Below are 72089 nucleotides of genomic sequence, written 5' to 3' on the forward strand. Positions count from 1 at the left end.
CTCTATCAAAACATCTCAACCTTCCCGACCATGCATTCGACAAACTATCAGTAACACTCTTAGAAACGGGATTTAAATCAAACCGAGAACGTGAACAACGAGAGTCATACCTCATCCACCGATTTAACACCCTCGAAAGAGGAATAAATGAGAATCCGGGTACACTTGCAGCAATTAAAGCATTAGAAAACAATAACGGCAATAATGACAATAATAACTGAAGAGTTCACGGCACTGCAGCTGCGACGGTCACTGGACAGCTGAAAATACTTCCAAGTGTAACTAATTTCTAAGTACAGCTGTCATCTGTTGCTGTTTCTACCTTACTAACCAATCAATTCTGTCAAGCATGACATGTCTGACAGCGCCCTTGTGCACAATCAGGAGCCCCCGACTGCGGAATCCAGGAGCGGGCCAAAATTGACATTGCGCCCGCTTGCTAGCCTTTCCGGCAATACGCGGCGGCCCCCCTTACGGGGTCGAGACGTCAACGTGGCACTGAGTAGTTAAAGGCTTAACTTCTTAAAAAAGCTCCTTTTGTCCCCACACCGCACCGGGGACGAGACGTCCACGGGGCACTGAGTAGTTAAGGCTTAACCTTCATAAAAAAAGGTCCTTTTTACCCCACACCGCACCGCCGGAGCCACGAGGCGCTGCCTGGTCGGGAACAATATGTTAATGGAGGGAAGGATATGCAGGCCGCGGACATCTTAAAAGTGATCGTCGGAGGGGTGAAGGGGGCGGCCGGAGAAAGGGGGGGGGGGGTCTACCTCATGTTCTCACTTTTTTTTCTCTTTTTTATTATTATTATTATTATTATTCCGCGTACCCTCACTCCTCTAAGATTGTATAAGCTGAGCACCAACAAACTGTACCCTCATTCTGATGAAGGCCAGACTCTGGCTGAAACGTCGAAATAAACACGTTGTGACTTCTCACGGAGGATCTACTTGACTATATATATATATATAGTGGGAAAAGAATCACGCGGACCCCGATAGCATAAGGAATTAGAAGAAAGAAACTACGACTTTCGTTGCTTTGGCACTGTATATTTCACTAACGTTTCGTCTCGTGGACCAGACTTTGTCAGTCTGGTCCACGGGACGAAACGTTAGTGAAAATATACAGTTGCATATATATATATATATATATATATATATATATATATATATATATATATATATATATATATATATATATATATATTTATTTATTTATTTATTTATATATAAAAGGTAAGGAATTTGTTAGGCTCTGGGTTGCATATGATAAAGTCGACACTGCGGTATGTCACAAAATAAATTTGCACTCACATGATTAGTAGAAATTAGAATAACAGGAAATAGACAGCTGGAAGCTTTGCGGCAACGTGGATACAAGATGTATTGAACGGGTTAAACTAGGGGTTCTGTTTCATAGCGCGGGCACTACAATATGTCATAGATTATATTTAAAGTTTTACAATTGGTAGGAATTAGTATAAACATCATTTAGACAGCAAGGATAGTTGCGGCATCTGGCAGAGCAGATCTCCACCGCGAGCCTATTTCTTCATGAATTCGGCAGCGCGCGAAACACAAGGTTCACCTACATAGGCGTATCTACCGGGGGTCAAGATGAGCGCTAGCCCCCCCCACCCCCCCCCCCCCCCACACACACAGTGAGAAATGTTAGGGGGGCGGAGCTCCCTCCCACTTTTGAACTTGGTCAGTGTCGGCTGCAGACTGGGAAAATAACAAGTGAGTGAGTAACAAATAAGAAGTGCTGCATTCAAGTTTCACTTTAACGCAGCAGTCACGTACTTAGGTGATAAAATTGGTGGTACGAAACTACTGTGACGATCCTGTCCTCCGTGTGTCATGACCATACCCTGTACGCCCTTTGCGATGGGGGCGGCCTATTCCACGCTTTCGCGCCTCGCGCTTGAGCATTGCAGAGGAGGTTATCGCGAAGCAGGGGTATCTATAACATTACAACAATCTGCCATTATTTTATTTCTTTTTCCTGGCCTGAAATTTACATAATCGGCGACGCAAATAACGTGCGGGAACAAGTAAAGTGTGGGTTTGGGCTAGTTGGTATTCTAATATTAAACAGGAAAATTCTGTATTTTTTTCCTGCAAATAAACAATGTTCAATGTTCAATGTTCAAACTGCTCAACGCAAAAATTTGACACAGTACACAGAGAAAAGACGAGGACCAGCGCAGCGCTGGTCCTCGTCTTTTCTATGTGTACTGTGTCAAATTTTTGCGCTGTCAGTTAATTAAGGGAACAAGTAAACGTTTTACATCCCGATCAAACGTTCTCCTTCTTTAGGTAACTTAGTTTCTTTATTTGAAAACAAATAGCATCGCCACTGCTCCGTATCCAAACTGCTGTGAGTTGATGAGTGTGCAGAAGTGTCGAGTATTTTAGTTGTGCAGAGCCAGGAGAGCTAAAGAAAATTCCCACTTTAGTCTCCGATTAGCCCGCTTCACCTTGCTTATCATATTGTAGCCTACAGCGATCGCTGCACCTTGTAACGAGACAGGGGGCTCGAGTACATTGAGAAGCCCAGATTTCAAGTTTGCCCCGTAACTTGATCTACCTCACCAGGGCGATGATCAGCGTCCATGGTTTTCTGGACTAACAAGGTTACCCACCTGCAAAAGATTGTGCCTGTTCCTAATAACGTTTTATTTCTCTCTCTACCTTCCTTTCAGCAACGATGCGTTCACAGAGAGTTGTGTACGCGCAAAGAAACAAAAACAGCTCACCATCGTTATGCTACAACTGAAAGTATCTATTATACAGTATAAATCCATCTCGGCCGCTGCATAAGTAGTTGCTGTCAATGTGATTGGCGGGCAGCCGTCTTGAATTGCGTTCAGAGCGAGACGCTGTCTGGCTATACCAAAAAATTTAGTTATTGTTCAGCACAGGAATGCGCTGCTTATTGTGCACATTTCATTTTAACGCCGCGAGTTTTCGCAGACTTGTGACGTCGCGTAACAAGGAGGTGATTTTATGGCACATTGAGAATTTTAGACGAATAACGAAGAACCAATGACCATTATTTCAATACGCCTTAATTAAAATAGTCTATTACTATTTTTAATTTATTCGCGTAGTCATGCGTAAGTGGTAATTACGCGGTGAATCACTTACGCGTCATTTGTTGCGTCGTGTAACGAGCAGGTGCTGTGAGCATGACCCAAAAAATTTCGACCAATCATTAACAGCTAACGACCTATCCGGAAGGAAACAATACGGGGTTATAATCGTCCCCATTTTTTTCAAAGAAAATTTGAGCTTACACAAACTTGAGTTACACTTGGAGGTGCCGGAGGGGAGGAATGAAGGGCCACTTCACCGCTTTCCTATCTACCCCCCAACCAAGCTGGGAAATGTAGGAGGGCAAGGAACGACACCTAGCATATAAATTCGTAGTCATTTATAATCTCATTGTATAACCAACCACCTCAATGTGGTTTCCATTATTATTATTCGACTGAACTTGGTGTTCTTGGGAACCACTCTCCCCTTTCCTACTGCTGAGTAGCAGGCCAGAACATTGATTCAGGCCGCCGACCTCTCGGCTTTTCTGCCATAATAAACCTTTTCTCTCTCTCTTTAAATTGATTTTACATTAGAGGACTAACAGCAATGAAATTGACACTCGGCCAATTTCATTACTGTTAATACACACACACACACACACACACACACACACACACCACACACACACACACACACACACACACATATATATATAATATATATATATATATATATGCGTGTGTGTGTGTGTGTGTGTGTGATCTAATCACGCGTTCTGTCCAGATGTCAGTCCCTTGAACGTGCCCTAGACCTTCCTTGGCCCATTGTCTGCTGGTTTTCGTTAAGGTTGTGTCAGGCAAAGAAACAAGGCTTTGAAAAATGCTATTGCTCCTTTTCTAGGTGAACATTGGCGTGTAAACTCATTCGAGAGTGGGGGGGGGGGGGGGGGCTGACGTCCTAGTTCTGCATTCCCAAGCGTACGTCATGCCAACGCTAAAGCAGTCCACCGCATGAAGTAGAAAACATGCCTGACAGGGAATGTTTCCTTTTGAAAACGCGCCTAAGTGTGGCCTGATTGTCTGAAATCATACACCACTTTTCACTTCGCGACCTTATTTCAGGTATAAAGAAGAGCGCACCGCTATGTTTGGACCAGAGAACGATACACATCCGTGGATGCATGTCATCCAAGAAGGTAACGACGACGTAATATATTTGTTGTTCCTATTTGCAGCTACGCAACGGTAGCTCTGAAATGATAATTCTTTAAAAATTTGAATTTTACAATGTCATGACAACTTGCGCACTTTCGCCTAGAGTATTGCTTGATATTTTTCCTTTCACTCGGGTAGAGTGCGTAGCAGCAGTACAATAATGTGACAAGAAGAATCGGAATGAATGCATGTCGTATGGTTTTCACCCTTGTACCTACATTCTAAGAGGCAGCTCTGGGCAATATGACGTACAGGTAGCAATTACGCTGTGCGCTTCCCGATGCCGTGTACTTCGTTTCAGCAAAGCACTCAAAGCGCGAAATCCGCCGCTGACGTCGTCGTCTTTCTGTGGCACTTATTATCTGCGCTATCACGCTCGAAACAATAGCTGGCGGTGAAAGACCGTTGGTGCATATGGAAGCTCCAGTAGGAGGTGTACGAAGAGATTTCGATCTGTTTTCGGGCTTCGTTCTAGTTCGGTAATAAATGCGCCAATAAGCTTCTCGACGCTTAATCATTGTATGTATATGGTTCTAGGTAAGGAGACATGAGCAGTTACGGAATCTGTATATTTCCAAGCCTAGGGCATCAAGCCGTCACGCGCTAACACGACCCGAAAGGCAAGGCGCGTAACTGCGTCGTCAACGAACCAGATCACGTCATTCTCTACATTGCACTGACCGTAGAGTTTCGTACAATATTGCACAAGAAGTCTCCGTTGCGCTCAAACAACAGAAGCGCTCCCTGTACGCTCGTTAATGGCATGATTCAGTAGTTAACCCCCCCCCCCCCCCCCCCCGCCAAAGAAGAGCATTGTGAGAGGCAGGCGTGAGAGTAATATAAGGCTCCTTTGTGAAACCTCGCGCATGTGCGCCGGTAGCGCAGTGCGTAGGGCGCCCAGCACCTATCGTAGCGGACTGGGTAATTGTGGGATCGACTTCCGGTTCATCCGAATCAATCAAGTTTTTAAGGACGATAGTCTTTCTTGGGGAACTTAAACGCAGAAATTTTGGTCTGTCTGTCTTTCTGTCTGTCTTTCTGTTTGTCGGCACGTCCCTCGATTCAGCCACTCGGCCAAAGTTGAACCACTTGCCCAAGGGCCAGCCGTCTTGAACTGGTACGGCTGTTCATACTTGTGAACGTTGTCGATCAAAAAGTAAATATCATGCATATCTGAGGAGCAACATCTCTAGGTAAGTATTAGGTGGCGTGTTCCTTTAATAGAAAATGCATACATACGTAATTTTAAGGACCCTAGTTTCTTAAGCTGCGCTGAAAATGCATAAGAATGGAAGCTTGAGCGAGTTGGTATGCGTTCATCTTTGTTGAAACAGCGCTCACTAGACGACGACGAAGTAAAAGAAGGCACAGGACAGGCGCTGCCTGTCGTGTGCCTTCTTTTACTTCGTCGTCGTCTAGTGAGCGCTGTTTCAACAAAGCTGAAAATGCGACTGCGCTGAAATTTGCCTTCCTCCGTGCCCTTCGCACGAGCTCATTGTCGTGTTTCGGTTTCGGTTCTGTTGCACTGTACGAATGCCATGGGTTGGTGTTGAAAAACTTTAGTTTTGAGAAGGCCAAGAAGGTGAAAAAAAATATTTAAAAAATGAAAAGCAGCGTTGTGGGCGGCCTTCAGGCTGCCGGTTGTGGGCGCCGCTCTGGCGTTCCTGTTTTACCCAGGCGACGTGTAAATAAAAGAGTGTGTGGAGAGTACTCGTTGAGTGCGGACGTTTCTCTGCTTCAGCGCTTCGCGCCAAACCGCGTTTTCGGGCTGGTTGGCGTCCCCGCCGGTCGCGTTGGTCACCGGCGGTCTTCGCCTGCTGCTGCGCCGGGACTACCAGCACGCAACACTGCACTCATGTTTCCCGACGTATTGCCAGATGGCGTCCATATCTCACACAGCGCCTCTTCTATCGTCTTCACACGACATTTGCAGCGAAGCACGCAGATACGCGGCCAATTTTTTTCTTCAGTTTCTGCATCGCATTCTTTTCGGTTGAATTTTAGCGACCTCTCTTCTGTGATATAAATGATGTCAGTAAAGTCTTGGTGGACCCTGGCATAAAACACTCTCGTTAAATATAACGGTGACGTACACAGATCCACGAATAGAGAAAGGTATAGGAACCTAAATAATTCCTGTGTTTCATACTGCTATACTTTCCAACTTCTTGCACATATTGTATATATATATATATATATATATATATATATATATATATATATATATATATATATATATATATATATATATATATATATATATATATATATATATATATATATATATATATATATATACATATATATATATATATATATTGCCACGCCCACTTCTTCTTTTATTTTGTTTTTTGGGTTTGACCAGCAAGGACAGTTATCAACGCTCAAGGCTGTCCGCGAAGCAGTGTTCGAGAAGCTTCTCGATTGTAGTAGATCGTTTTGTTAAGATTTCGCGCCGCACGCAAATGTTCCAGCTTTATCGAGAGATAACGCCGCCACCAGCGATATCGCTGGAAAGTTCGATAGCGCCCGTATAAAAGCCGACGCACTTGACCGCTCGTCAGTTGAACGATGGTCGACGCTCTGTTCGACGCTATCAGTGTATTGCTGAAGCTTGACTTTCAGTTTCCAGGCCAGAAGTTCGGCCAAATAAACAGTTTCATCTCGGACGTGCTGACTGCTGTCTTCGTCGACGTCACGACCACCTGACATCTGGTGGAGGTGCTGCTTCATGATCCGGACGTCCCCGCGGAACGCTGACCCAAGCCCAAGCCGCGAAGAAGACGACTCTAAGAACAACCCGGATCCTCGAACCAGCCGCCGGCAGAAGGGACTACAACCAGAGTACGCGCTCCTTCCCGAAAACGCCAGGCAGTCGAAGACCGTCACATCGACCACCGAGACGATGACAGACCCCCTGCCACCTACAACGGTGGTGGTGCAACAGCCAAGGGAGCCACCAACTTTCCGTGGATCGTCGTTTGAAGACCCGGAGGGCTGACTGGAGACGTACGAGCGAGTCGCCGCCTTCAACCACTGGGACACTGAAGAGAAGCTGCGCCACGTCTACTTCTACTTAGAAGACGCCGCGAAGACGTGGTTCGAAGACCATGAATCGAGCCTTCAATCCTAGGACCTCTTTCGGACGACGTTCCTCAATACCTTCGCGAGCATCGTCGGCAAGGAAAGGGCCGCTGCTTTGCTGGAGACAAGAGCAAAGCTAACAAATGGGACGGTCGCTAACCACAGGGAAGAGATGACGCGACTTTTCCGCCTGGCCGATGCTGCCATGCCTGAGGAAAAAATTTCAGCATATCCACGGAGTGAATGATGATTAGTGGGCGAAGCTGCGGAGGTTCATCGGTAAACCGTGAATCTTCCGTGAATTCTGCGCAGTACATCATCACCGACGTGAGATCGGGCGCGTTTATACTAAAGGTTCGATGAGTTATGACGACTTGCAGCTCACTTTAATTTTACATGTACGCTGTGAATTTTCATTGTTTAGAAAACTATTGCTTTAGAAAACATCTGGCGTCTTTCGTTAAGCAGCTGGCGTCTTTTCGTTTTGCTTTAGAAACATCTGGCGTTCTTTCGTTTTGCTTTTAGAAAACATCTGGCGTCTTTCGTTGGTTTATTTCATCAATCAACGGCGTTTTGAACAAAATTTTTATTGTTCAATCACGCACAGGAGAAATCTCACCAGGCACTACCTTGGAGGTAAACAATGGCTGCTAATGGGAATGAGAGACAGAAGAAGTCGGGTTTTAGCTAACACTTACACTTCTACTTCTACTAACGTTTCCTACTGGAACATGCCAATGGCTGCTAATGGGGAATGAGAGACAGAAGAATTCGGCTTTTAGTTAACGCGCACGCTGCGAACTTTTTATTGTTCAACAACGCACAGGAAAAATCTCCCACCGGCACCACCTTGGAGGTCAAGATCTGGTACTAGCGTTACGACTGGTTACGCACTACGACTACGACAACTACGAGGGACGAACGGGTGCCGCTTTAAGGAGCTTCGCCCCTAAAATGTCCGCTTCCTTATGCGGGGAGTGAAACAAGACCTCCTTGCAGGATTGGTGCGGAACCCACCGAAAACTGTCCCCGAATTCCTAAATGAGGCTACAACAATTGAAAAATCTCTCGAGATTAGGACGAAGCAGTACAACCGGTCAACCCTATCGACAGGCTACATTGAAGCGCACTCGCTGGGCACCGACGACCTACGGGAAACCAACAGAGCGATAGTGCGGGAGGAGCTGCGCAAGCTGTTGCCTTCAGCGCAGCCTCAAGTGGATTCGATCGCCGACATGGTCCGCGAGGAAATCCAGCAGTCGCTGGGCACCCCCTATGCAGCGCAGCCGCAGCTGCAAGCAATGAACTATGCTGCTGCAGCTCGACGCAACGCCCCCCCTCCTCGCCCGCGTCAAGACGCCACGCCGCCGCAGCAGTTCCGCCGCCAGGCACCGCCGCCACCACCAACGACGCCATACCGCCCGCCGGCAGGACAAGGATGCGCCCCCCGAAAGACCGACCTTTGGCGTGCCCCTGACAACCGCCCGCTCTGCTACTACTGCGGGGAGGCCGGCCACACGTACCGCAGCTGCCAATACCGACAGATGGGGCTACGCAGATTCGCCATCAACGCGCCGCGCCCGCAGCCAGGCGAACGGCCTCGCGACACTGACGACTACCTCACCGGAACACAGTGGCAAGAACGACGACCTTCCCGATCACCGTCGCCCGGCCGCTACATGTCACCGCGCCGTGGGCAGTACACTGGCCCAAACCGGGGCCGGTCGCCTAGCCCGTATCCGGGAAACTAAGGGCAGCAACCGAGGGAGGTGCGGTTGCTGTACGACGAAATGCCGAAGATCCTCCGTGGCCGCCGACGACGACAACGCGACGAGACCTTCAGAACACGACGCAAAGCGGACGGAGCCCCCACGACGAAATTTTGCGGCCCGAAGAAAACCTGACGACGCAACGTCGAAACAGCGGGACCAATCGACGAAGCCGTGATCTGATGCCACGACCTAACCGCAACGCAAGACGACGGACTAGCAACCTCGATGTTCTTATCGACGGCCACAGCGTCACGGCTCTCGTCGACACCGGAGCCGACTATTCCGTCGTCGGTGGGCCATTCGCCACCAAGCTGAAGAAAGTAAAGACCGCTTGGAGTGGACCCGAAATCCGGACAGCTGGAGGCCACCTGATAACGCCGATTGGTGTCTGCACGGCGAGAGTCACCATCAATAACAGGACTAATACTGCGAGCTTTGTAATCCTACAAAACTGCTCCAGGGATGTGATACTCGGAATGGACTTCCTAAGTGACCACGGCGCCGTTATCGACCTGAGGTCTGAGTCGATAACACTAACCTCAGGCAAAGCGCTCCCACCCGACGCGACGCCAGGGAACCATGCACTGAAGACGATAGAAGAGCAGGTGACCGTTCCGCCGCGCTCCAGCGTCATTATTTCCGTACGCACCGAAAAGCCTGCGAACCTTGAAGGCGTAATCGACGGCCATCAGCAACTACTCCTGAACCGTCAAATTTGCGTCGCAAGAGGTATCGCCGAGCTGCATGACGGTAAAGCAAAGGTACTGCTGACAAACTTCAGCCACGAATATAGGCACCTCAACATGGGTGCGACGGTTGCCTACATCGACGAATGGGTAGCCGCCGTCGATGCTTTCGCCCTCTTCGATGCTGCCGAACCTGCTTCGACGAATAGAGGTCCCGAACCGGATTTTGACGTCAACCCGAGCGTTCCGAAGGTCAAGCAAGACCAGCTCAAAACCCTGCTCCTGCAATACAAGGACTGTTTCTCGTCGTCATCGCAGGTCCGACAAACGCCCCTTGCTAAGTACCGCATTATAACAGAAGAAAATTCTCGACCACTCCGACAGAGCCCGTACAGAGTTTCGACGCGAGAACGTAAGGCCATAAAGAAACAAGTCGACGAAATGCTTCGCGACGACATCATCCAGCCTTCAAAGAGTCCGTGGGCATCACCCGTGGTGTTAGTGAAGAAGGATGGGACACTGCGCTTCTGCGTTGATTATCGGCGCCTGAATAAAGTCACGAAGAAGGACGTGTACCCCCTCCCACGGATAGACGACACCCTGGATAGACTTCACAATGCGACGTACTTTTCGTCGATGGACCTCAAGACCGGCTATTGGCAGATCGAAGTAGACGAAAGAGACCGAGAAAAGACCGCTTTTATAACGCCCGACGGCCTCTTTGAGTTCAAGGTCATGCCTTTCGGTCTTTGCTCGGCACCTGCGCAGTTCCAGCGCGTCATGGACACCGTACTGGCCGGATTGAAGTGGCAGATGTGCCTTGTGTATTTCGACGACGTCGTCGTGTTTTCCTCAACCTTCGACGAGCATCTCCGGCGGCTTGAGGCAGTACTTCAAGCAATCGAGCATCTCCGGCGGCTTGAGGCAGTACTTCAAGCAATCAAGACCTCTGGACTGACCCTGAAGTCAGAAAAGTGCCGATTTGCATACGACGAGCGCCTGTTTCTGGGCCATGTGATCAGGAAGTCTGGAGTGCGCCCAGACCCGCGGAAAACAGCAGCCATCGCCGACTACGCGCCACCCACCGACAAGAAGGCCGTGCGCCGATTTCTCGGCTTGTGCGCCTATTAGAGACGCTTCGTCAAAAACTTTTCACGGATCGCCGAACCACTGACGCTTCTCACGAAGGCTAACGTGGAATTCAGGTGGGAAACGGTGCAAGTGCAAGCATTTCAAGAACTTAAACGGCGCCTGCAGACGCCACCCATACTTGCGCATTTCGACGATTGCGCCGATACGGAAATACACACCGACGCAAGCAACGTAGGACTCGGTGCCGTCCTTGTGCAAAAGACTGACGGGCTTGAAAGAGTTATCAGTTATGCTACCCGGTAACTATCCAATGCAGAAGCCAACTATTCCACAACAGAAAAAGAATGCCTTGCCATCATCTGGGCTACGTCAAAGTTTCGCCCCTACCTCTATGGCAGGCCTTTCAAAGTTGTCAGTGACCATCACGCCTTATGTTGGCTAGCTTACTTGAAGGACCCTTCAGGTCGTCTCGCACGATGGAGTCTGAGGCTTCAAGAATTTGACATTGCCGTCGTGTACAAGTCCGGACGAAAACACTCTGACGCCGACTGCCTGTCCCGAGCCCCCGCCGCCGCAACAGGACGACGACGACTGCTTCCTCGGAACTATAAGTGCCGACGACTTCGCCGAAAGGCAACGAACCGACGCGGAACTGGGGGGCCTTATGGAGTACCTAGAGTGCAAGACTGCCGTTGTTCCGAAGGTATTCAAGCGAGCACTGTCGTCGTTTTTCTTACGGAAAGGCGTTCTCATGAAAAAGAACTTTTCGGCACTTCGAACCGAATACCTTCTTGTCGTGCCCTCATCATTGCGACCAGAGGTCCTCCAGGCCCTACAAGACGACCCGACGGCTGGGCACCTCGGCGTTTCCCGCACGCTCGCCAGAATACAGGAAAAATACTACTGGCCACGCCTTGCTGCAGACGTCGCCCACTACGTTAAGACTTGCCGAGACTGCCAGCGACGGAAGACACCGCAGACGAGGCCCGCGGGACTTCTCCAGCCAATCAAACCACCTCACCGGCCGTTCCAGCAAATCGGGATGGACCTACTGGGGCCGTTCCCGACGTCGACTTCCGGCAACAAGTGGATCGTCGTAGCAACTGACTACCTCACCCGCTACGCCGAGACAAAGGCATTGCCCAAAGGCAGTGCCGCCGAGGTAGCCAAGTTCTTCGTGGAGAACATCGTCTTGCGTCATGGCGCCCCAGAGGTCCTCATCACAGATAGAGGTACCGCCTTTACTGCGGACCTAGCTCAGGCGATCTTAAAATACAGCGAGACGAGCCACCGCCACACCACCGCCTACCACCCGCAGACCAATGGCGTCACCGAGCGTCTAAATAAGACCATCGCCGACATGCTGGCCATGTACGTCGACATTGAGCACAAGAAGTGGGACGCCGTCCTTCCGTACGTGACCTTCGCTTACAACACGGCCGTCCAAGAAACGACGCAGATGACGCCGTACAAGTTGGTCTACGGAAGGAGCCCGGCGACGACGCTCGACGCCATGCTACCGAACGTCACCGACGAAGAAAACCTCGACGCCGCCGCTTACTTACAACGTACCGAGGACGCTCGACAGCTGGCCCGCCTGCACATCAAGACCCAGCCGCACACCGACAGCCGTCGCTACAATCTTCGACGACGCTTCGTGGAATACCCGCCCGGTGATCGTGTCTGGGTCTGGACGCCGATACGCCGACGTGGGCTTAGGGAAAAACTCTTTCGGTGATACTTCGGACCATACAAGGTTCTTCAACGTCTCGGCGCTCTTGACTACGAGGTCATCCCGGACGGCATTACGAACTCCCAGCGACGCCGCGCACGACCTGAAGTCGTTCATGTCGTGCGCCTTAAGCCGTTTTTTGCACGTTAGCAAACCTGGGGACTCTACGTTTACCTTTGTTGTTGTAATTTATGTATGCACTTGTTTTTTTTCTTTCTCTCTTCTTTGATCTTTCACAAGCATCGGGACGATGCTTTTTCAGAGGGGGCAATGCTACGCCCACTTCTTGTTTTATTTTATGTTTTTTGGGTTTGACCAGCAAGGACGGTTATCAACGCTCGAGGCTGTCCGTGAAGCAGTGTTCGAGAAGCTTCTCGATTGTAGTAGATCGTTTTGTTAAGATTTCGCGCCGCACGCGAATGTTCCAGCTTTATCGAGAGATAACGCCGCCACCAGCGATATCGCTGGAAAGTTCGATAGCGCCTGTATAAAAGCCGGCGCACTTGACCGCTCGTCAGTTGAACGACGGTCGACGCTCTGTTCGACTCTATCAGTGTATTTCTGTAGTTTGACTTTCAGTTTCCCGGCCACAAGTTCAGCCAAATAAAGTTTCATCTCAGACGTGCTGACTGCTGACTTCGTCGACGTCACGACCACGTGACAATATATATATATATATATATATATATATATATATATATATATATATATATATATATATATATATATATATATATATATATATATATATAATATATATATATATATATATATTGATGGTACGCGTTTAGCGTTGAGTCCGTGAGGCGTTTAATAAATAAATAGCACAGGTTCAGCGACCAGCAGTCCGAAACGGAGCAAGCACGAGCACCAACAACCGTCCTCGTCTTCGTCTTTCACTGGCGCCCCTGTTTGCGCCCTATCCATTCTACAAATCACTCCCCCGCAGAAAAGGAGCCATCCTGGCGACTTAAGGAACAGGGACGGCTGGTGGGTCGTAATGCGGCTTCAGTCGGTCGACGTGAACAATCTCACGGCCACGGCGGCGCCGGTCTGCGGATGGTTGAACGGGCTCGACAACATAGTTGACGGGAGAGGCTTGACTTAGGACGCGTAGGGGCCTTCATACTTCTGCAGTAGCTTTGTGGAAAGGCCAGGAGCAGAGGAGGGAACGCGAAGCCACACCAATGTTCCAGGCGAATATGACTGGGGAGGCAGGTTTGCGTCATGGAGGTCCTTTTGGCGTGCTTGGTCTTGTGCGGTTAAGGAACGTGCGAGCTGCGTGCATTCTTCGGCGTAGGTGGCGACTTCAGATAGAGTTGTGGACTCTGAAGCGTCCGGGCGGTACAGAAGAATGGTGTCCATAAATGAGGAAGGTTCGCGGCCGTAAAGAAGAAAGAAGGGAGAAAATCCTGTCGTAGACTGAGTCGCGCTATTGTAAGCGTACGTAACAAAGGGTAGTATGCGGTCCCAGTTGGTGTGGTCAGCGGAGACGTACATGGACAGCATGTCGCCTAGTGTGCGGTTAAAGCGCTCAGTCATTCCGTTGGTTTGTGGATGGTAGGCGCTGGTTGTCCGGTGCACAACGTTGCATTCACGGAGGAGGGCTTGTACGGCATCAGAGAGGAACGTGCGTCCGCGGTCGCTGAGTAGCTCGCGAGGCGCGCCGTGGCGAAGAACAAGTTGGTGAAGTATGAATAAGCCGACTTCACGTGATGTGGCCTCTGGCAGCGCGGCAGTCTCAGCATAGCGTGTCAGATGATCGATAGCGACGATCACCCAGCGGTTCCCGTCTGGTGTGTACGGAAGGGGGCCGTACAAATCAATTCCGATGCGATCAAAAGGCCGGGAGGGACGCGGATGTCGTATTCTTGGAGACGTAGTGCCCATCGAGCTAGACGACCAGATCGATCTTTCAGTGAAGATAACCAGCAGAGGGCGTGGTGATCAGTCACGACATCAAATGGGCGGCCATATACGTAAGGTCTAAATTTTGTAATTGCCCAAACGATGGCTAAACATTCTTTCTCCGTGACCGAATAATTTTCTTCAGCTCTGGTGAGAGTGCGACTTGCGTAAGAAACAACGTACTCGTCGAAGCCAGACTTGCGTTGAGCAAGAATAGCGCCAAGGCCGACTCCACTGGCGTCCGTGTGGATATCGGTAGGGGCGTCTGGGTCAAAGTGACGGAGAATCGGTGGCGATGTCAGCAGACGACGTAATTTCGCGAATGCGGCGTCGCAAGCGGAAGACCATGCCATGACACCGTGGCTATCAGCAAGTAGGCGTGTTAAAGGGGCCATTATGGATGCGAAATCACGAACGAATCGCCGAAAATATGAGCATAGGCCTACGAAGCTCCGGAAATCTTTCAGAGTCAACGGCTTGGGAAACTCGGCGACAGCGCGGAGCTTTGCAGGGTCAGGTAGAATGCCATCCTTGCTGACAACATGTCCCAAGATGGTGAGCTTCCTGGCGGCGAAGTGACACTTCTTCATATTGAGTTGTAGACCAGCCTGTGTGAGGCATTCCAGGACACTTGCGAGGCGCAGAAGATGGGTGTCGAAGTCCTTTGAAAAAACTACGACGTCGTCCAGATAACAAAGGCACGTGTTCCACTTGAGACCTCGAAGGATGTTGTCCATAAGACGCTCGAAGGTGGCGGGGGCGTTGCAAAGGCCAAACGGCATCACGTTAAACTCGTACAAGCCGTCAGGAGTTACGAACGCAGTTTTTGGGCGGTCAGCTTCATCCATAGGTACCTGCCAGTACCCCGATCGAAGGTCCAGTGAAGAAAAGAACTCCGCGCCTTGCAAACAGTCGAGCGCGTCATCGATTCTGGGGAGCGGATAGACATCTTTGCGTGTGATCTTGTTAAGGCGCCTATAATCAACACAGAATCGGATGCTACCGTCCTTCTTTTTCACAAGTACCACCGGGGAGGCCCAAGGACTGTGGGACGGCTGTATAACGCCACGACTAAGCATATCAGTCACCTGGTCATCAATAACTCTGCGTTCAGCTTGAGAGACCCGGTATGGACGCTGTCGCAGGGGTGCATGGCTGCCGGTGTCGATATGATGGACGATGGCAGACGTTCGACCCAAACTGGTTTTCTTGTAGTCGAAAGACGTCCGAAAGCGGTCGAGAAGCTTCAAGAGTTGGGTGCGTTGAGCAATAGGAAGGTCCGAATCAATTGATGGAAGGAAAGCGTCTAGGGAAGGTGTGTTGGTCGTGGTAACGAGATCAACGCTGGTGACCTGGAGGCTTGTTGTGCGATCGAGCAGTTGGCTAGCGCAAACAGAATCAATCTCCTCAAGACGCCCTATACATTCTCCGCGGAATACTGTGGCTGCGACCGAAAGCAGGTTCGTGACATAAATGCTGGAGCAGGAGTCTTCGAACGTGACAAGAGCAAAGGGGAGAATGAAGTTCTTACGAGAAGTGAATGCTTCTGACGGTGTGAACATGGCGCTAGAGAAAGCATAGTCGCAGGAGATCGGTACCCGAACAGAAGACATAGGTGGGATGTCCGTGTCCGCGGCGACGACGACACGAGGAAAAGATGACTTGCCAGAATCGATGTCGGAGATCGCTGATAACTCTAGTTCAGCACGGGCACAGTCAACAATGGCATGATGTGTGGAAAGGAAGTCCCAGCCCAATATAACGTCGTGGGAGCAGTCTGGAAAGACGACGAATTCGACGACATACAAAAACGTCCTGAATGAGTAGCCGAGCCGTGCACGTCACGGAAGGTTGTATGGGATGCGCGGTTGCCGTACGGAGAGAAAGACCAGAAAGCGGAATCGTAATTTTTTTTAACTTGCGGCACATTGCTTCGCTCAACACAGACACAGCAGCTCCCGTATCGACAAAGGCCTGCACGGCAACACCTTCAATGAAGACAGTTATTTCGTTAGCAGGTTGAGAACGAGGTCTTGTAAATTTCGACAGCGGCGCAGTTCTTGCCTCCGGAACTGCGATGGTCAGTTTTCCGTTCGGACGGGCGAGGGACGACGAATCATTGGCGAAAGCGAACGTCGGCGCGGGGACGGCGATCGACGGGAGTTGAAGGCTCGGCGGTTGGATGAAGAGGTGTCTGAAGTAGCGTAGGAGGGCATCGGCTGTGGTGGCTGTGGACGGACGTAGCTGTAACTTGCGTCAACGGTACCTGGACGGGCAACGCGGCGGCGGCAGAAACGCTCGACATGGCCGGGTAGACAACAGTAGTAACAGATTGGGCGGTTGTCCGTTGTGCGCCAAGGATTATGAGGAGGGGTGACAGGACGGCGATAAAGTGGAACGGGCGGGCCTGCCGGCGTCTGCGCTGAGTAGAATGCACTTGAGGAGTGAGCAGAGTCCGTGCCGTGTGGCAGCGCATGTGACTGCCTTCTCGCGACGTCAGCTTAGGTCAAGGGCGCGGATACAGGCGGCGGCTGGTGCGTAGGCGGAAGGGCTTCGGATACTTGCTCCTCAATAGTTTGTCGCAGCGACGAGGGGAGCCCATAAGCATTGCCTGGGAGAAAGGGTGCAAGAGACAGTTGTCGCGCAACTTCTTCTCGGATGAACTGCTGGATTTGTTGAGTCAACACCATCGGGTCCGGAGAGATGGCGCCAACGGTGAGTGCTGGCGTACTGGTCGTGTCGAAGCTAGGACGGCGTGTGGAAATGCGCTGCTTTCGCAACTCGTCGTAGCTCTGGCAGTGCTGAATGACGTCCGTGACTGTTTGAAGGTTTTTGGCCACAAGCATGTGGAACGCATCGTCCTCGATGCCTTTCATGATATGCTTGACTTTGTGGGCCTCGGACATGGCAGGATTGAAGCGGCGGCAGAGGCCTACGACGTCCTCAATATAGGAAGTGAAACACTCTCCAGACAGTTGGGCGCGATCACGCAAGCGCTGCTCTGCGCGGAGCTTGCGCACTGTCGGTCGGCCGAATACGTCCGCGAAAGTCGTCTTGAAGGAGGCCCAGGTGGTAATCTCAGCCTCATGGTTGCTAAACCAGAGTTCCGCGACTCCTCTCAGGTAGAACTGGACGCGGCCGAGTTTGTCGCTATCGTCCCACTTGTTGTTGACACTTACTCTTTCGTACGACGAGAGCCAGTCTTCGACGTCCTGCTCATCAGTACCGCTGAAGATGACTGGGTCGCGCTCCCTTAGAATACCGGGACAGCGAGGAGCTGGGGGTGTGGCAGCATGCTGCTGTGCGACGTCGTCGGGCATTGTTGACAGGGGAGGTAGAGTCCGGTTACGGAGTTCCAGGGTGCAAAAGAGAACCAGCACTCTCCACCACTTGATGGTACGCGTTTAGCATTGAGTCCGTGAGGCGTTTAATAAATAAATAGCACAGGTTCAGCGACCAGCAGTCCGAAACGGAGCAAGCACGAGCACCAACAACCGTCCTCGTCTTCGTCTTTCACTGGCGCCCCTGTTTGCGCCCTATCCATTCTACAATATATATATATATATATATATATATATATATATATATATATATATATATATATATATATATATATTGGGAGAGCGCGACAGGGCGTCGGCGTCAGCATGCTGGCGTCCGTTGCGGTACAGTACGCGGATGTCGTAGTCTTGCAGTCGAAGTGCCCAACGGGCGAGACGGCCTGAAGGATCTTTCACTGACGACAACCAGCACAGCGCATGATGGTCGGTGACGACATCAAATGGGCGACCATACAAATAAGCTCGCAACTTCGTAAGGGCCCAGATGATTGCCAGGCATTCTTTCTCCGTGACGGTGTAATTGGTCTCGGCTTTAGTAAGCGTGCGACTTGCATATGCCACGACATATTCCGGAAACCCAGGTTTGCGCTGTGCAAGGACAGCGCCGAGGCCCACACCGCTGACGTCCGTGTGTACCTCTGTAGGGGCCCCAGGGTCGTAGTGGCGTAGTATCGGAGGAGACGTCAACAAACGACGGAGCTTCGCGAAAGCGGCGTCGCACTCTGACGACCACGTATTGAGGGGCCCGTTGCTGCCAAGGAGCTTCGTCAGCGGCGATATGATGGTCGCGAAGTTTCGTATGAAGCGCCGAAAGTAAGAGCATAGTCCTACGAAACTGCGCAGTTCTTTGACGGACGTAGGTTTGGGGAACTCTGCCATGGCCCGAAGCTTGGCTGGATCGGGGAGAATTCCGTCCTTGGATACGACGTAGCCTAGTATTGTCAGCTGCCGTGCTGCAAATCGGCACTTCTTTAGGTTCAGTTGTAGCCCGGCGTCCCTCAAACGCGTCAAAACAAGCCGCAGGCGTTGAAGATGCGTGGAGAAGTCCGGGGCGAAAACGACGACGTCGTCGAGGTAGCACAGGCACGTGTGCCATTTCAAGTTGCGCAGAACGGTGTCCATCATGCGCTCAAAAGTCGCGGGCGCATTACACAGCCCAAACGGCATGACGTTGAATTCGTACAAGCCGTCGGGTGTGACAAACGCTGTCTTCGGTCGAGCGTCATCAGCCATGGGGACTTGCCAGTACCCTGAGCGCAAATCGAGCGATGAAAAGAATTCTGCTCCTTGCAGGCTGTCGTGGCGTCGTCTATTCGAGGGAGGGGATAAATGTCTTTACGGGTGATCTTATTGAGTTGTCGGTAGTCCACGCAGAACCGCACAGAGCCGTCCTTCTTCGCAACGAGAACGACAGGAGACGCCCATGGGCTGTTTGAGGGTCGAATAACATCGCGGCGAAGCATGTCTTCGACTTGCTCGTTAATTACACGACGCTCTGCAGAAGATACGCGATATGGACGTTGCCGCAGTGGTGGTTGGGCGCCAGTGTCGATGCGATGCGTGACAGCAGACGTGCGGCCGAGAGAAGTTTGCGCGACATCGAACGAAGAACGAAATTCTTCCAACAGGCACAGAAGCTGGGAACGCTGGACCGACGTAAGGTTGTCAGCAATGGAGGAAGCAAACACGTCAGCGGGTGACGAGTCGGATGTGGTAACAGCACTGAGCGTACGGGAGCTGGCACAGTGCGTGTCACCCGTTGCGTCCATAACTTGTGCGTCTTGGACGGCTTCCACTCTGCCGAGACATTCCCCTCGCACCAACGAAACAATGTACGGGGATGGGTTTGTAACGAAAATATCGGTGTCGCCCTGAGTGACTTACACGGTCGCAAATGGCACCAGCAAACCTTTCCTGGTGAAAACGCGGTCACAGGGAGAAAGGAGTGCAACGGTGTCGGAGAGGGCGGTGCAATAGACGGACACAGCCCTTGACGAGTTTGCAGGAACTGTTGTGTCGTCTTTGACGAGTACCTTGGTCGCAGCCGATGGACTATTCGCCAGCGTCAAATTGGAGAATGGTGAGAGCTCTATTTCGGCTGGTGCGCAATGAATTACGGCATCGTGGCGAGCGAGAAAATCCCAACCCAGGATGACGTCGTGAGAGCATGAAGAAATGATGATGAATTCGAAGGCGTACAGAGCGTCCTGAATGATGACACGGGCTGTACACACCGCTGTCGGATGAATACTTTGGGCGCTGGCTGTACAGAGGGAGAGCCCGGAAAGCGGCGTCGTCACTTTTCGTAGTAGTCGGCTAAATTTAGCGTCCATAACGGATACGGCAGATCCAGTGTCCACAAGGGCCAATGTGCGCACGCCATCTACAAACACGTCTACTACGTTCGATGGGCTTTGCTGAGGGATTTGGCAGTTCGATAGCGTCGCAGCCCTTGCCTCTTGGACTGCGACGACTAGTTTTCCTGGTCGCGCGCGATCGGGCGGGGCCGCATCGGTGACAGTGAGCGGCGTCTTGGGGACGGCGAACGGCGGGTAGATGGAGACGGGCGTGACGTCGGTGACATAGGCGGCGGCTCGTAGTATGGGCGGCTGGACTGGCTGGTGACAGTCGATCCGAATCGAGGCGCCTGCATGCGATTGCAATAGCGGGCGACGTGACCGGCGCAACCGCACTAAAAGCAGATGGGGCGGTTGTCGGAAGTGCGCCATCGGCTTGCCGGGCAAGGTCCCATCCATGTCGCAGGACGCGAGGGACGGGGTGGCTGCTGATATGGCTGCATGGTGGGCTGCAGTCGTGGCGTATGGATGACGTCGGCGTACGCAGCCGGCACACTCTCTTCGAAGGCCTGAGGCCTTGCGACGGCTCCGGCGTAAGTATGTGGGGGAACCACACGAATCGCTGGAGGCGGCCTGGCGACAACTTGCGCGTAACTGAGCGGCACAGTCGCCCGAGGGGGCTGGTGGTATTCCGGCATGACCTTTGCGATTTCCTGCTCAATAGCCCGGCGTAGGGGAGGCAGCAGTGTGCTCGACGGCTGTTCAACAGGCTGCGGGTGAGCGAAGGCCAGTAGAGAGAACTGGCGGGCAATCTCCTCGCGCACGAAGGACTTGATTTCGGCGAGCAAGACGGAGTGGTCCGAAATGGCCGACATGCCAGCGAGATCGGCGTCGCGTGATGGAGGTCGACGCGTCATCAGGCGCTGCCGGCGCAGCTCCTCGTAGCTTTGGCACAGTGTGATGACCTCAGCCACAGTGCTAGGGTTTTTCGCGAACAACATGGTGAAGGCATCATCGTCTATGCCTTTCATGACGTTCCGGATCTTGTCAGACTCAGGCATGGTCGCATTGGCTTTCTTGCACAAGTCCAGGACGTCTTCAATGTAACTCGTGAAAGACTCGCCGGACTGCTGGGCTCGTTCACGTAAAAGCTGTTCAGCTTGCAGCTTACGAACGGCAGGGCGGCCAAACACGTCGACGATGGCGGTCTTGAAAGCGGACCACGTAGTGAAATCGGAAGCGTGGTTGTTGTACCATAGGCTCGCGACACCCGCGAGGTAGAAAACCAGGTTGCTTAGTTTTCCGGCCTCGTCCCATTTACTGGGTACGCTGACACGCTCGTAAATCGCGAGCCAGTCCTCGACGTCGGTGCCATCCGCACCGGTGAAAACAGGAGGGTCGCGGATGCGGGGGACACCGGGACAGGATGTCGGTGCAGGGGGAGGCGTTTGCTGGGCGGCATCTTGAGTCATGGTAGAGGGCACGGCACGGGATCGCAGCTCCAAGGGCATTGAATGCTGACCGTAGTTGTTTGAAGGGCACAGCACTCTCCACCAAATTATAAAGATATTTCTTGGCGGACACTCGGCGAAGATGAACGACAGCGACAGTGAAGGCGGGGCCGACTCTGCGCGAGCTGCGCTCTGTCCGAAGAGGGCAACCCACTAGAAGGGGCCGGAGAGGACGACCCACTTCAGGGTTCCAATAAGCTTCGCTACAATATATATATATATATATATTGAACCGGCAAACGTTCACTTCACTTCGGGCTTATATGGCGCAAACCAACGCAATACGCGAACTGCAGCCACTGCTCTGACACAGCATGCCAACAATGCAAACAGGCCCGTCGGCTGCGCGCGCTTGTTATGGGCGCTTTCGTAGGCTTAGTGAAAGTGCGGAGCGCGCTCTGCTTCTCGGACGCTCAACCCTCCTCGTCTACAAGAGAGCGAGCAAGGCGCCACTCCGGCGGGAGGTTGGAGACAAGAGCTGAAAAGCCGAGCTGCCACGGCCGCTGGGAGAACAGGAATGATCCGCCCAGAAGGCTCTCTAGTCACGTCCGCAATGAGCAATCCTCGCGAACGCAATTAAGCGCGACATCAGCAGGCTGGTATTGGCAGCAATATTCGCACGCCAATTCGAGCCGCAAGTGGATGCTTAGTGTCCCAGATAGCAAAACATGCAGATTAGGGCCCTATGTGCCGCGGATTTCACAACACGCGTACGGAACCGCGTGCTCTCGTGCCGGTCTCAGTGCACTGCGCCAGGAGGGGATGTAATCACGGACGCGAAGATACAGAACTTAGATGGTACGCTGCGGAGTCCCATTGCAGACGAAACGCTAGGGAGCATGGATTTTACGCAGCGTGATCGCCTTCTCTCAGAATACATTTGACACTGTGATGCCTTGCCGCACACTTGGCCCTGCGCAAAAGCCACTGCAATGATTGAAGCGCCAAGGAGGAAGGCTGGACCAGGGGCGTAGGCAGAATTTTTTTTCGGGGGGGGGGGCACCTTCATGATCTGAAGTGGGGGCAAGTCAGGCAGATGTGGTTGAGCGTCATTTTGTGCTGTGTATGCCATGGCAGACAAAAAAAGTTCGGAGGGGGGGGGGGCGGCGCACGGGCTCGGTGCGTCACTGGGCTGGACAGAGCCATCTGCAATACCGAATATAATTGTGGCTGCACACTCATTACTACACCAATGCTTCAACCAATAAATAATGTAGAAGGCCCTGTGTCTTGAAGGAGTCTTACATGATTTAAAGCCACGTAGGCTGAAATATAGATTGAATAAGTGTATCGAGTTTCCGTCGGCAATTTGCAGCCGTTGAGGTCACGCTGCTGTTATTTCACCGGAGAAATACTGCGTGGGTTGTAGGCACTCCGTACGCGCCGTGAAACTGTGTAAGCAGCGCCACACAATGAACGAGATGCATTTAGATATAAGGCGCGCTAACAACTTTGTTGAGTTTAAATGTGCAAGCGCGTGGCGCCCGTCAATACGACGTCGCGAAGACGACCTCGCCAACAGTATGAACGGTCCTTCTCAGTGACTTGTGAATTAGCCTGCAAACGGAAGAAGTCGCGTTTAGAAACACCCCCCCCCTTAATTCCCTTAAAGCATGTGCTTTTCTTTGAAAGGATACCTTACTCGATCAGCGAGACAAAGAAATGGCTCGTGAGGTCGCTGAAGCCTTCGGCACAAGAAGGCCCCAAAGTTACCGCGCTTAAGAGCGCCATTTTTTTTTACTTAGGCTGTCAAACGCATAGCTAAGTGACTGTCTTGTTTAATTATTCCGAGATGCCTATTCCGAGTGACTTTCTTGTATTATTATTCCGAGACCACCGGTTTCGTCCTTGAGCGTTATCGAACGTTATTGCACTTATCGAATTTCCGTGTTCGGACAGCGCTTATCACCTGTAGCTTTTCAGGCTGATTCAAGGCATGCATCTTTCAATAAAACACTTCAAATGCCTTGCACGCAAGTTTACTAGAAGTGTTTAGCTTTTTATAGTAGCTGGCCTTGTCACCATGCAATCCGTGAGGCCTTCGACTTCTCCTGCTGGTTATTTTAATACGATATTTTAATTATTGTCTCATAAATACGAATATTTCTTGTTTGAAAAATTACCTACGTTAAGCTTAGCCAAATTCTATTGTTCGTAGAAAATCGACCGGAAAGAAATTACTCTCTGCGGTATTGGAATGACACTGAGAATTGCGCAATTTTCACAACTCAAGATCCGGAAACAGGTGAGTACTTGCTGTCGTAAGAAACATCTCAATTTTCTTTGTAAAATTGCGCAGTTTCTCAGCATTCATCATTTTACAGTGCAGCTTTTCAATGTAAATATGTACGTGTTGCCTCAATATGAAGCATACACATGTAAATTTAAAAATATGACATACTATATACTTTCTCCTATTAAGAGGCCCGTAGTCAGGGGGGGGGGGGCTACCCCCACCCCCCCGCGGAATTTTGGTGGAGTAGGTGTCCTTATCAAAAATAAATAATTAACATAGGTATTTCTCTCAAATGGTCAAGGTTTTCAGGCAGTGGGCCGACTCTTAACAGGCTGGCTGCCGCGTTCTTCAACGTCATGAACATGTGATGTCTGGTGGAGGTGATGGTTTGGTAATGTTCCCTACACCCGATAAGAGCCGCGATCCAAGCCCAAGTCGTGAAGAAGAAGAAGCTAAAGACATTCAGGATCAGAGTCGCAGGCAGTAAGGACTACCACCACAATGCGTACCCCTGCTGGACAAGCCGAAAGCCGCGACGATGAAGGTAGCTTGCCCGATGATGACCGCGGTGTTGCCTACAGCAGTCATTATACATCAGCACAGAAATCCGCCGAATTTCCGCGGATCACCATGTGAAGGCCCTGAAAGCTGGTTGGATAAATACGACCGATTTTCCCCAATTCAACAGCTGGGACATGGACGAGAAGCTTCTCCAGAGATACTTCTTCGTGAACATGGCGATATGACCAGGTTTGAGATCGGAGAGGCCACCCTGACGAGTTGAGGGATGTGTCGCACCTCATTCCTGCACACCTTCACAAGCGTCGTCTGTAAGGAACGGGAGCCCTGCTGAAACCCTGCTGCGGAGCCGTGCATAGCTCCCTTACGAGAAGATCGGGATGTACAAGCTCGTCCACTCTTAGCGTGAGCACGGCACAGCGTGGCTGCGCTCAGCGGAGCGCCAGTGCATCCGGCGTTGCGGCGCATTGAAACGAAGCGGTGCACGCGCTCAGGATCGCGCATCTCTTGCTGTGTTTCACAGCAAAGCAACATACTTCAAGTTTACTGTAATAGAGCCGCGCGCTTCAGCGCGGTAGCAGTCGATGCGAGGAAGCCTGGGCACCTGCGCCTCTTCGCTACGACGAGTGGCCGCGCCAGATGCCCTGACGCTGCGCGGAACGTGGTCACGCTTAGCCTATGAGTGGAGGAGCCTGTAAGTCTAGGAATGACCGGCCTCCTCCGCTATTAAAACCCCACTATGTCTGAGGAAACAAAGATTCACGTGATGATGCGGGGAGTGAAGCAGGAACTGTTTGCCCGACTTGCACGCAACCCGCTTAAGATTATCAACAAATTTCTTTCGGAGGCCACGACACCACAACATGCAACTGAGATGCGGACAAGATAATACAACCGCCGCTTACTGACTGCGAACTACGCCGGAGTTCAAGCCCCCAGCACTAACGACCTGCGCGAGACTATGGAGCGGTCGTGCGTGAAAGCTGCGTAAGCTGTGGCCTGAATCGAGCTTCAGGTAGTAAGTTTAGCTGCTACTGTCCGTGAGAAAATCCAGCAAATCATGGGCGTTTCCGAACCGCCGCATCAGTAGCCGGAGGCCATGAACTATTACGCCACAGCGCCCCCCTCTCCTTCGCATACACCAGTGGCGTAGCCAGGGGGTGGCGCACTGGGCCGTGCCCCCCCCCCCCCTCCCCGAGATTTTTTCCTCATGGGATACAGAGCCCAAAATGACATGCGACCACCCTTATCGGGCGAGGCCACATGTCTGATCTAGGAAGTGCAACCCCCCCCCGTCCCCGGAAAAAAATGTCTGCCTACGCCACTGGCACCCACGTCAAGCTGTCGCCCGACCAGAATTCCGTTGCCAGACAACGCCACCAACCCTGACGCCACCAGTGCTCTTCCCTGGCTACGCCACTGCCTGGACGTGCTTTTTCATGACCACGTCACCGCTGTTGTCCGTCGCTGTTGCGCACTAGCCTACTAGTCCGTCGCCAGTGGGCCGTTCGCCGCAAAGTCGAGAACAGTGAAGACCGCGTAGCTGCAGCTCACCTACTGACGCCAGCTGCAATCAAGAATAATAATCACGAATAGTGATGCAGACCTATGCTGCCAGCGGAGGACTCCTTCGAAATCCAAAAAGCATTGACTGAGAGATGTCACACTTGGCATGGACTTTCTAAGGAAACGCGGCGTAGTCATTGACTTGAAGTCCAAGTCTTGAAGAAATGGCCAGCACGCTTCTATTTACCAAAGGACCTAGCAAAATGTGTCAAATACAGAACAACATCTTCGCAACATTCCTGCAAAACATATAGATATCTCTCTCTCTCTGTATATATAATATATATATATATATATATATATATATATATATATATATATATATATATATGCGCATACAACATATCAAAAACAATGCAGAATGATACTATCAAACGGAGATGCATCTTCTACCTCGCGTGGAATCACGCAGTACTGCCTGAAATAGCCAATGCATCGTGTCAAAAATTTTGCATTTCTTCACTTGCATTAGGTAAAGAACGCATATGTAGACAGCAAAAACGACTATTTTAGGCAACTAAAGGATAACCCATAATACATACGCGAATTATTTCGCAGTTCGAACGTTCACTGTTATATGTATTCAGGGTAAATGCACGAATCACCAAAAATACTAGTACTTCCAGTGTCTGTCCTAGAAGGTAGGGAGGCTCAGGGTAAAAAAACGGAAATGTAGGCCAACATTGTAGGTAATTCTTTGAGGGGGCAGATCACCTCAATTGTTTTCATTGCAGTTCAGTTCGCATGAAGCGTTACGGCGTTAACAACTTTTGCGAGATTTGGGTCTGCATGATTTAGTCATGGTGTTTATTCCCAGAATGTTATTTTTTGTCATTGCAGCGAATCCATTATGTGAAATGCACGTATGGAACAGTACCATTGAAAAACCACTCAGTGAATGTAACAGAATCTACAAGGACCAATGCAGCAGTTCCCATCCAGTGTATGACAGCACTTGCCAAGACTATATTGAGAATTATTACCTTGTAGATATGGCGAATTTCGCAAATTACCCCGAATACTAGATTAGCAATTCCCATTGCCAGTATAAATTAAGTCGTTCCTATTCTTTCTGTCTTCATTGGATTCTGCACAAAAATTATCCGGCGTTTGTTTAGGTAGGGCGTATTCTCGGTCGTTTGCACGAATGCCTTCTAAGAAAATATAAACCATTCAATAAACTTGTTGCGAGAAAAACTGTGCTATGAATCTGTCAATTTCTTAATAATTGAATTTGTCAGGTGAAGTTTCAATGGTTCAATCACTTTCTAAATAAAACATCTGTCTTGTTTTTAACATTCTACCGACACACTATCATATTGAACCGCTCACAATGCATTTTAAAATCATTCATTTTAAACACTTTAGAGGCATAAGAGTGGCTTAGAGAAAAGAGAAGTAACAAACCTTCCACCGAACATAAAAGAGCATCGAATGAAAAAGGAAAAGCCAATGGTTGCCAGCAGTACATTGCAATACCATTATTCGTTACTGTCAAGCGCAATCAGGTTATCAAGAATTGAAGCAATTTTAATGCCTCTCAAATACGAGTAAACTGCAGAGCTGGAAAGCAAGCGTCTCCACCTGGCGAGTCCCGATTGAGTTCTTTCTTCATCACCTTCATCTTTCTTCTCTCTTTAATATTGCATTCTTTTTTATGCCTTTCCATACTGCCCTCTCTCTGCCTTCCCCTCCTGCTGACCCTCACGTCACTCCTCGTCACCCCCACTCCTCTTTCCCATCCCTCTCTGTACTATACTGCACATGACTGTGCTATGGTTTTCGCGCTCACCTGCTCCTTTTCTCCCACATTTTCCTCCTGCTCACCCTTACCTCATTGCTGCTCTCCTTCAATGCCGTTTCCCCTCTCTTTGCAAGGCTATGCCATACTTTACCCTCTCCCCTCTTCTTTTCCTTCTCGTCACCCTAACGTAACTCCTCATCACCTTCACTTCCCCAACCCACCGCTTTGCTATACTATACTATGCAAGGCTATGCTATGTTAGGAGCTGTTCGGCACACACCCGCGCTTTGTGACACACCCTGAGAGTTTTCCGTGGTCGGCCACGGAATTACTGGTTCGAGCATTAACATTGCGAGCCACGGACAGGCCGATCCGGGTGTATTACCTCATTCCTACGCTTCCACGAGATATCCTCCAGAGCAAAAGACGGGACCGGCAGACAATGGCGCCACCCCACCCTATACTCACACGCTGGGAATCCAGGGACTGCAGCAGTCTCAATACGCTGATTGCTTTCTTTAGTGCGGCGGCGCACCAACAGTCGTGGACATCATTTAGAATCTCCTACAAAGTTCAGCAGAGGGTAACTCACCCCTCATAACACGTAACGAATTTGAAAATGTCGTACGAGTTGCGACTCACCCGGTAGGACCTTGGAAGTGGCGTCTTCCGTTTGTACATACCGCGACGAATGCCTCATAGAAGGCCACTACTCGTTATTATGTGACGGGATCATAAAAGCGAAGGCCTTACTCATCAAACGCGCAAATAGGCCGTCGGTGGCGTCGTCGTCCCTAGGGGTCGGCGTCAACAGAAGGCCCAGCGTCATGCGAGTAGTGTGAAAATACGACGAATTCGACCACGTACCAAACGTTCTGGATGGGCAGCCGAGCCGTGCACGTCATGGAAGGTGATGCGGAGTTCCCGTACACAGGAAGACGTCAGATGGCGCAATCGTAATTTTTAACTTATGGCACACATTGCTTCACTCAATACATACACAGCAGCTCCAATATCGATTAATTCTTGCAGCGGCAACACCTTCAATGAATACAGTCATGTCGTTAGCAGGTAGAGAACGAGGCTTAGTAGATTTAGACAGCGGTGCAGTTCTTGCCTCCGGAACTACGATGGTCAGTTTCCCGTTTGGGCGGGTGCTGAACGATGAACCTTTCGTCAAAGCCAACGTCGCCGCAAGGAGGGCGATGAACATGGGTGGAAAGCGTGGTGGTCCGACGAAGAGGTGTCTGAAGTAGCGTGGGAGGGTGTTGGCTGTGGTGGCTCTGTGCGGACGCAGCTGTAACCTTCGTGAAAGGCACTTCGACGGGGAACACGCGGGTGGCAGAAACGCTCGACATGACCGGGTAGGAAACAGTAGTAACAGATTGGCCTGTTATCCGGTGTGCGCCAAGGATTATTGAGAGGGGTTGCAGCACGGCAATAAGGGGGCACGTGTGGAAGTGCCGGCGCGCGCGTTGCGTGGAAGGTGTTTGTTTGGCGAGCGGAGTCCGTGACGTGTGGCAGCACATGTGACCACTGCTGGGCAGTATCGAAGATACATGTATCTTAGATACTATTTTAGATATTATTCAGGTATCGTGATACATGTATCTTAGATACTATTTTAGATATTCTTTCGGGACCATGTATTTGTATCGCGATACGTCCCGGAAAACGTGTATCTGTATTCCCAATACATGAAATGATGTATCGTGTATTTTAAGATACAAGATACTGTTATTGGAACACCCCCATGCGAAACAATAATCGCTGGCTGAACTCCGCTCCTCACACTGGCACCAGTGCTACTAAGAAGAAGAAGATGCTTTTAATGAGAAGAAGGAGGAGAGGTCGGCCTGGAAAGCGGGTTCTAGCCTGCTACTCCTCACGGGGGTAAGGGGAAAGGGGAAAGAAAGAGAAAGAGGGAGGTGTGATGATAGGCGACGATGGTATGGCAAATGAGTCACTGTACACACTGTTTTGCACGGGGACAGGGCACGCGCAAAAGTCTTTATGCCGCACATGCTCTAAAGACGAGCATCTAAACCTGTATCACTTAGAAATCTCAATAGGGACTTTAAACTTCGTTGGGCCTGGTCTGCATGCTCCCAAGCACCCAAAAGCTTCTCCTCCGAAAAAGGTCGGGAGTCCAGACGATCTACGACGCACTTAAGTGATTGTCTTTCGGTCGCGTACTGAGGACACACGCACAGGATGTGGTGAATAGTCTCAGACGTGTGACACACACTGCAGTTAGGGTTTCGCTCCTGCCCAATCTTGCAAAGGTATCTTCGTGTATACGCAACACCCAGCCGCAATCTATGTAGTAGTGTTTCTTGGTCTCTTCTTAACCGGAATGGAATCAGAAAAGCACGACCAGAGTCAAGTCTGTAAAGACGTTCTTGGCGATAATTAGGGTCATTCCATAAGCGTGTCATAGATGTTTTCATAGATTCAGACAGCAAGCCATTGATGTCATATCGGGAAAATTGAATTGATATGACTTCGCCGTTAGTGTGCGCCATTTTTGCTTCTGCGTCAGCTTGCTCGTTCCCAGCTATGCCACAGTGACTTGGAATCCATTGCAATGCAACGGTATGCCCGGATTGAGACGCCTCAGATAACATATTCATTATGTCACACACCAGAGGACTGTATGCGGTTCCTTGCTTCATGTAATTGCTGATAAGTTGAAGTGCCGGCTTGGAGTCACAAAATAATGTCCATTTCGCGGGACTCTGTTGTACAATGTAGCGGGCAGCTTGTCGGACGCCGGTCAGCTCAGCAGCAGTAGATGATGTCCGATGCGCTATCTTGAAGCGTTTCGTGATGCCCATGTGAGGAACCGTGAAAGCTGCTGCTGAGGACGTCTGCGTGACAGACCCATCAGCAAAAACATGCACCGTATATCCGTACATATGGGCAATGTACGATAAAGCAAAATGCTTAAGTCCAGCGGTTGGTATTTTTGACTTCTTTGTTATCCCCGGAATCGAGAGTCGCACGATTGGTTTAGGCATCGTCCAGAGAGGTACTCCGGGAGTCGCTTGTGGTGCATAATTCGAGGGCAGCAGATCTTGCTGCGACATCACAGCTTCCGAGTATGCAGCATTGGGTCGTGTGTTAATAATGTCTCTCAGTGGATGGTCTCGGTGCCTTGTCAATAACCTCAGATGTACTCGCAGTGGCTCGTGTTTAAGATAAACGCGAGCTGGACAAGCGCGTGCTTCTGTAATAGTACCCCATGTAGAAGTACATCGAGGTACTCCTAGGCAAATTCTGAGGGCGCGGGCCTGAGCACTCTCGAGTGTACGGACAGCAGATGTGCAAACACGAGAAAGAACAGGAGCACTGTAACGGAGGTATCCAACAAAAAGTGCCTGGTATAGCTGTAGTAGAGATGACTTCGATGGCCCCCACGATTTTCCAGACATATGGCGAATGACATGGACAAAGCTGTCTAGCTTTTTTCTTAGTGCAGAGATGTGCTTCGACCAAGATAAATCCCGGTCGATGATAACTCCGAGAAACTTGTGGTGAGTTACAGAAGGTATGACGTTCCCATCTATCACTACAGGGTAGCAAGCCATTGACTTTCTCGAGAATGCCAGGATTGCACTTTTTGTCGGGGAGAGTTGCAGCCCGCGGCTATTAAGATATGTGGACGTTATCGATACCGCACGTTGTAGCTTCGTCTGTACTTGCAAACGCGTTAGACTCGTGGTCCAAATGCAGATGTCATCTGCGTACACAGATACCGAGATTTTGCCTCCTAACTTTTTAGCGAGGCCAACAAGTACAATATTAAATAATGTTGGGCTCAGGACTCCTCCCTGAGGCACGCCGCGATAGACGGGATGGTTGTTTGTATCACCGTCTACAGTTGTCATAAATACTGCTCTTTCTTGAAGATAGCTGGCTATCCACTGATGCATACGGCCGCCAATACCATAGTCTTCAAGAGCATTCAGGATCGCGTCATGCAGAACATTGTCGAATGCACCTTTGATGTCAAGGAAGACTGCAGCCGTCAATCGGTGGCGCCGTTTCTGGTGTTCAACGGTCGTTACTAAATCGATCACACTGTCGATTGATGATCTTCCCTTCCGGAAGCCAGTCATCGCGTCTGGATATATATTTTGCTTCTCCAGAAACCATTCTAAGCGCAACAGAACCATTCGTTCCATGAGTTTTCCTACACAACTTGCAAGTGCCACAGGTCTGTAGGAAACCATATCACGGGGAGACTTGCCTGGTTTCAGCAATGCCACGATCTTACTTGTTTTCCAATGTGCCGGCACAGTTCCAGATGTCCACGAAAGGTTGTACAAGGATAAAAGTTCTTCGGTCGCTCGAGGGCCAAGGTGGCGCAGAGTAGAATAGGTGATACCATCAGGCCCAGGCGCACTGGAGCGTTGTGAAATAGAAATTGCCGCACGCAGCTCCTGCAGCGTGAAAGGAAGATCGAGACGGGCGTCTGCTGTAGGGGGTGCGCATCGAAGCAGTGGAACGACCGTTGTTGCAGAGCCAGAGATGTGTAGGCAGAATTCTTCCGCGATCTGCTTCTCGCTGCATGACCTGATGATGGCCAATGCGCGGAAGGGACGTAGTTGCTGAGGAGAACATGGTAGAGCCCGTACAACGTGCCATATCTTAGACAATGGTTTTCGTGGGTCCAGGGTGGTGCAAAATGTCTTCCAGTTTTGCCGGCCAAGCTTTTCTAAGTGCCTCTGAATTTTCTTTTGCACATTGCGGGAGGTCCTCAGGTCTAAGATCGATCTTGTTCGCCTGTGTTTGCGTTCAGCTCGACGACGGACTGCCCGCAGCTCTTCATATACGGCATCAACAGGCTTCCTGGAATTAGATACTGTGACGACACGTGTTGTTGTCTGCATTGCGTTGGCAATTCGTTCTTCAATTTCTGTCGGAGAAACTATGGAACCACACGACTTTTCTAGCTCATCTTGAAAAGCCTTCCAATCTGTGTATCGCCTACGAATGCTTGCAACGCCGGTATACCATCGTAGTTGTACGTAAGTAGGTAGGTGATCACTGCCATATGTTTCAATGTCTGCGCACCAGGCAGCAGATGATGAAAGGCATCGAGAAGCTATAGCTAAGTCGAGACAGCTGCTGTACGTTGTGCCACGGAAATATGTCGGTGAGCCGTCGTTGAGAATATGAAGGCCATTATCACTTGTGAAATCTAGAAGTTGTCTTCCCCGAGTACTTATGACACTGCTGCCCCAAAGATGGTGATGCGCATTAAAGTCGCCTACGATGACGTGAGGTCCTTGGCTCGAGTCGATGACAAGTTTCAGGTACCCAGCGTCAAATCTTCCTCTCGGAGGAATGTAACCACCAATGACCGATATCGTGCGTCGTTTTAGCTTCAAAGTGATGGAAACGTACTCATTACTGTTATGCACAGGAATTTGGTTTTGGGAATACGTGAGGTCACAGCGTACAAATAGTAAAAGTTTGCTAGGGTTTCCACTCGTCTGAGACGCTAAGCCACTGCCCTTCACAGAGTACTCCAATGCGCGCGGCGTCTATCGTGCAAATTCTCATGTCGCTCTCCTGCGTCGTGGTTCGTTATGAAATCGGAAGCATAAAAAATGGGGCCGCTTTGCATCTCGTAGCTTTCACACATCAGCGATTTCATCAAGGGTCTCGTGGATGTAAGTCTGACTAACGTGCGATGAGATTGTCTTGTATGCCAATAAAATTTTTACAACTATAGCACCACCGGTACCAATGCTAGATCTAATGGAGCAAGCGCTTACCTAACACAAGATACCTTGGCGTACCATGTCTGTTTTCTTCATTCTATCTTTATGCAAAGAGTCCTTGAAATCATAATTTCAGTTTTAGTACAAGCGCTTTAGTAGCTGTCCTCGTTTTGCTTCCCGTACATTAACTAGGTCTATATACTGTTTTTCGTTTTTGAGTCTAGAGAGACAGAGTATTTATTTACAGACAGGCAGAGAGGTCGGCCTGAGCAATAGTTTGCTCTGGCCTACTACTCTATACTGGGTAGGGGGAGAGGGTAGCGAAAGAGTGATGAATGACGATGGTAAGGTAGGGAAATGAGAATATAGTTCTTGACGCTGGGGCAAATCTAAAGACGTGCATCCAGTCCCGTGGCTTGTAAGAAGGCTACGACTGCTTCTATAACCACACATGTGCTGCTGACGTCAGGCCAATGACCTAACGCAACCTCATCGGTTAATGGCCTGCTATGATATTGACCAATCGATGAGATCAGTTTCTGTCGTTCTCGTGCGTACGCTGGACAGGCGCAAAATATATGTTCAAGTGTTTCTGGTAACTGACAATGACCACAATCGGGACCTGTGTCGCTGCAGCCGATCAAATGGGCATAGCGTCTTGTGAATGCCACACCAAGACGAATGCGGTGAATCATGCATGCAATCTTTTGCTTCAGGTTGTGAGGCATACGAAACTTCATTTCTGGGTCCCATTTATGAAGCCGCTTGTGCCGGCGTTCTGGTTTGTTCTAGTTCTCCAAAGTGGAAGTGCGCATTACTTGCCGAAGTAAGGCGTTAGTGTCTGTTCGCGAAAACGCAATGCACAATTCCGGGGCATTATGTAAAGCTGTTTTAGCTTCGGCGTCAGCCTTTTCATTCCCCATAACGCCACAGTAAGCAGGTATCCGCTGGAATGGTACATGACGTCCATTTTTCATAGTATTACCAAGAAGCTCAGCAATTTCTATCGATAAATTATGATACGGGCCTTGTCTCATGATGCAATCGACGGTTTGGAGAGCAGCTTTGGCATCACAGAATATCATCCATCTTGGAGCGGGCTCTGCGCAAATGAATCGTATTGCTTCCCGAATAGCAGCAAGTTCCGCAGCAGTTGAAGTGGCCTTGTGATCCAACTTGAAACTTCCAGCGACGGTCATTTGCGGAATGACAAAGGCTGCGGCGCAAGCACGTGAGGGGGTACATCCATCAGTGCATACGTGTGCCGCACCGCCATACATTGTATAAATGTGCAGGAGGGTAAGTTGCTTTAAGCCGATAGATGGTACCAGGGACTTCGTAATCCCAGGTATCTGAAGTCTAACAAGCGGTCTAGGCAGAACTCACGGAGGTGTCACAGGAATAGATGTTGGAGATAATCTTGATGGCCTAATGTTCTCGTGCCGCGATAGAGCTCTTGAATAACAGCAGTCTTGATGGGTATCAGGGAGTGCTGATAGGGGATGTTCCCTGTGTCGGGTCAGCAAGCGAAGATGGACTCGAAGGGACTCGCAGAGCCTGTATACATCCATGGGACAAGCCCGAGCTTCGGCGATAGTTCCATTGGTTGATGTGCAGCGTGGCAGGTCCAAGCATGTGCGCAGACCTTTAGCTTGGATGCTTTCTAGCGTGCGCACACAACTAGGCTTCATGTTTGAGAGCACGGGCATGCTGTATCGTAAGTATCGTACGAATAAAGATTGGTACAGTTGTAGGAGAGCAGCCTCCGACGGACCCCATCTTGATCCTGCCAAGAACCAAAGAACGTGGACAAAACGTTTCAGCTTTGTCTTCATAGCAGCGACGTGTTTAGACCACGATAGATTCAGGTAGATGATAACACCAAGGAATTTGTGTTGCGCTACCGTAGGAATCTCGGTCCAATTCACGATTATTGGGTACCTCGTCATTTGTTTGCGCGTAAATGCTAGCAGTGCGCATTTTTCAGTTGAGAGTGCGAGACCTTGACGTCGTAGCTACCTTGCTTTGATGGTCATTGCACGTTGCAGTCGGGTACGCAATTGAGGGCGTGTAGCTCCAGACGCCCATATGCAGATGTGGTCAGCATATGTGCTAACCTTCACCGTGTCAGGAAGTTCAGCACCAAGTCCTATCAACGTGATGTTGAAGAAGGTCGGACTGAGAACACCCCCTTGGGGAACTCCGCGGAGAATATTATAACGATCGGTATCTCCATCGCTTGTCGACATATACACGGTACGGCCACTTAGGTAACTCACGATCCATGCATGCAGTCGGCCGCCGATGTGTAAATCCTCTCGCGCATCAAGGATGGCATAATGCAAGACATTGTCGTAGGCGCCCTTTACATCAAGAACAACTGCGGCCACTACTCAGCGTCGAGATGTTTCCTGTTCACCATCGGAGACCAAGTTGATGACACGGGCAATGGATGATCGACCTCTCCTAAAGCCATTCATGAATTCAGGAAAGCAATTATTGCTCTCTAAGAGCCACTCTAACCTCGACAAGACCATCCTTTCCATCACTTTGCCAACACAACTGGCTAAGGCGATCGGCCGGTAGGATGAAAGTTCGTTAGGGCACTTCCCCGGTTTCAGCAGCGCAACTATGCGACTGCACTTCCACTTCTCTGGAACATTTCCCGACTCCCACGAGGTGTTGTAGTAGGACAATAGCATCTGTCGTGCTTCTGTATCAAGATGGCGGAGCGCAGCGTGCGTGATTCCGTCCGGCCCTGGAGCCCATGAGCGTCGGGAAAGTGAGATTGCAGCTTCGAGTTCTTGCATTGTAAACGTTACATCAAGGCGCTCATGAAAACACGGGAGGGGCCGTGGTGGTAAGAGTTTGAATCATGGTATCAGAAGTGTCCACGACAAGGCAACAGTAGTTCTTGGCTACCCGCAATTCGGTCCGACCCTGATGCAGAGCAACGGCACGGAATGGCTGAGTTTGTTGTGGAAATGACTGCAGACTTCGTACTATCCGCCATTTCTTAGAGAGAGGCTGTCTTGGGTCCAGAGATTCGCAGAATGTCCTCCATAGCTGCCTGTCAAGCTTGTCAAGGTGCCGAAGAACGTGTCGTTGAGCTTCACGACAGGCCGAGAGGTCTGACGGCGATCTTGTTCTTCTGTATCGCCCTTCTGCGCGGCGGCGGAGAGCACGAAGGGCCTCGTATTGTACATCGATAGCTGATCGCTGCATCGGGATGGTAACTTGTCTTGTTGTGTCACGCAGGGAAGAAGCAATAATCTCCTCAACTTCGGATGGTATAGTTGTGCGCTGACAGCCGGTTTTCACAGTTGTCCTGAATAAACTCCAGTCTGTTTGATGACTACACCGTACGTCGAAGAGGCGGAACCACCTAAACTTAACGTAGGTTGGAAGGTGGTCACTACCATGAGTCTCTATATCCGTGGACCAAGGTGCAGAAGACAGGAGACTCCTGCACACAAACCTAAGGTCGAGACAGCTGCTGTAAGAAGTTCCTCGAATGAATGTAGGTGATACGTCGTTGAGCACCCTTAGTCTGAAATTACACACGAAATCCAACAAATCTCTGCCGCGACCATTCATTACCGTGCTACCCCAGAGGGGATGATGTACGTTATAGTCACCAATCACAATGTGTGGGCCTTGTGCAGTCTGAAGCATGGACCGAAGTTGGGAGCAGTCGATCTTCGCACTTGGATGGATGCATCCTCCAACTACAGAGAGCCTGCGCCTTTTATGTTTTAAAGTCAATCAATCGTAATTGTTCGTAGTATGCGACGTGATGTCGTGTCTTACGTACGACAGATGGCGGCCTATACAAACTAATACTTTGCTTCCACGTTGATCCCTGCTAGACCAAAGCTGGACATACCCAGATAGACGAAACGTAGAATCCATGTTTGGCTCGCAGAATACAATCACTGGAAACTGGTACTTCAACACCCGCTGTCTAAAATCAGACAAACGCCAACGTGAACCACGAACATCCCATTCCATAACAAACGTTTGACGCATGCGCTCTTCGAACACTGATGCCATATACGCTTACTGTAGAACCACCAGAAGTGGCTCGAGCCCCTCAAGTAGCTGTACAGCAGTCTTAGCAGCCGGAGTGTTAGGCAGCCAAGGATCTTGCGCATTGAACCCATCAAACTTTTAAGCATACTCTTGACGTAAGTGTTATCCATCCTCTCTCTCTCCTCACTGCGTTCATCAGCATTATACGGTTGGTGAAGAAGGCCATTGTATCTCCGAAGTATTGGGGCCAATGAGTGGTTGCCTTGTCCATTCGTCGACTTAAAGACACTGAAGCGCGTGCGTCTTCATTTCTTGCCGGTAAAATCAAGCGAGGAGGACATGAAAACTGGACCTAACGTGTTCCTTCTTCGACTTGATGAGCACTGCTGCCACGCTTGCGTCGGTGTCGTGAACGTCGTCTACTGCGCCGGACAGCCCTCGCAGCTTCTCTGTGCGTGGAGTGATCTCTAACCATCTTCTTCATGATAGTTATTTGGTTCCTCATTTTAGGACATTCCTTCGAGGTTGCGTCGTGGGTGCCCGAGCAGTTTGTACACATTGCAGCGGCGTTGCAGTTGCCACCATCATGAGGTTCACCACATCGTTTGCATGTTACCACGCCCTTACAAACAGCACTGACATGCCTGAATTCCATGTCTTTGTGACACTGTAGATGCCTTGGCACGTAATGCCGTATCGGATGCCTCACATACCCAACTTTGACGTGTATAGGCAACGACTCCGATTGGAACACTACATTCACACATCGCGACCGTCCATTGTGGTGAAAACCAAGTACAGGAGCCGAATGAGAAAGCAGTTTCTCAAGACTTGAGTCTAATCTATTCGTCCGCGTCATAAATGACGCCTGTTGTTGTTTCTTTGTCGTACGCGGAAAATGCACGAACTGGAGTGTTTCTCAACAGAACAATAGCCTTTAACGTGTCCAGTATATTCTTTGAATTAACCTCGACTGAGAGGATGTTCTTGCGGGCATTTATGCGTATTTCCTCGGCTTGGCCAGGGGCAATGCGTTCGAAATACTCCGACAAGCTTTGCCTATTTAGAGAGTTCAGGATGTCTGTGGCTGTTGTCGGCACGTACGAGATCGTGGAGGACCGCATGCTGCTCGCCTTTTTCGGTGCCTGTCGACCTGTCGCCGACGCCTTTCTGATCTTTCTCTTCAGGCGGCGGCTTGACACAACGGTGAAATCACTATCCGAGGCCATGTCTTCGGTGGAATAGCCATCAGAAGCGTCAATCTAAACCACGTTGGGGCCGAAGCGGACACCCACGTCGGACGCCATGATGAGACTGTCTAGGGCCGCCCGAAAGCTGGGCGGGGTTTTAATCCTGTGACAGACAGCCACCTCTCGTCTTCGCAAACGAACTGTACGTCAAGGCGGAAATACTGTGCCTCAGTTGAAGTGGTCACAAAATGTAAAATCAACAAATATTTACGAGCCATTGATCCACCGGGAAAACCGGAGCTTAGCTTGTGCGTGTGTGACCTACTTTTCTTTCGTTATCTCTCTCTTTCTTTCATTCTTTCTTGCTTTCTTTCATTCTTTATTCGTTTCTTTCTTAATTTTTTCTTTCACTCTTCTTTTTTTTGCTTACTTTTTTTCTTTCATTCTTCCTTCCTTTCATTCTTTCTTTCTTTCATGCTTTCTTTCTTCTTTTCTTTCATTATTTCTTTCTTTCATTCATTCCTTATTGCTTTCTTCCTTTTTTTTCATTCTTTCTTTCATTGCACTGGGCTATGCTCCCTCGTAATGTTTTCCTTCTTTCATGTTGGCTATTGCAACATCATGGACGTGCTTAGCAGCGCAACGCTTCTGTTGCGACAGGCAACAAAAACTATCATGGGTTTATATCCAGGAAGCAATCAAATGTGGCGACGCGGAAGGACACGTTACCGCTATAAAAGATGAAATTGACATATCTGAAACGGTTAATCGCGGACAAGCCCCCGATCGACGGAGAATAAATTATCAGAAAGCGGCGTATACATATCCGTGTTGCGGATTGGACGCCTACATTCCATTCCGGTTGCATTCCGGGGAATTGGAACTTGCCGCAGTTCCATTCCTTTCAATTCCTCGGAATGAAAATCTTAGCCCATTCCCACTCCGAGAATGGCCGGGCAGTTCAATTCCATTCCTGTAATTCCGCAACGTAGGAGAGGCATCTTGATAGTTTTATCGAGTTGAGAATGAACGCCCCATGAAGCCGATGTCATCAGATGCATTATGAACTGCAAAATTAAGCAAAACACGTTACCAACGTTGAGGGATAGTGGATTGGTGACTCCAGAGTCTGGAGTCCAGACGCTTGGCAAAACTGCTTAGTCTTCTTGAACAGTACTTTCGTCAGCATAAAAATACGCCATTCCTCATTTTAGCCTTAACAGATTTTAGCTTCAACATTATTAAAACATCACCATTCGTTCAAACATGCTGACCATGCATATACTACAGGTAGAGGGAGAACTGCTCCTATGGGAATTAATAGGGTGGTTTTACAGTAAGGGCTGGGCAAAGATACTTTGAAATTGTATCGCGATACGATACAAGGTACTGAGGCAAGAAGTATTTGAGATACAGATACGCGATACTACAGCAACAATTGTATCCGATACGATACTGTCCATTGGTATCTTAAGATACTTCTATACAACCGCAAATTTCTTATTATACATCCATATAATACAGCAGTAAACGCCAATTCACAAGAATATTTGCTTCAAATGTTCTTAAATGCAACAAACTTTGTTCCATTTTAATAAAATGTCTGTTTGCACCTCAAAAGTTTTGATCTTCTTGCTCAAAATACATTATTTTCATTTCGAAACAACCTATTGGGGTTGTTTTAGCTGCTTAATAATATGACAACTCTTTATACACTTCGCTGACAGCGCTGTTTGCCTCTCGCTAGAGGTTTGCCGTGTAATTATAAAAACTTCAATAAGAAGCCTCCGCAAGATGGTGCAAATGCCGGTGTGGAGTTTTGTCTTGTCCGTAAGCGTATTACTTTTTACGCAATAAAGTACTACCGAATGGATGTACAGCAGCAAGAACGCTGGTAGCGGCGGTTTTTGTAACGCATCATGTCTACATAGATGACACAAAACAGCTGTGACTCTTCATATTGTACTTATGAGCTGGCATAAAGCGTTCGTTTGCGACATGCTCACTAACATGCAATATATTAACAATTTTTCTTCTACGAGATAACAAGTGCAACCCAGAACCACCTCAGACTTATTGTATATTACACAGGACGTCGCAGGAAACCGCCGCTGTCCGCATTACTGCCAAATATAGCTCCAATTACCTGGTAATTAGTATCACTAAAAGATATATATGGATGCCTAAAAATAAAAACAAATATATCTAAGTAAAATAGAAATGCTTTTCCTTATCAAAGGTTCATAGTGAATATGTATAGAAGCCCGATGCAGAGGGCACCCTTAATAACTACGACAATTAAAGGGGCCACGACACCAATTTTCGATCATAATCTGTGTTATGTGGTATAATCCTTGTGTATTCACAAATAAGCTGGTGAAACCTTAGCGCATTTGGTCGAGCACTTAATTTATAATCGAATATTTTTATAAACACCCGAGCGGCCCGAGAGTCAGGCAACACTGGTGCACTCGCGAGCCGTTACGTAACAAGCACCTAGCTGTGCAAGCGTCTGCATTGCGGCGAACGATATTGTTCCGTGGTCAGCTGCACGTGATATCGAGATATTAGATGCGAAGTTTCGTATGGCAGAGTTCAATCCGGTGGTGGTGGTGTTGTGCGGCGTGACCACCCTTACTGCGCATGCGCATACCCTCTCCGTTCACCCATCCTCCCTACCCTCTCCACTTCCCATCTCCCCTCCCCCTCTCCCACACCTCTCTCCGCTACCCCTCTCCACTTCCCCTTTCCCATTTCCCCTCTCTACTTTCCCTCATCCCTCCCCCTTTCCACTCTTCGTCTGAAACGCGGGCTAGACATGCCGACATTCTGCGCAACGCTGCGATGAGCACCAGCGCATGCGCGTCCCCTTCCCCCTCTCTCTCCCCTCCTACACTGCCCCCCTCTCGAACGCCTGCCGACTGCGTTCCCCGCTCACCCTGTGAGAATTAACCGGTAGGCTAGAGGGAAGACAAGACGCGCGTAGCGTTCCTTTTCACGTTCCACGACGCGAGGTCGGTATCATGGCCAAAGAATGCCAACGGAACGCGATCGTGCAAGTGCTCCGGCTTCGCATCGCCTCATGGTCCCCTTTAGCGGGAAATGATGTAATTTTTTAGTTTTCTTCAGCTTGGAAATGAAATTGAACGATTTGGAGCGGCTGAAACTTTGGTAAAAGACCACGGCTCCGTTCTGTGCCAACGTTACTAGAACAAACTCAGTTTCAAAGCTCCGTATCTCCGCCAGCGGAGGAGGGTGGTCCGAACGGCGGTCGCGAGAACTAGCGGCGCTGCAGTTCCGTCTTGCGCCACGCCACTATCGGCGCGTCGTCTGCTGTGCTGCGGTCCGCCGCGCAGTTGCTCGCGGCAACTGCGCGGCAACTTTATAATTGTACTAGTTCGGTGGGTACTTAGGTGGATATGCATAAGGTCGTCTGTATGCATTGGCCCGCGTGCGTTGATCATTGATTGGCTAAGAATCGATGTTCGGTCTGTATGACCACGCCCACTTGTTTTATTTTGATGTATTCGGGTTTGACCAGCAAGGACGGTTATCAACGCTCGACGCTGTCCGCGAAGCAGTGTTCGAGAAACTTCGCGATTGTAGTAGGTGGTTTTGGTAAGATTGCGCGCTGCACGCGAATGTTCCAGCTTTGTCGAGAGATAACGCCGCCACCAGCGATATCGCTGGAAAGTTCGATAGCGCTTGTATAAAAGCCGACACGCTTGACCGCTTGTCAGTTGATCGACGGTCGAAGCTCTGTTCGCCGCTATCAGTGTATTGCTGTAGTTTGACTTTCAGTTTCCCGCCCACAAGTTCGGCCAAATAAAGTTTCATCTCGGACCTGCTGACTGCTGCCTTCGTCGACGTCACGATCCTGTGACAATATCTGAGCTGTCTACATTGCGCTTAAGTTCCAAGCATAGGAGTTTCTAAGCGAATGAGGGTTTTCAGCGAAATTTTTTTAACTACCACCACAATTTTAACCGCTGCCGTCTTATACAGACCAAGAACAACCCAACCCGTTTGTAAAAGCCTTTACAGTGTACAAAGCGTACTTACTCGAGATACAAAGACGTTCTAGAAAAACAGTACTCATGTTTCTACAATTTATTGAAAAAAACTTTCTCGAAAAACATCAGCAATGCTTTGCAATGTTTGCAGGACACGTTTTCGCGACGGTTAAAGGGATACTCACCCAAAATCAGAAAATTTTACGAGAACTCGGTAAATGAAATGTCAGTGTGCGATTGCATCGAATAGATGTCGTCTCTGAGCAATTTTTTCAGCAGATAGTTGTATTTTCGGTGTCTCATCTTTCTACGTCGCATCCTTCTACGGTGCCTTAAACAATTCGAACAGATCGGCCGTGATGTGAGCACGAGCAGTTATCCGCGCGTACTCTGTCGCTAGAAGAGTCGTCAGTATTCAACTTCAGTATTTTAACTTCACCGAGCAGATGTTCCATGCACGCAGCACTTCTTACACTGTACAACAGCCGTTTGCGTTTCGTGCTGTAGCCGTTCACTACGCAGTTAAACTGCTCGTCAACTACAATTATCTTTTGCACAAGTAAGCATCCGTTCCCGAAGCAAAGTGTTGGATTGGGCTAGTTGGTATTCCATTATTAAACTGCTCAGCGCAAAAAATTTGACACGGTACACATAGAAAAGACGAAAACCAGCGCTGGTCCTCGTGTTTTCTATGTGTACCGTGTCACATTTTTGCGCTGAGCAGCCCGTTCCCGAGCCGGTGACTCTAAAATATTCCGCACATCTCGTTCAATACCTCGTCGTAAAATCTCTCGAAAATCCACTGCTGTGAAGGCATAGCGACAGCTGGCAACTGATCGAATGTCAGTGTGATGCAACTCTCAGTCTCGGTAGCGTATATAGGTAATCGCCTGCCTTTCGTTTTGCTGTTCTATTTCTGGCGGCTCCTCCAAATTGGGCACTGGGCTTTCGCGGGACGCCGTGCGTTTTTTTCTTTTTTTTTGGGGGGGGGGGGGATTTGCGCTTAAACCCCGAACATTTTGGCTTTGAAATGTGGGGTGGAAGTGCTGGGAACAAGCGCGGCACGGCACCTGGCGCGAGTTCCCACTTTCCACGTGGGTCAAAACTTCTTGTCCCGCAACGACACGACGATAGTGCTTTACAATGTCGTCACTCTCAAAATGAACGTCGCAGACCTTGCATTTCGCAGTAAGCTTTCTATCTTTGCGATGCAAAGCTTTAATGGCGTAGGGTCTTTTGGAGGTCCGAAGAAGTGTCGTGAAGCGGAGTCGTCGTTGCGGTAGCCGCCCTTGCAGCCCGGCGCAAAGCAAGTCGGCATACCGCACTGTGAATCTGTTCGCCCTCGTTACGCTTCGTACATCGTGCACGTTTCTTCGTACAAGACGCTAAGCCTGGTCAAGAACAGTCGCAAAAATGACGAGCTAACAAAGCGCAGACGACGCTGTAACCCACGTGCGCTCGTACATCGGCGGCGCCGATCACAAGCGCCAGCCGCGGGAGCTAGACGTGACTGCAGCGCCACTAGTTCTTACGACCGCCACGCGGACCGCCTCTCCGGCGGCGCTTTTAAACTGAGTTTGTTCTAGTAACGTTGTTCCGTGCTGCACATGACGTTACACACGCCATGGTAAAATGGCGGTCGCCGGCGGTGGCCGGAATTTACAGCCGGCGACTTCCAGGGCTTGTATTGCACTGAAAAATTATTCTACGGCCCACTTTTGAAATTTGTATAGGCACAATAGACCCTCTACTTCTAGTTTTCGTCGAAAACCACAAATCTTTGGGCGACCGTGTCATGGGCCCTTTAAGCATGAAGTATCGTCAACTTACCTGCTATGGTAAACCAAAAGAATCTTCCGTGCCTACGGAAAGCAGCCTAAAACGGCTCGCTCGAACACTCACGATAATAACGGCGCATTCGGCATTACAATGTTCCTGAATCACCTTCATGACATATCCAAGATGGCTCGTAATAATTTCCTTTAGTGTAATGCAAACTCAACCTCGCTATTTTACTAAGTATTCAACAGAACGTTTGGCACTGTATAAAACAGGTACGTCCAGATATATTTGTCCTCAAAATTGATTTGACCTAACAGCGAAATGAGAAAAGCGAAACGAGTAAACAGTAGTAGAAATGAAGCACATATTTAAATGTGACAGTAAAGCAGAGATAGTATTTTAGCAGCACGTTACAGAAGACACATCGAAGTCACCAGACCTTTAAAAAAAAACAGTACATTGTCCCAGGTAATTATTGCATGGTATGCGAAAGAAGCACACCCAAGAAAGCACTTGTGCTAACAACCAAATTTACTTTTTCACTATTTCAATAAAGATGGAAGGAAGGAAAATATACGGTGCGCTAACGTTTGTTCTATTATACCTAGCGTCGGTACTGGTGACAGTGTAGTTGTTAGGATGTCATTTATACATAAACTACTCTCATTACATACCAGTCAAACTAAATCCACGAGATCCTTCAAATCACAGTCTTGGAAGAGCCACGAGGTGCAAAGCCAACGCAATCTTGCATTCTTCAGATGTCATAACGAAACACGTCACAAGAGAAACTTCGATAACGACATTATACCGTCATCAAAATTTACGCGATGGACGCCACACGCATTAAAATTCGAGAAAACAAAATATCGGCTGAGCGAACACGTTCGCGCGCTTGTTTTTGTCGAGGCGGCGGGAGTGTCACCCCGTGCCTCTGCTCCACGAATAGGGTCACGGTGACCTAATCGTCTGCATTCACAGGAGGATTCTGGCGAACAGATAAAATATCACTGGCTTTAGCTTTATTGGTGGCTTAGTTGCAGAAAAATCAGCTTGAGAAGCGGAGTTCAGCCAGTGATTACGGTTTCGCACGGTGGTGCTGCAATAGCACTATCTTGTGATACACGATACATTATTTAATCTATCGGAGATACAGATACTGGTGCATGTCTTGCGAGACGTTTCGTGATAGAGATACAAGATACACAAAGAGTATCTAAAATAGTATCGAAGATACATGCATCTTCGATACTGCTCAGCAATGGTTGTACTGCACTAGATATGTCTCCAAGCTTCTATCCCTCGACGTTGGTAACGGGTTTTGCGTACTTTTGCAGTTCTTAATGCATATTAAAACAAAGCGTTTAACAGCAGCACTTGTTTATAATACAAACGAACAGTCACGGCTAGTTACGCGGTAATGGCGGAAACAGCCTAAGCGCCGAGAGAACCAAACATCTTCTTGTTTTCCACCTAAGTGGTACCCTCTGCCTTTCCGAAGGGCACTCGTCTTCTTCACTACAATAGGATGACATCCAGGCCCGTAGCCAGGGGGAGGGAGGGGTCTAGGGACCCGGTCCCCCCTCCTCTCCCGAAAGTTTGGTGAAGTAAGTGCTCTTCCCAAAAATAAATAAGAAAAATAAGCGTTTTCCTGAAATAATCAAGGGTTTATTCAAATGCCCCCCCCCCCCCCCCCGGACCAAAATTATTGGCTACGGGCCTGCTGCAGAAGCGTGGCAAAACTGCAAGTCTCCTTGAACACACATCTTCGCCGACAGAGTTTCGGGCAAAGGCGCCCATGTGTCTAGACGGGGGGACAGTATTACATAGGGTGAGGGGGATGGAGGATTATAAGGTGAGACGGCGCGCAAGCTCGTATGCCAAAGCTTGCAGTGAACAAAAGCATCGCGCCAGCGTCAGCACGCATCACAATTTACAGAAGCGCTTTTTCGAATAGGCGTCCGAGTCGCCGACGGCGACAGAAGCAAAAAAAAAAAGAAGTGAAGGGTGGGGAGACAGTAGGCGGCTGGGGCGCCACCGAGGGACGAAATACCACAGGGCTTAAGGGGGGTTACGACGGATACCAACGGCATAGAGCCGCGATGACGCGAAGAATGCAGACACACTTCGGAGCAACACAGCCTGTATAAGGACAGAATTGTAGTAGGCGCGCTGCTTATAAATGTACCGTGCTTGTAATCACTGCTTTATTTGTAAATTCGAGGCTGTGACTTGCTAATATTTGAAGTTTGAAAAACAGCTCGTCTAATGTCCAATTTATAATGCCGATAAATGCGCAGCGTGCTGGATGCGGAGCATTTTCGATTGTCCTTCTAGCTTCCAATTCTGCAACACGAGGCGCCATACCTTTTTTGCCATACCACAGTTTCATTACAGACCTACTTCCACCAAAGCACCCCCCACCCTCCCTTTGTGTCCATTAAGAAAGAAAACGAGCTCCGCAATGGATGCGAAAACGAAAATGAAACGAAGTGCTTCTCACAAGGGCCTGCGATTGGTCCACAATTTCCCGGCGTAAACGTGGGAAGTAAACATTTCTTCGAATGCAACATCAGGTCTCTTTGATCGCGATTGTCGTAAAAAAACATGCGCCGCCTCAACCTCGCTTATTAAAAAATAACGTAAAAGGTGGGACTGCGTAAAGGTATGGGACAGCATTCGCGCACCCCTTTCAGATTAGAGCGGGCGGGCGTTCGCCCCTTCCCATCTCATGTATACGCCTATGCACGCGCACTTCTGGGTCGTTGCCTTTTATTGTTCCAGAACGAACCCCTGGCGGAATTTCTATGCTGCTCTTCCTTATACACAGTCTATGGCACAGGCCCGTGGCATCCTGCTGCTACGACGCCCGATCCGGTGGTAAAACCTGGAGACTTGGTCACTCAGCCAGGTTGACAAGAAGTCCAGCACACATGTTAGTGCACCTCCGTGGTCGGGGCCTTCAAGGCACGTGCGAGTCCTAAACCTATCGATATCGTCTAGGATATCCCGCAAGTAATAAACCATAGCCGGGCTCAGACGCCTATCCGTTCGCTCACCCCGACCTCGCTTAGGAAATGGCAACGAGGAGGTATCCGATATATGAGACACCGACTGTGAGGATTCCATCGCACGATCATCGCGCAGCCAACTCAGATGGGCAGTAATCGGGACGGTGTAGCAGGCGCCCAACGCTTCATCTCCGGCTATTCTGCTCCTTCTTCGTCTTTATAATAGGACATATTGATATTGTTTTGTGCTCTGGCATGATTGGGCGCCTCTGCCACTTTTTCTTGGGCACCGTCGCGGAACCGTTTGGTAGTGTCTCTATAAGGAGACGCCAAGGAGAGGCTCGGCCGCAGCCGTTGGCGAAGCTTTCGGACCGCGAAAATGCGGCTGCTTCTTTCGTCATCCAGCACAGAACGGTCAGCGGACCTCAGCATGCTTCCACAAATTGACGAGAAGTCAATATCGGAGCTCTCCGCGCTTAATAACTCATCCGGACGGCAGCTGAAAGAGGCGCACGGCTTCGCAAAGCCAAACTGCTGTTCTCTAGCGGCGCGCGATTCCGATCTGAGGTAGGCGTTTTAGAAAAGTATTCGTTGCAGATGAAACGTGGCTGTCAGACTTCTAATACAGCCTTGCAATGCAATACATCTTCATTTTTTTCCCGCTGCGATTTTATACCCGCGTAATAAACACTTGTCAGATATCGACACGACGTTGTTTCCGCGCTACCTGTGCGGCGCTGTGCTGCTTTCCTCGGCTCAGTTCTTTAACCACAAGTATCTCTACACCCTCCTCAGTAGCGAGTGCCGTACTTTTTTGGAAATAAACAAGGCATGGACATGTACATGAGCAGTGCGCCGGAAACCAAGCGAAAATACTGATAGCGCGTTTTAACTTTATACCGAGAGCGGCCCGAGCAATGCTCTTTAAATGCACACTGGCTTTTTAATGTTTTATTGTCCTAGTCTCTGGCGCGGATTTAGTATTGTCGTTCTAGTTTTATTGAACGCTATACGTGTGCTTTGATTGACATATTAGATGCGAAGCATCTTATGGCGGAGTTCAATCCGGTGGTGGTGGTATGCGGCGTGACCACCCTTACAGCGCATGCGCAAACCCTCTCCATACGCCTCCTCTCCACAACGTTCTCTCCACTCCACCTCTGCCCCTCTCCACTCCCCCTCTCGCGCGCATCATTCTCTCCTGCGAGGAGTAGGCAGCAGCGACGCCTCTGGCGTCTTGATGTGGCACGAGCGGCCGATGGCCGCCTCTGCTTCTGTGGCTGTAGACGCGGGCCCACGACGACACCAATGTCGTGCTACTGGCATGGACAGCAGAGAGGCAACGCACATGATCTTGCGAATTTGCGGGAGCCTAATACCTCGGACGCCGGCAGTTTTATGCAGCGGGAGCTGGATGGCGACTGGAAGACGGTGCTGATTCTACGCCAGAGGAAGGCACCGGCCCGAGAACGCAAGAAAAAAAAAGCACCATCTCTCGCTCAAGCTAACCATCTACCCGCTGCTTCGCATCCACACATGCTTCCCTTTAGCGGGTGATAGTGTAATTTTCTTTTGTAGCGTTAGCTACACTTGCCTAGCCGGAGCCGATTTCGCGTGGATCCTCATGAGCCGTGCTGCGCATGCGCGAGGATCAGTGATGTCACACAGCTGGCTCACCGGAGCCGGCATCTCACGCGCTCTCCGCCACCGCTGCACGTGACTCGCCGCTGCTGGTCTGCGCTTTCGGGCGGAGTGGCGTCGTAGGCGCGGCAAACCAATTGCACCTGGGCAGGCACGCCGGCGCGTGCGCAGACTCCGCCACTGCCGCGCGCTGCTCGCCGCTGCTGGTGTGCGCCGCATTCTAGAGGAGTGACGTCGTAGAGATAGACACAGTGGCGCCGGCGCGCACAGCTATTCGCCTTCGCTGTGCATTCGCCGTCGGACACTGCGTTGGGGCCGCTTGATAGCGCATCTGACTGGCGTTAGCAGGTAGGTAACGCCATGGAGAAGGAGAGCGCAAATGCTGCTCGACCGCGCAGAAGAGCCCAGAATAATATCTCATCGGATCCCGAAGTGGTTGCCTGGCAGATAGCGGTTCAGCGTGCGAAGAATGAACAGAAGAAGGCTAATAATCCTAGACAATCTGGAAAGCTAAGAATAATCGGCTGAACCCTTGCTAACGCTACGTATATGCTGGCATAGCCGAGGTAAGCCACTGCAATTTTTTTAACACGAAAGTGTTTTATGCCGGGGTCCACCAAGACTTCAGTGACGTATTTCCGTCACGGAAATGACGTCGAAAAAATATACACAATCAGAAGGCAAAGAAAAAAAGGTACCATCAACGGGCATCGAACCAACGACCGCTCGGTCCGCAACGACAGATGCCGGGCATGCTATCCACTGCGCCACGGTCACAGACTCTGGAGGATTTACGAACACGCCTTTTATATCTACCGCTCTCCCGGTCGGCTGGGGGACGTTGACCTCTGGGAGTGGTAAGGTAAAGTAATTCGTCATTGCTGAGGCCTCCGCGGCTAGCACCTACAACGCGTTACGCGTCCGTCCTCTTCGGCGCGTTTTGAATAGAAGTTGAATTTTGTCAGTGCCTTAACACACCGCGAGGTGGCGACCTTTGCCCAAGCGTCGTAAAAGCGTCGGCCTCGCTCAGCATCACGCTTATACAAACCGAAACTAGCTCTGCGACGCGTGCCTGCCTAACTTGGCTGTAACACGGCGTTCCATGCTCACGCGCTCGCCCCGAGAAAAATTGCGGCCGGGCCACCGGGGCGGCACGGCGCGTTTTGCGTTTCCCTCTAGTTCGGCCGTGGTGTTCAATCACATTTTAAAGGAGTCCTGACAAAAAAATTTTCGCCCCCGCGGTTTTTTTCCCGCAATGTGTTGCTGGGGGCCTGTTAGTCATAACACGGCACCTCGTTTGCTGCAGCGCGCGACAGATAATTAATTACAGGCTCCTCATTACCGACACAGCCTCAGTTTCGGTTTGACAGAGCTCCAAAAACCACAAGCCGCCGGGTGCAACTATCACCACCTAGCGAGTGAAACGCTCGGTCACGTGAGCACACAGAACAGTGACGCATTTCCGCGCGGTCTGTCGTCGCCGGGGTAATCGTCGTCTGATGGCGACGATTTTTTTGCGGTGGGGATGGAAGGAATTTTCGACGTGGCGAATCACTTCAGGTTTGACCCGCTGGCGAGGAGCGATTCGTCGGGAAGCGCGTCAAAACAGAAATGGCGGCTACGACGTCATCATAACTTGTACCGGCTGCAACGGTTACGTAGGGGAAGTAGGGGGGTCACTTCGGGTCACCTCCGAGGGTGTCAATGCACCAGGTGCGGCCTATAATGCTGGATCGCGCTCGCGAACTTCAAAATTCATATAAAATACCTCCCAAGCTTTATTCGCTGCCGATATTTTGCAGATGGTACACGCACGTACACGGGAATCGATCCAGCTGGCTATCTCGGCCGCGAAATTTTGTGTCAGTACCCCTTTAACACGCCGCGTGATGGCGACCAAGTTCTGCGTCCAATATGCAACGCTCTTCTGGCTATCAAACCTCGTTCTCTGATTACGCTTTCACCGTTTACTACAGCTACCACAAGGCTTTGCTTAATCATTTAACATCGACGATAGTCGTCGGGATGGAGATGTATCACCAATCATCAAAGTGGGTGCATACACGTTTGACGTCACCATTAGCTGCCCCGGTCGCCGAATACGTCGGGGCAGCTACGCAGTGTTACAAGTGTATAAGACACGGTCACATATCGAGACACTCCACCGGACCGGTGCGCTGCAAAGTGTGTGCTGGGCCTCACTCGCACAAGGAGTGCACCTCAAGAGCACAACCTTAATGTGCAAATTGCGGTGGTCCACACCCTGCTTCATATGGAGGATGTATTAAAAAGAAAGCTGCTACACTCGCACACACGTTGGAGCAAGCACAACGAAAACCACTGAGGCGTAATGAACCACCGCCTAACCCTGAAGTGGTATTCACGAGTATGACAGATGTCTCCCAGGTACAATCACCACAAAGCCAAAAGACATCTGGTTACACATAAGCCGATGTTACTAAAAAGAAACGTGGTAAATCCATGGGCTTGTCGCCTTCATCAAAACCACCGCAACGTGACTCACAAGACCCACCAAGCGATTACGGCCGTCACCAGTCCCAGTCGCTGCAACAGGACAAGATGATCTGCGAGAGGCAGCAACACGGAAACATCGACCAAGATGTTACACGCATGCTGATTCCCATGCTGTTTACAGCCATCAAAGCCCTTGTCCGCGCAAATCCCTCGTCAAGAATTCTCGCAGAGGTGGAAGCAATCCTTACAATGGAGCCGATGATGTCGACGTTCTAAGCTCCGCAGGGGCGCGCTCCCTCGCAGTATTAATCATGGCTTCCCCAACGACATCTTCACCTGAACTGACCATCCATAAAATCTTTCGCACATGCACCGTATTACAGTGGAACGCTCGCGGGCTTCGCTCGAAGCTTTCGGATTTCCGACAACTGGTGCGAGCGTACCAATTCCCTTTCATCGTCACCTCTGAATCACGTGTCGGACCACATTTCAGAATGAACGGATATTATTTTCATCACTCAAAACGACCTGACAATATCAGTAGACTACTAATAGGCTTCCGCAGAGATATTCCGGCCTCCGAGATCGACATCCCACCCCATAGCGACAATGAATATGTGTGCGCCATTACAGTAATAGGTAAACAAGAATACACTCTGATTGGAGTATACCTGGAGCCGAGCAGGCCTTTCGACGCTTCAAGACTTGAAAACTTGATTTCAAGGACACCTTCTCCACACATAGTGTGTGGAGATTTCAATGCCCACAATGAAATCTGGGGCAGCTCACATACTTGTGCGCGAGGAGCCAAGCTCTCAGAACTACTTTCAAAGCATTCAATTGAACCTCTAAATGACGGCAGCATCACCTACCTACTTGGCACTACGTCTACCAGCAGCATCGACGTGACCTTCGTAACAAGCTCAGTTGCCCGTAACTTTCACTGGTGCACCGAGTCGGAAACACGTGGGAGTGACCACTACCAAATAATGATATCAGCTGTTGGTGCGAAGACGTCATCAACGAAACTAGTTACAAAATCTACAGATTGGGATGCATACAAAGACGCCGCTAGCAAAGGAATCACTGCCGCAACCAAGGACGACGAATTACTTTCTACAATGGCTCATTGCCTAAAAGAATACACACGCGTTTCATCTAAGAATAAAAGATTTCCGTCAAACGACGAGGAGTTTGAAAAACTGTGTGCCATTCGCAGGCGAGCTGAAAGAAAGTATTGCGCACAAAGTGTGTTGAAGACCTTCGAGCTTGCCGACGGACACAGCGTCATATCCGACGATACCTGGATAAACGTAGCTGGCAAAGATGGCGCGACTTTTGCTCCACCCTGGTTGTTCGTCAACCGGTAGCCAAAATATGGAGGGTCTTTAGAGGCATGCGCACGCCACTCCAACAGCTTCACCCTTTCGCCGCACTCTCTTTGCACAAACGAAAATCCCTCAAAGAACTCTATGAAGGATACTGCGCACTGCTATCAGAAGCAACTTCAATGCCTTGGACCTCTTCCGCAGCCAATCAGCCTGATAACTCACGAGCGGCAGTGCCAGCATTGGACTTGCCTTTCACAATTGAAGAACTGAACACTGCTATCAGTGAATCGAACAGGCACACATCACCCGGCCATGACGAAATAAGCTACGAAGCCATCGCAAAACTACCCCACACCTCCCGCCTACGACGCCTGGAATATTATAATTCTTCATGGCTGTCTGGCGAGGTCCCTGCAGAATGGAAACTCGCGAAAATAGTGCCCATTTTGAAACCTGGTAAAGAGCCAACAAGCTACGTCTCTTTCCGGACCGTCACCCTGCTGAGTTGTGTTGTCAAGCTTATGGAGCGAATGATTCATAAACGACTGACATGGTTCCTAGAAAGCCACGACAAATTTCCCCAACAAATGAACGGGTTCCGCCAGGGGAGGGCAGCTATCGACAATGTCATCACCCTCGTCTCTTCACTCGAAGAGGACCTCTTTGCTGGACGCATACCGATAGCTATCTTCCTTGACATCAAAGCAGCTTTTGACTCAGTCTTTCACCATGCCATTCTTGCAGCCATGGACAGTCTTGTAGTGATGCAGAACTATCGATTGTACTATCGATACTATCGATAGCTGAGTCACTATCGAACTATCGATGGTAAAAGATACTATCGATAGCGCTATCGATAGTAAAAAATTTGATGGTACTATCGATAGTATAAAATCAACAGCGCGGACTCACTGCAGAATAAACTTGGTTCCCCGCGCGCGTGGTACATAGTGGAGCCAAAGGGGCAGGCTGAAGGGCAAGAAAGTTGACATGATTGTGTTCTTCGCCAGAGTGCTTTTGCTGACACATGATCTGAAAGTCAAACTGTTCAGCTGTAGCGGAAAAGAAGCCTTTACATGTGGCGGGACTGCGAGGGTTCAAATTTATATTGCATTTTATGATTTCAAAATAAAAAAGGTTAATTGTAAGGTGTAACTGGTTGCTTTTGGATACGAATTTATTGATGGATATATTGCGCCGTATACACTGCAGAAATAGTTATTTTCTGTGCCGAAAATTGCTCATAAATTAAGCGAAGCTGGCAGTAAGCTATCGGAAATATTTTGGCAATATGGCCGGCCAGCAACCGCATCATTATTCACACCACTATCGATAGCATTGTCACGTGGTTGTGACGGTGAAGAATGCTGCAGCAAGAAGGGGAAATACGGAGCTCTTTATTTGGGCGAACTTGTGCCCAGAAAATCAAAACTGCAAATACAAGCGATGCATGCTGCGCACTGATAGGGGCGGGAGCAGTCGTCAGCCGTTGAGTTCTCTCATCATCGGTGGATCACGTCGTCCTTTATACATCAACCATCAAACCTTCCAGCGCTATCGCTGGTGCTCGCGTAAGCTCTCGAATAAACTTGACTATTCGCGTCCGGTGCGTAATCTTAAGAGAATGATCTCAAACAATTCTGAAGCTTCTGAAACATTACGGCGCGGGCTGCGTGAAACGTTGCTAACAGTCTTTGTGGGTGAAACCCTAATACGTCAAAACAAAGCAATAAACACGCGTGGCAGTAATAGCGCTCTAGTAATATTAACGATGGTACTACCGATTGCACTATCGATAGTTTGTCAATAGTAGCACTATCGATAGTTTGTTTACACTATCGATAGTTTCAAAAATACTATCGATACTATCGATAGTCAATTTACCGATAGTTCTGCATCACTACAGTCTTGGCCTCGGAGGAAGGTTGTACAAATGGATTGAGAGTTACCTAAAAGAACGGAAGATATATATGAGCACTCCAAACGGTCCCACACAGTTCTACGCAGTAGAGAAGGGCGTACCCCAGGGTGCTGTGCTCAGTCCGCTACATTTCAACCTCACCCTGATACGTATAACAAGGATATTGCCGCTAGGAGTGCATATCACGATTTACGCCGATGATATCTGTATCTGGAGCGCTTTAACTTTCGCGTTACATCACCAAACAACGCCTTCAAAAAGCATTACGGAACCTCTCCGCGTGTTTGGCTCCCCGAGGTCTACACTTTTCTCCAGAATAGAGCACAGCCATCGCTTTCACGAGAAAGAAAATGAGCAAGTATCCGCTCCTCCACGGTGGACGGTCGCTGACCTATGTACGGTCTCAGCGATTTCTTGGAATAATCATCGACAGAAATCTTTCCTGGTCTCCTCAGGTGAAGAAACTTGGAGCGAGGATAGTTGTAGCATCGCAACTCTTCAAATTCATGGCGGGGACACGATGGGGATGCAAATGCCGCTCAATGGTACTACTTGAGAAAGCGTATATTGAAGGTACCTTGCGCTATTGCCTACCGGTGCTTCACCGATTATCACCAGCAAATAAGAGAACTTTAGAAGCCGCACGAAACAATTGCCTACGAATCTGTCTAGGCCTCCCGAAGAGCTCATCAACCACGGGAACTGTAGCGGAAGCAGGATGTCTTCTGCTAGAAGTCATCTCTATTCAAGAAACCATGCGCACTCACCTTCGACATCTCCTACAAGGGAAGAAGAATTTTCTGTACCGCGCATATCTTACCCACAGCAATTCTGCATTCGGACAAGCCATGCAAATGCTGCAACTTACTGCTATTCGCCAGCCACTGCAAACAATGCCTCCGAGATTTCCTCCTTGGACACTTTCGCCTCTCGATATAAAACCATTTGTACCAGGCATCAGTGGAGCAAAGAGACGCATCTCACAGACCGCAGTGCTGCAGACTACTCTCCTCTACTTAGCCGAGCACTATACCCAGCACATTCATATTTACACTGACGCCTCCACCACTCAGGAGACTTCATCCTATGGCCTCTATGTCCCCTTCACAAGACAAATGCTATCTTATCGGCTACAGAGGAGGACATCCTCGACGACAGCAGAACTTCATGGCATCAAAGAAGCTGTCCTCTATACTCTACGTCAAACGCCGAACCGATGGGTGGTCCTCACCGACTCCAAGGCAGCTCTCCAGATACTGTTCAACATCTTAAAGAAAACAAATCATCATCCGATTTCATTCGATATAGCGTGCTTACACCATTTGGCTGTTACCGCAGGTAACTTTATCACATTTCAGTGGATACCAGGTCATTGCGGTATTCTGGCCAACGAAAAAGCGGATGAAGCGGCACGCAAAGGACTTCAAAACCGAAATTATAGGCGAACCTATTTCACTAAATCTGATGCTTCCCAGCTGGCTAAGAGACTTGCTTCCGAAGAAAACAAGAGGCTCTGGAACCTTTCGACACATCATTATGCTTTCCTCTACTCTATCGACCCACATCTAAGAACAAGACTCCCATACAGAATTCCTCGACATCTCGAAACACCGTACCATCGTCTTCGACTAAACAGTGCTTATGGAAACAGTTCAAGGTACCGGTTCGGTCAAACCGAAAGTCCGTACTGTAATAACTGTGGCTCCACAGAAACTGTCGAGCATATTTTGTTTGAGTGCCGAGCGTATGCCGAAGAGCGTGCGCTCTATGAACATCGCATGCATATGCTCACCAAAAGAACTCTATCAATTGACTGTGTCTTGGGCCCATTACCCTGCGCCACGCAACAGAGGCAAGCGATGAAACTACTATTCCGATATTTAGAGAGCATCGGTCAGCTCGACAAACTTTAATGGCACCTTGAGAGCTAAGTCACTGTCCGCACACGTCCCCGCCCAAGATACAAAAAACTCATTTTTTTGTTTTTACCTCTTTTTTTATTCTACTTTAACTTTTTCGATTTTTTTTCTATCTCTCTCTCTCTTTGTGTCTTTCAGTCCCCAATCCCCTTCCCCACGCAGAGTAGCAAGTCAGCGAATTTACACACGCCGGCTAAATTCTCTGCATTTCAATAAAGAGCTCTCTCCCTCTCTCTCATATATCGATGTACAATAAGTATTCAGTTACTTCTGTAAGGGCACGCTTTACTTTCGTGTTATTCCGATTCCTATGACGGAGGGATCAACCGTGTTTTTTTTTTATTGCGATAGCAATTATATGGACAGTCTCGGCTGGATTTTGCCGTCGCCGTCGCCGCCGTCATGCACCGTATATGTATAAGTATGTATATATATATAAAGGCCCCAAAGAAAAATAACTCAGAAAAATGCTTCCGAAGCGCGGAATCGAACCAGGGACCTCTTGCTCCCCAGCGAGCGGCGCTATCCACTACGCCACGAAACGCAGATCCTCCACGTAGCTAACGGCGAGCGTTATATACACACCATTTAGCGCTGGACGGACTCAGAGACAGCAGGCGATAATAAACGTTTCTTCATTACCAGCGAGGTGGCGCTAGGAGCCCGACGGGCGCATTTAAAAGTCGTCGGCGAGCTCGCTCGCTTCTTCTTGTATTTGCGCATGGGAGAAGCTTGCCCTTCCGCTGTCTGCTCGCGCGGTTTTCTCGTGGCGAGGGGTAGAGGAATGTTTCACGCTTTCACCGTGATGTCCGCGCTCATGTTACGGCGCGTACGAATGTCACTCGAGCTCAGGGACGCCGCCAAATGAATAAACAGAAGATGAGCGCGAACTATCAAGCGTCACAGCTCGGCACTTGAAGCACGCTAGTTTCCTTCGCTGCTTCGGCCGCCTTTGCAACAGAAGCGCTGTTCAAACTGAGAGTATCCATTGGCGAGCCTCACTTCGTATAGAATTAGTTCCTTGCTATCGCATTCATTGCTTCGCCCTTGCGGCGAAACTGTGACTTTTTTTTAAATATTGCGCTCTTTGCTTTCAGATTTCACGGAAGAGGGCATAACCGCGCGCTATTGCTAACAACATGCGAGTATCCGTGATCCGCGCAAAGATGAGTGTGATGATCTACCGGACAAACAGCTCCATCAATTGTATGGCTTAAATTTTTGTTCCGTGTTCGCAGTGCACACCGATTCAAGAAAGCAAAATAAAAATAAAATGGGAGGGACAAGGGGGTGCAAGGCCAAGCGCAGACGCGGCATGCGGTGTACGTACATCGGCGCGCACTGCCTTGCTAAGCTTGTAAGGAGATGCCTGTTGAAATCTTTGCGCCAATCAAGTCTCGCGTGCGGCACTGACTTACCGCGGACGTGAGCAGCAGCGTCAGTGGCAATGCCTACACACGTTTATGTACGTAAATCATTGCTTTCGTCGATCTGCAACACCAACAAGCTAATGTTGATGAATCATGCTCCCTCGCGCGTGTGCCACGTCGGCCGTCTCTCTTAAAAAACATATATCGTAAAATATGTTTGTATGTTTCTAGTATATATTATTTTCTTGCGCATAAACAAAATGTCGCCAATGTTGCAACGTAAAAAAATTATGACGTTTCGAGACCGCTACCGGTTTCCTGTTCACAGTCTTTTGCAACAAAAATAGGTCTTTTTTCGGTGCAACTTTGGCGCCAGTTCGCTTCTTGATAAAACTCCTTGCTTCTTTGTACGAACTGCGTCAGAGGCGACACAGCAACTATCTTTGTTTACCTAGTCTAGGCGGCGCCATGGCTGTCGAAGTTCACGTGGTGCGGGCGACGTTCATTGATGAGCATTCAATAGCCGAACCAGTTCTAGCCGGAACGCAGCAGGGGTCTCACGTTGCAGGCGTCCGTGTTGGGGACAATCGCGTCTCTGCACTCCCAAACCGCAATCTCGGCCTTCAGTGCCGCAAAGGCAGCCGTGTTGGCACACCAAGGAGCAACCGGCCGAAACGCACCGGCGACCAATATGAGTGCACCGCCCCAAATCGCTCACACCAGCGCCTTCTAGTTCGGCAGAGCGTACCTGTGGCTGCATTTGCATACTGCTTAATATTTATTTAAAATTGGTAGAATTTTGTAGAATGATTTGTAGTTACGCTGAAAAGTTTGTCGATGCTTAGCATTGACAGTCTTGCCATGGCACAAGGTCATGCACTAGGTTTGCGCATGATTTTAATCATCTAATGCCTATATGCAACAACAACAACAGAAAAGTGACATCACTCTTCTTGAGAATTGAAAATTCTGATTGCTTTCCGCAGTCAGTTGGGCGAATTGCATCTTAGGATGCATTAAAACATGAACTAAAGGGTTTCATTCTTTGTGAATAATTTTTTGTCGATAATTATATATATTTTTTGTATATTTTTGATGAATAGTATATATTTTGATGAATGCTTTAGTATATATTTTGATTAATACTTTCTTGACAATAACCTTGTTTACATTTGTTATGTATTTGGCCGCATGTGTTTCTTCGATTACTTTATCTCTCTATTTTGTTGCGCGTTTGCTGCCTTTGTATTGTACTATTCCTCTTTTTAATTAATTTTTTTCCACTGCCTAAATTTATGACCTTCAAATTTTCTTATTTTTGCTAGGGGGTCCCGTTTGCAGCCATTGACTTGGGACGCTCGTCTGCATAAATTATGCACAAAAAACTCGAAATAACATGCTCAATAAGCTGAAACTGAGCTGAAACTAAACCTTTGCATATAACTGCTGCTTTCAAACAAGCCACGGGGTCTTCTAAGCGATACAAGTATTTTCTGTGTGCGGAATGGAAACAAGTGCGTACGTTGCTCATTTGTGCGGATTAATCAGAGAAACCTGCTACACGGTGACGTTAAAGGGGTGGTTTTATGGTCTATTATGAGTCCATTTTCATCTTGTGGTAATTGTGGTATCTCTTGATATATTAACAGGGCAGAGGGGTATTGCGATACACTGGAAGTGCTTTCGACATGCGCACTTATAGCGGCCGATACGGGGGCACCTTCCATTGTCTCCGCAAATGGCGGACGTTTAGGCTTGCACACTGTCAAATGGGTATTTTCTCAAGCCGTTTTCTACACCACATTCATAACTGCCTGTTGGGCTATATCATAATTCAAAGTGTCATTCGAACCTGAGACTACGCTTTTAATAATCCCTTTTGATGCAGCTGAAAATCAGCTTCGGGGGCACCTCCCATTGTCTCTCGAAATGTCAGACATTAAGGTTCGCAGGAAAAAGAAAAGAATATGGAAGACTCTCCGCCGCTTGCTGCCTATCCGCTACTTGCTGCGCTTGCTGTGGTAGTGTGACGTCTCTAATGACGTCATACTACCCGCAAACAGGTCATTCCTGGAACGATTCATTCCTTTTTAGTGTATGAGCTAATAAAACAGCGTACATAATAAAATAACTCTATGATAGTATATGCTCCAGTGCGTCATCAATGTTAACGTTAGCGGTATCACCTCCCCCAAACACTGTCATTCTTCCCTGCTATTTTAAGTTGGATTCATCAGTTATGACAACTAAACCCATCCACTATATTCAAGATGGTCATTAGAGGTAAGCGTTTAGAAATGTCTTTTCCTTGAATGATTCTGGTTACAGCAATTTCTAGCAAGGTTAATGATGCACATCGTACACACAAAAATAAATAAAGGAATATACGTTGCCTATGATGCTGTTGTATGCAGGCAGTACATTATTATTTCTACATTAGCAAAAAGACACAATATGGTGTCGAGGTCACTTCGTGGTGTTTTCTTCTCGCTTTTTTTCGAAATATCGGTGCAATTTATAATAAGCTCATTAACAAAGCTTAGAAAATGGCATTACATTGTTGTTAATGTAACGAAAAGGAGGAAGGAAGAAACAAGCCGAAAAACAGGGAGGTTAGCCAGTTCTTAGACCTGCTGGCTACCCTGTGCTGGAGGAAGGGATAAGGTAGATAAAAGATGATAGAAGAGAGATGTAAAACAGGGAAAAGTAAAATTGGAGAGCAAGAAAAGGAAAAAGAGAAAAAAGGAAAGCAGACTACGACTACGAGTTGTCCGCAATAAGCGCAATAAGCGCAATATTGCTTTCAAAGCCTTCTGTGCAGATGACGGACTCGGACAAGGTACCAACACCCTTTGTTCCGGCAGAGGGCGATTCTCAAGCTTATGTAGCGCATACGAAAATTCTTTTCTTGGCGCACTGAAACGGGGACACTCACGCAGAAGATAGCAGATCGTTTCTTCGCAGCTGCAGTTATTGCATGTAGAGCTGTTTGCCATTCCAATCAGACAGGAGTAGGCATTCGTGAAGGACGCGCCAAGCCACAGGCGGCACAGAAGCGTTTCCTCAGCTTCACAAAAGCGTCTCCTCTGCGACACAATCTCCAATAGCTCCAAACACGACACAAGCTCCAAAGATCTTTACGCGATGGCGTAAAAGATCTTTGAAAGTCGGTTATCGCCGTTCCTGGATTCACACAAACTGTGAATCAACTGTGGCTCATATGCGCATTCCATGGGCCGTGGTATACGGGTACGTACCACACGTGACTGAAGGAAAGGGTTTAATGACGCACGCGACAAGTATCTCACACCATTGATGTAATGACTTGCTCGTCGTGTTCGTCATACACTAAATCCCTCCCATGAAAATTTTGGTATGTGCAAATATAAAAACACGACCAAGAGAGCGCCCAGACGTAGGCGCCTAGATAGATACGTAGATAAAAAACGATCAAAGTGCCTGCAGTTCGCTAAGAAATGCTTCGTATAGGAAAATGACATCAACATTTGCAGCGGTGGAAATTTGTAACGAACTTCCACTGTCACTTAAGCGTTTAAAATCTTTGGATGCACTAAAACATCAGCTAATATGATTAATTATTTTCACTTAGTTATTATCGATAAGTGATATTTTTATCGTGATAATTATTTCCTTGAGGCCAACTTTGTTCACGTGTGTACTTATGTCTTTTGTAGTATGTGTTCCTTTCGATTGCATGCGAAGCAGTCAGCGAGTATTTCTATGCTGTATTTTATGGCTTTGAGCCAAGCGTTACGAGGTGTATCGACGTGTTTTTGTAAGTGTAGTAGCTGTGTGCGCACCGTGGGCTTACCAGGCACGTCGACAACACTGGCGTTTAAAGGGTAACTTATGGTGCGACGTAACGTCAGCCCTGATATGAGAGTACGTAAATCAGTATTATCGAAACTAAGCGCACTTTATGGTGCAATCATGTGAGAACTTGTGGGACGCTTAAGCTTCGCCTTTAAGAGTTCAACGCGATAGCGATATCCGGCCCTATCCTCATCGTGCTCTGTTTCGCTTATCATTATATTCAGTCGCCCGGTCTCACACACACGCACACGCTCGACATACCTATAGTAAAGGTAAAGGTTTCCGCCGCCCTCTTCAACATCATTTCTATGACAACAAAGTACCCACTATGTGTCTGTAAGCGAACGCGCTCTTATGTGTATGCCCTTTAAGATTGGTGGCATGCTTCAAACTAGCAGCAATTACGCGCGTTATTCTTTTTCGAGGTTGCGATGCACCCCGTACGTGTTCGTAAGGGAATACGCGCAGTAATGTGTGTGCCTGTTGTAATGGGCGGCCGACTTTAAACCACCAACACGTTGTGCAGTTCACATGGTGTGGCGCTCCTATGGCAATATACGCTTGTACCCCATTTTACTGCGATATTACATCTCGTATTGTGACACCTGTACACAGGACGCGTATGTTTTTGACGCATAAAAGTTCATTTCAGTGCAGTTCCAAGCAATGGAGTGGCTCTGTTAATGTCTTCCCAGTGCCGTTTCACAGGTCAGTGTACAGCGAAGGCCCAGATAGCAAAGTTTTAAAGAGAGTTAAAAAATGCATTTGCAGCCACGAACAACAAGATTTTTCTTTAAACTGCATTTTGTAACATTGCCTGTTAAAGCTTGCTTTGAAAAAAAGGGGCTGGCTTTTGCCGTGGGGTACTCATTGTTTAATTTGCAAAATTGTCTGAAACGATACATCATCTTAAAAACACAGCGCTTATTTAGACATGGACAAAAGAAACATCAAACGAGGACGGGCGCTGTTTTTTTTACATCAAGTTTTTTTTTACATTGTTGGGAAGGCGTTTATTTTTGGAACACTTTGCAGAGATCAGTCAGGAAAGAATTTCCGCTGCACCCCCATGGCATTCTGTTTTTCAGCGTAAATAATGAAGATGGCGTTCCTTTCGACGCATTTATGCTCCTGGGCCTCCACTCGTTGTGGAGATCGCGAATTTCAGAGAAAGTATACATTGGTTATTAGAAATACATAAAGCGGAACCGGAACCACCCGAATGGCTCTCAAGACTACAGCTGCTGGTGAATTTGCCCGAATTTTAACTTGATGATACCAGCACCATGCTTGCTGATTACACAGTCACCATACCTACTTTGTACATCGGGTAGCTTTAATACCAGTGCTGTTCGTTTCATGTATTGCGTACCAAAGCCAGGTAATAAAGAAAAAAAATGAAGTGGCTCTGTTGTAGAATACCTGCTTGCCACGCGGACAGCCTGGGTTCGATTCTCACTCCAACCTTAGATTTTTTTATTATTTAGTTTATACAAGATGATGATTTTTCGCACACAACCAACGACGCCGACACCGACGCCAATACTAGAATTCCTCCGGAACTAGCTCTTTAATGCTATCGCGTTAATATCATACGTAACTTTCAGTAATGTATTCCTCCGGGGTCGAGGAATGCTTCAATATAGCTTGTTGAATCATGGCAATACAAATGTAATGTTTATTAGATTGCTATAAAAGCGGAGTGAACACTGGAAGCACAGGCGCTAATCTGATGTGACGCCTGTACCGTAGGAGTACATATGTGGTGTTTATAGCTTTCTTGTAAATTTACATAGCCAGCACCACAGCCACAAGTGACGTTGCACCGCCATTACGCCTGCACAGGCTGTTTTTTCGAACCTGTTTATATACCTGGTGTGGCTCTGTGGTAGAATGCCTGATTGCCACGCAGAATGCTCGGGTTCGATTTCCGCTGGGATCGTAATTCTTATTCTTTCCATTCGCCGGGTCAACGCTGCCGATGTCGGTTTTTCTTAACGCTTTCGCAGTTATATTACCAATGTTTGTTTTCGTCGTTCCTGGGTGGATATAAACCGTCAATCCCATGTGGCGCATACCCGTACACCGCGGCCCGTGGTAAACGAGTATGTGCCACACGTGCCTGAAGGAAAGGGTTTCACGACGTACGTGGAACGATTTTCACGGTATTCATGTCATGACCCGACAGTCATATTTGTCAAGTCTTCTTACCCTCCCAAGCCCATTTTGGTGTAGGCCAAGTTAAGGAGGCGATCATGAGAGCACCCAGACGTGGGCGGCTAGGTAGATAGATTTATTTATTTATTTTTACTGTGGACAAGAAATCCATGCAGGGTGGGTAGAACACATTAGGTCAACAGAAGTAAAAAAAATCTTGTAAATTGAACGATACAATTTTGAGCACACACACAAAAAATACCAAAAAAAACAGCAAACGGAAAATACGTTTTTAAGGAGACTACATCGCACAATGCAAGCGTAAAAAGTAAAATAGTAAAGTAATACAGCGTTTATAGAGGTAAGTTGTTCCAATCGTTAAGGGTGCGCGGAAAAAATGAGTATTTGAATAGGTTTGTTCGGGCAAAATATGCGGTTAGAGCATTTGGGTGATGTTGTCGAGTAGGCCTCGTCATTAGTGGACTTAGATAAACTGCCGGGTCGAGTGCGAGTTTGTTAGTAAGTAACTGTGAAAGGAAGTCGAGCCGCAATTTTTTTCGACGCGATCCAAGTGTCGGAATATCATTAGGCTGCACTAGTTCAGTGGGTGTGCCGAATGTTGAAAACTTGTTATAAACAAACCGGATAGCCTGTCTTTGAATTCGCTCGAGCTTTTTTATGCTACATTGCGTTTAGGGGTCCCATGCAATGCAGGCGTACTCGAGCTTCTGTCAAATCGAGAAGTTTGTCGAAGCGAGTTCTGTCGAAGCGAGCAGTTAAACAGAGGCTAGCGCATGTTTAAGTCTGTACTTAAGAAAACACAGTTTTCAGAAGGCAGATGAAGACATATTTTGCACATGAAGGTTCCAGGACAGGTTGTTGCAAATACTGACACCTAAATATTTATAGTTAGTGACCTAATTAAAGTGCAGAGACGCCCAACATATTACTGTAATTTTGAGGTATTTTGTTACGGGAAATTGGTAGAACACTTTTTTCTGCATTCAAGGTCATCTCCAATTGTACGCACCAATGGAAAATTTCACAGAGGTTTTCATTTTGATCATTGTGGTCACTTGCGCAGGTGCAATAACGCACAATCGTCCACGAAAGGTCTTATTTGAACATTTGGCTTAACAAGTTCAACAATATCATTGACGTACAAGAGGAACAACCAAGGGCCCAACACACTTCCCTGCGGTACCCCAGAAGCGACTGGCAAACATGCCGACTGGTGCCCTCCTATGTCCACGAACTGCTCACGATTGGTTAGGCATTCAGCGATCCAAGAAAAAAGCAGTTCAGGAATACCACAGTTTTTTAGCTAAAATATTAGTTTGGAATGAGGTAACTTGTCAAATTCTTTACTGAAATCTAGAAAAATTAAATCAATTTGGTTATTACTATCAATAGTAGAAGCAAAAGTGAATGAGAGTGACTAGTTGTGTAACTGTGGAATATCCCTTTCAGAAACCGTGTTAAGGGCTCGTTAGAATTTTTTTCTCTTCAAGAAACTCATTCAGGGCTTTTGCAATAATATGTTCAATTAGTTTACAGAAAGATGACGTTAGTGACATGGGACGATAGTTTTCTAAAAGGAGACGATCGCCTTTTTTAAAATACAACTGATTGCGCTGCACAACCGTTCACCGGCCACCCCGTATATATAGCCACTGGATCTTTACCTTCCATGTAGTTCCGGTGGTGGATTTCTCTTGTGCGGAGTTGAACAATAAAGATTCGCAGCGTGCACGTTAACTAAAGCGGACTGTGGGTCTGTGTGTCTAATCTTTCTTCTGTCTCCCATTGCCCATTAGCAGTGATTTCTTGTGGGAAACACCGGCGCGCACGAGGGGCGAAGTATGTAGTGTGGAGGGTCTTCTTTTAAACAAGCCCAGGCGGCTAGCAAAGCGATACCGGTCTTTCCTGTGTTCGGGCTGGAGTTGTCAGAGTACGTTGCTCACTTTAAGACCATTCTGTGCAACTTGCTTAGCGGCCACGTTAAATGGGTGGTTCTGTCGTCCATTATGTGCATCTTCCGCATTATGGTAGGCGCAGTAATTATTTATTTATTAACAGTACAGAGGGGTAGCGTGATAAAGTGGAAGTACTTTCGATGTGCGGGCCCGAAAAAGCAGCTTCTGGGGCACCTTCTATTGTCTCATGAAGTAACAAAGGATAGGACTGCAGCCTGTCAATTGGGTTGTTCGCTCATGCTATTTCATGCGCAAGGTTCATACTGCCTGTTTTGCATTTTCATACTGAAAATGGTGTATTATGCAGTTAAAGAGCCATGAATAGAATGAAGGCTGTCGTATTGCTGTAAAAATGTCGTACTACCGGCAAACAGGTCATTTTGGTTATGATTGATTGGTTGTTAGTATACGTGACAACAAAGCACTAGATCGTATTAGACACTCAAGTGCGTCAATATTGTTAAGTTCAGATATGTCCCTTCACGCAAAATATGTCAGCCTTTCCTGCTATTCGACGTCTGATAAAGCAGCTTTAAAATCAGAACCCATCGAGCACATTCAAGCCGTTCGTTGGCGATCAGTCTAAAACGTCAGTTTTCCTTGGATGATTCAATTAACGCAGATTTGTGGGAAGGTTATAACTGTCATCATGGACTCAAAAGGAAATGGAGCAATATACATTGTGTTTGGAGCTTTTTTACATGGGCTCTACAATATTATTTTTACATAAGTAAAAACATGGCTTGAACATGATGCAGAGAGGAGTTTTGCGGATCTCCTACGTGCTTGCTTCCAAAATACATGTGCTAGTTCCCGTAAACTCATTAACGAAACTTTCAAATATGGTAATGCCTTGCTAATAATGTAGCGACAAGAGATTTTAACTAGGCTTTATAGCACATTGAACCAAACTACACCAATTCAAGAGGTATCATAACATCTATATCCTCATACACACAGCGCTTATGACTTATAGCGCTTATGATTTTACAAGCGCTTAGGTTCACTAACTTTACGCCGCGAAACATTAGCCGGTGCCGTGCTGAGCTTAACCCGTACGAAAATGGTTATGTCCAGGAAATGCACTTTATGTTTCCCATTGACCTCCTACATGACCTTTATGGTTCCTCTTCCTTTTTCTGACCTGTAGGACGCTACTAAATGTTCACGAAACCCTTCCTCTTCCTATCGATGGATTCCTTCTTGCCTCCTGTAGTATGCGTCCTTTTAGCTTACGGCAGGATTTTACCTGGGAGCGAACCATATGTTACCTGAAGGTGCGCCACAGTCCATAAGTGGGTAACATGTGGGAGTACAACAACATTTTTTTGCCAGTTCCGTAGCCAAAGGGGGGTTTGGGGGTGCGGAAGCCCACCCCCAAAACTTTTGCGTTATATAATATAACACACACACACACACACACACACGCTATATATATATATATATATATATATATATATATATATATTGTAATGAGAGAAACAGAGACAGCACCCTTGATGCAGGCCGGCTGTTCTATTCTGACTTCTTTTTTCTCGTCTTCCAGTAGCCGAGCGCGCGCTCGCGCCCCTGCTGCGCTGTCGTCCTTACACTCGGCCACGACTGCGACGTAGCATGACGAGCTGCCGAATTGTCTCTGGTGGGCGAAACTGACTGCACCTTAGCGGTCTTTGTAGATATCCATTCAGCTGCGACTTGGTCCGATCAGGTGCCAACGATGCCTCTGGCGGTCGGCATTCGCTGTGTCGTAAGGGTTGCTGGTCTTGGCCACGGTGGCATCTGGCATGGAGAGCTGCACATGGCGACTCAGAAGGGCGCCATAGGCTTTGCTGTCGTGGTCGTAACGGCGTAGGCGGTTTGCTCTGAGGAGGCTGCCGGAACAGCATCCGAGGAACCATAGGGGCTGGCACGGCTTGTCGGTGTGTCATTCCCACGTCTTTCTGGAAGCCGGTTGAATATAAGTCGTGGTCACCACTGGGAGGGCAGTGAGGACCATCGTCAGAGAAAATCTTCCATGACTGTGGGGAGACCGATAAATCATTTTCTTCAGCCGCATTCTCCACGTTAATGACGGGGATTCCAACTTCCTCGCTTTCGGTGTTGTCCAACAGCTCCGGAGGCGGTCCTTCTGGTACACAGGGTGCCTTGAGTGGGAGGTCCAGCGAAGACGTCTTCGGAACAGATGGCACGTCACCAGGCGGATGGAGTAGCGACGCCGCAACATTTTTGCGCTTGTCCGGAAGAACCTTCTCGCTCGGTGGAAGGCGATCGCGTGCCGAAGACTGCTGTGGAATCTGGGGAAGCTGCTCCGGTGCGTCTACGAGCACGTTTATGGGTGCCATGGGCTCTTCCGATGCCCGTTGCGTGTCAGGCACGGTAGGAGCTGGCATCACCACGTGCACCTGTAGCAAAGGTGAAACTTGGGGACTAGTCTTTAACTGGGTCGGATAAGGTGTGCCTACGGAGGGTGTCCGGCCAAAAGCAGCAATGAGCTTGAAACTCCACTCCGCCCAGGACTGCTGCCGCACGCCTTCGAATCTATGCCACGCCGCGGCAGCATGCCGAAGACGGTCAATGGCCACGCACCATTTCCGTTGGTCCGTCCACGCTTGGCGAGCTCCAAGAGCGTTGACGGTGGCCACCCAATCGTCGGCGTCGTCCTGGAAGCCGCGGAACTCCGGTAGTTCGCAGGCAGCCGGTGATGGTGATACGGCAGCCGAAACTCCGGAGCATGACGACGCCAAGCAGCCTAGTTGATATGAGAGCTCCGTGAGGGTATTCAGGAGCTTTCTGCGGATCTCAGGTGAGGTCTTTTCCTGGTCTTGTGAGGCAGCTTGAGCTAAAAGGGCATCCATCGTGCACAATGAAGGTATAGCCGCCGGGCACATCTCGGAGCACCGCGCTATCCAGCCGTCAATCTCGTCGCGGAGGTGTGCGATGGCACAGAACAGCTCCGCGGCGCTGTGGGATGAGGCGCAGAAAGTGCGAGGACTCACGTCCGCGGAGTATGCGGCGGTAGCAATACGCCCGACGGCAACTTCCACGTCCAAAGAAGCCTGAACGGCGTCCCTTGGATGCTCCCGCGTTGGGACAGTCTTGGGCACGGGGTGCATGTCACGGGAAGCGTATGCGACGTTCCCAGACGACAGGAGCCCGTGCGGATTCACAGACGATGGTGGTAGCACGGTTCCTGGCAGGTCGTACGCTGGAAACACCGCAGAGGCATGGACGCCGTCCGCGGATGATTCGATGCGTAGCGGCAGCAGAGGTCGAGTCGTGGAGTCCATGATCGAGGAATCGTGGACGGCGTTCCTTGGATGGAGCGACCCGTGGTGCCGACGACCCTCGAGGGCAGGTGGCTTCATCTCCAAGGTTCGATTCGCGTCGTAGGCTGCGCCATTGTAATGAGAGAAACAGAGACAGCACCCTTGATGCAGGCCGGCTGTTCTATTCTGACTTCTTTTTTCTCGTCTTCCAGTAGCCGAGCGCGCGCTCGCGCCCCTGCTGCGCTGTCGTCCTTACAATATATATACACGTTTGTACAATCAGCTTAATTTCATGCGCATTTACGGGAAGACTAATTCATTAAAATATTCCGCTCTTCCAAGAGCCATTCGCCTGTGGAATGACCTTCCTAACGAAATAGCTTCCGTGAGTAACCAAGATAACTTCAAGCATCTACTTACCGCACATTTGTTAAAATAATGCTTTATACCATATTTATTACATTGTCCTTTTCATAGCCTTATTGTTACTTGTGAGCAATTTTACATTAAATGTTTTTTTTGTAGTAGCAGAGTTATGTCGCGTTCGTTCTTTATATTGCTCGTATTTTCATGTGCCGCATTTTGTTGTGTATATGCGCTGTCGTGATTGAAAGTGTATTTTTTCCTTGTATCTCTTTAATGTATAACGCAATGCTCACTACGTTCCCGCATATGTTTCTGTAATATTTTTTTTCTGTTCTTAAGTATTTCTTGAATATTTATACGCGTTCATATTGTACGCTGTTCAAACGTAACATTTCTTTTTTTTTATTACCCCCCGACGCAACGCCTCCAGGGGCCTGTAGGGTACTTTTAAATAAATAAATAAATAAATAAATAAATATAAACAACCTCCTACGTCAAATTTCCGGCCCCCTCTCGAAATTTTGAAGGAGGGGGGGGTGTTTTACCGAAAATAGATAATAAAAATTGGTGTTTTTCTCAAATAGCCAAGGCCTTCAGCCAGTGGGTCCAGCCCCTGTAAAACATTCCTGGATATGGAATATATATATATATATATATATATATATATATATATATATATATATATATATATATATATATATATATATATATATATTGTGACGAGTGACTGAAAGCTGAATTTGGGGAGAGACGAAGACGAAAGTGCGTGTGTGGTGCGCGCCGGCGCCGCTCGTGAGGGAGCGCGAAGAAGAAGATTTTGGAACGCTCGAGCAGCAAGTCGGGCCGAAGCAGTCAGTGCAGCAGTGGCAGAACGAGGGTTCGTGGCGGCTACCGGCCCGTTGCGGCGCTCAACCTGTCACGGGTGGACTGCGCACGGACTCGGGTGACAAGCTACGCCAGGCGACGACGGTGCTTGCGGTCACGGTCGAGACCTGCGGGCGAGTGGGCGGTTACGCGGAGCGCCGAGCCAGGAAAGCTGAGCAGTGCTGGGCCGGACTACCGGTGTTCTCGGACGGGGACGAACACGGGTCTGGCCATCCACCACGCAGCGAAGCGGCCGTCCCAACGACTGCCGTGGTGGTTCACCAACCCCGCGGCGTCACACCCCATGAGACACGGCGACACGTCGGACCATCTCGACTACAGCGACGTGTGAGTCTGTCACGTCGAGTGGTGCGACGACTAGACGCGAGGTGTCAGGGCCGCGAGAACCGTGCAGCGCATGCACTAGAACGCTAGAGACGGTTGTACCGGCCGAGAGTGTTAGAGTTAGACCATGTTAGAGTTAGACCATTTTTGTATTTAGGTCAATGTGTATAAACGTCCTGTCTTTGTCTGTGACCCATCCCTTGTCGGTTGAGCGCCTGGGCCCAAACTAACATCCCACAATATATATATATATATATATATATATATATATATATATATATATATATATATATATATATATATATATATATATATATATATATATATATATATATTGTGGGAATCCACGCGTCCGCGCCAGCGGCTCGACGCCATCTTCCCTTGGAGAATTCTCGTGTCCCTCTCTTCTCGACAGGACGGGTGGCAGCTAGTCATAAATCGCCGTCACTTTGCTGCCACCCCGCCCTCGAAGGTTAAACACGATGTCTCATTGGTCCAGTTTTGGCGGGATTTGGAGCTGGCTCGCGCTCGCCTAGAAGCGGCGGGCGCGCGACCAGGTTCGAGAGAGACCACTTGGGGACCTCGAAGGGTGCGTACGCGTTTTGGCCGCTCCGGCCGGCGGCGATCTTTTGTTCTTTGTTCTTCGCCGCCGGCCGGCGGTTACGTCGTTTTGTTGGGGCTCCGGCCTCAGCGGGCGCGCGCCACCCTCCGCGGTCTCGAAGTCCCGAGGCAGCGCCTCGCGATCGTGCACCGTATGTTCCTTTTAAGTGTTGCTATGTCTGTTCTGTTTTCTTCTGCTCTGGGGTGCGAGATCGCGGGAGCGCTGGCCGAAGGATAGGTCGGCTCTCCAAACCTGGTTCTTTCTTTGTTTGTTTGTTTTGTGGGTGTGCCATTCGCGGGCACATTTGGCAACAATTGTATTAGCTAATTGGTGTCCTGTGTAACTATCTTACGTGCGATTGGTTGTAACGAATTATTGTTTTCTTGTATTAACATCCCCCGTAATAAATCACTGATTTGGAGAGTGTCGCCTAGGGTCTCCCTCGCTGCGCGCGACGCCTCGCCGTCCCTTCGCGGTGACACGCCGAGTTCTCGCGCGCAGCAGTTCGAACGGCACA

The sequence above is a fragment of the Rhipicephalus sanguineus genome, chromosome 2 (genome assembly GCF_013339695.2).
Source record: "Rhipicephalus sanguineus isolate Rsan-2018 chromosome 2, BIME_Rsan_1.4, whole genome shotgun sequence".
Lineage (NCBI taxonomy): Eukaryota > Metazoa > Arthropoda > Arachnida > Ixodida > Ixodidae > Rhipicephalus > Rhipicephalus sanguineus.